The following is a 72089-nucleotide window of genomic DNA, read 5'->3' as shown; positions in this document are numbered from 1 at the left end:
AGAAACACTCAAAGGGTGAAGGCGAGGGGGAGAGTGAGGTAGTTTCTCGAGTGGTTTTTTTTATGTCCAGACCATAAAAAAAAATACAAAAAAATAATGCCCAGAAAGTGTTTGAACTCTAAATAGCAACTGCGTAGTAGCCACCACACTACGTTGTATTCTCTGTATTGAAAGAATCATTGAGAAGCAGAGGGGCCGGAGAGGAGTGGAGCAGGAGGTAGTAGGTTAAAAGGGGAGGTATTTAGTCGTTAGTCGAAGGGGTTCCACGGGGGGGGGTTATGCGATGAAGGAAGGTGCGGGGTTCTGTTTCGGATTCGGGAAAAACGCCAAGTCAATGATTTCTGGTTTAAGGTGACATTTCCTGCACCTCACCACCAACAACAGCAACAACAATCATTTTTTTTTGGCCTTCAAAGCATTTTGCCCATAATATGAAGAAGGGAGAGAAGGTCAGGGGTATGCCATGACCATCAATATAGAGTAATTAGACACATATGTATGTAGATCCTATCCTTCTTTATAATTCGGTGAGAAGCCAAAAATTTAAATTCCCTTATACAGCCTTGTAAGGGTATTTAAAAGTCTATAAATTCTCTTAAATGACTGGTATTTTATTTAATTTTTTTTTAGTTTTTCTTTTGATTTTTTGCTGACATATTTGGTTGGTGCCCAAAATAATAATAATAATAATCGTCCAGAAAGCGAAATTCAATTTCTCACCAACAAAATGTTACGTATATACTTATTATTAATATATATATATATACATATATGTATATAAATATATTTGCCAACTTGGCGGGAAGCAAAAGAATTAAAATTATGTACAGTCTAGTTAAATAAACCAATATACATATATGTATGTATATATTTATATCTCCCTCTCGTTCTAGCTTTGTAATTGAAGACACAACAAAAAAGAAACAAAGCAACCAAAATATTTCTTAAAAACAATGCTTTTCAATCAAATCATAATTATGATTGTTATTGTTTTTATGATTGTTTTGGACAGTTACATAATTTTTGCTAAATCATGGAAAAATTATTTTCCATATACATATATTGATATAATTATTAAAAATTTTTTTTTAATGCCTATAATGAATTTATAAAGCCAAGCCTAAATCTTATTTTATATTTATCCTATATAGACTTTTATAGATCTAGTTAATTACAGAGAAATATATCTGCCAAAAGCTCAGATTTGTCTCTTCGTTTTTTTTTTTATTAGACGTCATCGTTAACTTTGATTTGTATATATTAAAATTTCTTATATTATTTGTTTAATTTATGATTATTGGAATTTCTACCACTAAAAGCTTCTGTTACATGGCTCATGAAGAGCTTCTAACTCATGAAAACGAAATATAAAATAGACTTCTTTCTGGAATTCGAAGAGGAGAAGTAAGTCTTCTTTTTACTTATTCTTACTCCACTCCACATGCTATTGAGCATTGGAGTTTTGTAGCATCTGCAACTGGGCAGATCCAACAGTTCAATTATTTATAGAGAACGATTCATAAACGATTCTTAAACTACATGAACTGGATATCAAATATCAATCCAACTCGTTCAAACCGTTAACTGAAAACGTTTGTTCTACTTTTTTTTGTATTTTTTGATTTAAGAAGGAACCTAAACACATTTAAAGTGTATTTTACTTGTTAATGTAGGCTTCGTTTTGATACACTTGCAAAAAGGTTATATTCATTTTGATCAGATATAAAGTATACATTGTTTTTGATCGTAAAGAGTTCCATGTAAGTTCTTTTGGATCAACGCAAAAACCTCCCAGAGGAGTCCATGTGGACTTTGTATATCTCGGATTCAATTAATTCGTTATTCAATTTGTTATTTTCCAAGCGATTGTTTTAAAAATTAATAGTCGTCAGTTGAATATACTTATTAATGAAAGTGCCAAATTTCATCAAGATCAAATGACTAATTTATCTAATTCCCAAAGAAACTATTGGTCGAAAAATTAATTAGGGTGAATAAAATTTGTTATTTCATAATGCAACTATCATAAAAGTTAAACTATTAACTTAGCCAATTAATAATTTATAAATCTGTCAGTTTCAATAGAAATCGGTTAACTTTATTAAATAGCTGTGATATTAAATCATCCCATAAAATGGCTTGCTATATGCAATGTCCTGCATTGTTTTAGCTTCAGTTTTTAGATAAGAGTTACAAAAAAAAAAAAACTTGCAAGGGTATAAAAACGTCAAAACGTCAAAATTAAGTTTTGTCCTTCTGGTGGTTTCTTCTTTTTATACTTCGAGTTTTTAACACATTAGATAAATTCAAAATACTTGGAGGAATTTAGGAAACTAAAGAGTAATCAAAACAAAAAGTCAAGAAAATCCTGATATATAATTATTGCAATTGTTTCAAGTGGCGCACTACAAATCTTGCCCCTACCTTTTGCCTTTTTGCCATCTCTTTTCTACCATATCTCAATAGGTATGCACTTGAAACACACACAAAAAGAAAAGCAAAACTTTTTCGTTTTGAATTACCGCCCAAACAAAAATCACTTATTATGTATATACATACATATATGAATTGTAAAAAAGAAAAAAAAAAAAAACTAAATAAAAACAAAAGAAAAGCAAAGAAAACGAACAAAGTTCCCGGTTCCCGTTCCCAAGAAGGCAATTCGAGTATTATGGAATGTCTGACTAGATAGATTTGCTCCATTATGAACGGAAAGGCCTTCCATACATATATTTTACATATATGTCTGATTTCATGATTGCACGCGCCAAAATGAAAATGTTGACTAGACGAAAATTAAAAAAATACTTGTATTTACATAAGAACTAAGTTATTGAAACATAACTGTACCAATAATTAGGTTTAGTTAACATTCACCAATCAAATATCAATTGAAAGGCAAGAAAATGCTGTTTATGATTTGATTTTCGAAATCTTATTTCATTCTTAACTAATGAACTAAACTCAGTGTTGGATCTGATTGAAACTTTTCTATAGTCAAGAGTAGTCAATCGAGTTCTTTGAAATTCAATCTTTTGATCTCGCAGTGGAATAATGATTGGGAAAAGCTGATCTTTGATTAAGGAAAATCTCTAAGCTATAAGCTGTGTGTCATGAGCATAAAGATTTCCCACTCATCATCGAGGGTATAGAAACTACGTTGTTTGTCTTATAGTACGCAACCACAACCCTTTTCCCCCAACCCCCCCTATTTCTCGCCTGCCGCCCTTTAAAGTGGGGTCACTAGTTTTATCTTATTCCCTCTTGTTCACTCATTCGCAACAAAATGTTTTTGCTTTTATTTTCCCACGCGCTTTTGCCTTCCCTTGCTTATATGTATATTTTTTTTTTTGCTTTTTGCCTCCCCTTTTTTTATTTTTTTTTTTTGTTTTTATCACATTTAATTTGAACAATTTTTCCTTAACTCGCACCAATATTTAATTTACCATATAAAAAGTTTTACGCACTTTTGCACGCATGACGAATTGTTGGCGAGTAAGAAAGAAATCAAAAGTCGTCTATGATAACCAAATGAATAAGGAAAAGGAATTACCATCTGACTAATCTCAAAATTCTTTCAATTGGCTGGCACCACGCGACAACACCTGGCAAACACTTGTTCTTTACCTTTTGTGAAGGGTCACCTAGTCGACGTTTTTGTATACCCTTCAATGAGACAGTGAAAAATTGGAAAGATCTTTAGAAAGTTATATCCGTTTTCAGTTGACTGACAAGTAACGGATAACAATTAAGTTTATTAAGGTTTTTTTTATAGAGTATCTGAAGGTCTTAGTGTTTCTAATTGTTTTCAACTTGAGCGGACCACCAAACAAGTCAACATTATAACAAAAACAACAATACACAATGCCCGTGCCAATTGATCAATACGGTTGCCGATCTGATCATTTTGTATGTGTAAGAGAAACAATGTGTGAATTTTGAATAATGGGCACAGTGAAACAAAAGCAATTGTTCTGCTGAATAATCTAAATATCCATATGTAAGATACAGACATTGTCAATTAATAGTGATCAATTAGCATTTAATCTAAAAGGCCAAGAACATCGAATCATATTATGCAGCAAAGAATACTAAACGTTCGTTGAGCACGAAAGAGAAGGTACTTTGGTAACAAGTAACTAAACTTTTGTTTAGCCAAAATCGAGGCACGTCCAAGTCCAAGTGCATTTGTAGAAAATTCCAGGCAAGCTGAGCTACAATAACCAACAAATTATTGACAAAAAATTCTTCATTAAGTTACTTGAATGAAAGATCAAAAACACAAAACGTGCTTAACCATCTGCCCAGCACTGTATATTTAAATACTTTGCACAGTTGATAATGTAATCGAGTAAAATATCATCTCATTTGAAGAAGAATAGGTACATATACTTTGTATTCCAAAAGTATATAGATATATTGAAATATGAAATTTTCTAAGCTTTGATTATAAGTAAGACCCAGACAAATAATCTGAATGAGTGGCTCAATCTAGACCTACTCAAAAGTACATATTATACCTTTTGAAAGCAATACTGATAATGTAAAAAAAGATTGTGATTATTATTGATTTTGATGTAGAAACTATTTGAATACTTTTGATACTTCAGAATTTGAATACAAACTGAGAAAAACTGAAACTTAAGCCAAAGCAGTTTGCTGGATAGTCCACTTTGATATTATATAGACACTGTGATGCTGGGTCGAGTTTTCAGATTTCATTATGAACGAAATTTCATAGCAATTGAACCACGGTGCAGTGCAGACATTTGCTTAATTCAAAACCAAGGTTCAGGGTCGAAGATGTAATATTTTAATTTATATGATGTTCTTTTCTTTTTTTTGTTTCCCTCTTCACATGTGTGTGTGAGCGTATGTGTGTGTGAGTGTGTGTGAGTGTGAGTGTGTGTGTGTGTGTGTGTGTATGTGTGTGTGTGTGTGTGTGTGTGTGTGTGTGTGTGTGTGTGGTACAAGCAAACTCGATTGTACAATAATTTTTTTATTTTGTTACCTTAGAGCTTTTTTCCCCTCATTTTATTTTTTTGGTCTTTTATTTTTTGTCTTTAGGTTTTGTTTGGTTTTTTTCTTTGTTTTTGTTGTCTTTAACCATTCTTTGTTATTTGTTTTGCTGGCTTTCTGTTCTGTTTTGCTTCCACAATTCGTAACCTTCCTGAAATTACGACCCAAATAGATGAAAAGACTCCCCAACAACTCTACCAACTGCCAAAATTGTTTCTACTTTAGTAAATTCTCACAATTTTCGGCAAACAAAAATAACCTTAACCCCAATTAAAGGGTATATTCAACATATGAGAAAAGTCTAAAAGGAAAGTATTTTAAGTTATAACTTGTGTTTGCTTAACTAGTTTATGAAAATTTCCGAAAATGTTTTCTTACTTTCAAAAGAATTCTCTAAAGGGCATCAAGTTTTCGCTATTTCATTATTTTGAGATCAAATTTTCCCAATTTCTCATGGTTTTCTGTGCGTTTTAAATACTTTGAGGAAGTTCGACACGTTCATTAATCTTTGGCCCCTGCTTCTGGCCCCCAAGAAGGGCATGGGGCAGGGGGGTGGGGGGGACAATTATGCTATCGTATGTATTAAAATGTTATGCGAACTTATTGGTTGGCATAAAGAAAAATCGTTTATTTTTCCCTTCCTCCCTTCTTCTCTTTCTTTCTCTCCGATGGGGTTTATGGGCTTTCTTTATGCGGCTTTTGGTTGTAGCCGCTAAAAAAAAAAATTTGCTTAATTAACTTCTAAACGTCGCCTTTAGCATTTTGCTTATATGTGTGGAGATATGAAGAGAGATCTACAGAAACATATTTATTTTTACCATGAACTATCTTATTTCATTTTTTTTTGTTCTATGCGAAATTCTTGCCATTAATTAGCAGTTTCGTTTTGGTCTTTTGTTTAGTGTAAAATTTTTTCGCATAGCATTTTTTTTTTATTCTTCTCTCTGTATCTTTTGGATGTACCATATACCAAATATAGACATGAGTACTTGTTTGTATATATGTACATATATATTTATTAGGGTTATGATTAGATCTCTAACTGCACTTAATTATCGAGAATTTAGATCGATAGAAAAAATGGGATATTTCCGATCTATCTCTTTTAAATCTCATTTCTATATTAAAGGGGTCTAGCCAGGACTTCTTATGATAGGATCCTGTCTGTGTTTAACAATAAGACGAGTTCTACTATTTGTTCGCGTAAAGGAATTGGCATTGGAACATTTGGATGTGTATCCAGTTCTACCTATGTATTTCAGATTTTACGCTAGGTATATTTAGATCATTTTGAATGTTGTCGTTCCGTATGTACCACGGAGCCCCCGTGATTGATCTTAAAATCTTCGACTGCGCCCTTTGTATAATGTTGTCAATGATGGTACTTGCATTTTCCCATAGTATGGCTCCGTAAGTCCAAAAGGGTTTCAGTACGGAGTTGTATAGGAGGACTTTATACTCCAGACGTAGAGGGGACCGAGCATTGATGATCCAATGTAAGCTGTGACTTTTTTGCTTCTTTAAATCAGTTTCGGTTCTTTTTAGAGTCATATATGTGTATAAATCAGATTTTGACCATATCAAGGAATCATTTTTCAGCCTTTTTTTTAGACAAGTATGAAAAGAATCATTTGCTAATCAACAAGAGGTCTTAAAATAGACACATTAAGGCAATTTCCAAATATTGGGGGGGGGGGGGGGTTATACTTTCAAAAATCAAATCATTTGTTTGTGCTTTTGAATGTAAGTATTCATTTAATGCTTTAGTTTGGTTAGTTTAGTTATTTGCTGAGTTTAATTTTAAACTTTAAGCTTTAGTATCTTAATCAGGATTTGAAAACTTTGAGTGTGATGCCATCAGATGAAGTTAATAACTTAAAAGTACAAGCCAAAGTTAATTAAGAATAGTTAGTCAAATTTCGAAAATGCTTTAAAGAGCAAAGTAAAACTCTAAGGAAGACTAGAAAAACCACTTGAAGAAGATATCTTTTTGCTTTGATTTCATCAGGTTGGAGTCCCCCTTATCAAAAACTTTAATGACTTATAGTTTTCTCTTATATGTTCATATATAATGACTTCCAGTAAATAGTCAAAAGGTATGTATATATATTCCTGAAAGCTAATTAAATATTGGAAATGCCTTCACACCTTCATAATCTTGGCTATCTTTTCTCAGTAATGAGTTGACAAAATCTCAATCACAACAACAACCAGAATGAATGTATGAATAAGTAGTATCAACATCTTTCACTCGCTCTGCGAAATCTTATCAACTGTCATATACGTTAAGTGCCGTAGTATAACTCAATTTATATACAAACCTAAGCTAAACTAATTTACTATCACTTTTTTTTTACTTCATACCCATTAACTTAAGGCCCAAAGCTAAAGAGTATATTAAGTTTAAACAAAAGATTTTCTTTATGATTCGAGTAAAGAAACCTTTAATCATTTTACATTTTCCAACCAATTTTGTGCATTATTTGGTTTGAGATCATAAGATTATTCAATTATAAGCAGATGCAACTATAGTTTACTATGGTAAAACTAGTTGAGAATTATAACTAAATGCAATAATATTTCAATGGTAAAACTAGTTGAGAATTATAACTAAATGCAATAATATTTCAATGGTAAAACTAGTTGAGAACTATAACTAAATGCAATAATATTTCAATGGTAAAACTAGTTGAGAACTATAACTAAATGCAACAATATTTCAATGGTAAAACTAATTGAGAATTATAAACAAATGAAGCGTAAGTTTATCTAAAGAACCATAGAATACAAAATCACATTCAAATCTTGTTCTTTAACCAATATCCTCAATTCGTACAAATTAAATGGGTGGAATTTTCTTTTCTTTTTTTTTTTTGTTCTTTCATTTCATATAATATATTTTGTAGTTTTTGAAGGTCTTTCTCCTCCTACACATGTACAGATACATATACGGTATACCTATATAACATAGCCACATTCATATATTTATATAGTATGTATAATATATTTAGTTATCAATCAAGGTCTGCATCGCGCGATTCTGCAAATATGCGGGGCCGTTAATCTCATAGTATATGGTTTTTATTTTTTTTTTTTTATACGCATTTTCGCACTATTACTAACTCACACACACACACACACACACATACACACACACATTCGTTTTAATTATATTAATACGTTTGGCGTTGATAATAAAACGCCACAGTAAATATTTTGGCCAAGAAAACGCAAAAAAAAAGAAAAAAATCTAGGGAAAGGGAGGCCAACTAAAGACGACGTTCTGATACCTCTTTTTTTTGTTACACTAACATCCTTTAGCTTTCAGTTACAGGACCTTAGCGAAGGACCTGCAACAGTGGATCAATAGCTTAGGAACACAGTAAAATCTCGAAAACTTAAAGCACTTTTCCTAAAAAGTTGAAATTTGTGAACTTTTATTTAGTCAAACAAAAAATCAAAGAAAAATTTAGTTAGACATATGTTAACGATTAAGTATTATCCTTTGAAAAGGATTTCCCAAGGAGATTGGGAAAAATTTAACTTTGCCTTTTTGTGATTTTTAAATCTCGATCTGACAATCAAAAGTTTTGATATATTTTACAATTTAAAACTGTTTAATAAATTAATAAAATGGATAACACATTTGTGACAAAAATAAGTAAATTTTTTTCTTCAGATTTAAGGAATCAAATTTATAGTTAAAATATTGGAAAAATTTGAAGTTTAGAACCTTCTACTAAATTGAAGAAACTTTATGATGTATATAGATTCAAACAGATCTTATGTTGTTGAAATTTCGCAAACAAATTTTACAATATTTTGAACCCTAAAAGATGAATTTTTCAAGTAAAACAAATTTCTATAGCTGAAATCAAAATGAACAATTCGAATTCTTTACCCAAAATGAGTTAAATAATAAGTTAAATAAATGCAAAGTCCTCCCCTTCCCCCACCACCAAAAGCAACTTGAGTATGAACTGATTTAGCTAAAAAGAAAAAAAAAAAAAACTATCTTACGATACATAGTTCAATTCCATATCAATTCCCCTTATCAGTAATTTCTTGCCGCACTTGATCCCTTCGAGGGGGGACGGCTTCCAAATTCACTCTCCCTCTCACTTATCAGTGACTAATTTCAAGCCTCATCTATCACTCGGGAACATTTTAGATTGTGGGGGGTTGGGGGAATATGGTAAGGAGACGACCATCAGCTGCTGCTACTGCTGCTGCTTGTTGCCTAATTCTTGGCGATTGTTGCACTTGTAGCTGTTAAAACTGTTGAGAGAGTCAAGGGAAAACTCAAAACACACACACACACACACACACACACATGGAGAGAGATGAAACAATGGGAAAAGTGCTTGAAAAGTGGCGCACAAGGACCCACTCGACAAAAAAAAAAATGCCCTCTAAGAGGTAAAAAACAGCATAAGAAGACGAAGAAGTAAAGAATAATCAGCCGACAGCCGACAGCCGCCAATCCCAGGGTGGGCCCCTATGGTGCACTTGCTCTCTCCCTCCCTTCCTCCTGCCCCTTCCATCACCTTATTTACCTTGTGGCATAGCTCGCTGGTGGCACTTCAACTTGCACTTGAGGTTATCTAGGGACACACACACACACACACAAGCATCGATGTGAGTTTTCCCTTAAAACTAATATTCATACATATATAAACATCTACATATTAAACTAAATATATATATCTATGCGTCTCATAGATACCCTACCCATCCTTTATGTCTTAAATATATTCGTTAGCAGCAAATTTTGATTCATTTTTACCAATTTTATAATTGTCAGATTAAAACTATATAAACATTATTGGATAAATGTGTCTTCTACTTCACTTGACTTCCTATAGAGTATAGAATAGTCTGTGCCTCAAATGTAAACCGACTGACTGACTACCTACCTACTCCGAGGTCCACGATAATTTTCTTCATGTTTATTTTTGGATAATACATTTATATATTTTCTATTTTTTTTCGCTTTCAGTTTTTATTCTATTCTATTTGCTTCTACTCTATTCTATCAATCTATCTATCTATCGTTCTGTTTCTCTTTCAATTTGCGTAGATTGCATTTTCCAAGACTTTTGGATCTTTATCTCTCAAGAGCTTGAGGAAAAACTAACAAAAACAAAAAACGTATCAAAAACAAACTCCCAAAACTCAAAGAGATCAACAAGAAGTGAGAGAGAACATAAGATATAAAGAGATGGTGCAATATATATATATTTACATATGTATATGTATGGTGTATATATATATATATATATAGAGAGTTTCACAAATAGAATTAGGGGAATAGATATTTTTGTCTCCAAAAAAAAAAAAAAAAAAAATAAATAAAATTTGTATGCACTTTGTTGGCACTGACAACGAGTTTTGTTAAATTTAGTACACCTGGGAATAGGAATCGAAAAACTATATATAAATTGTCCATACATACCCCACCCAGTTGGGTGGGGGGGTTGGTGAGGTCATGAATAAGTATGCTTCAATTTCAAGGCATTTTTTTTAAATTAAAAATTTATATCTTTTCAAAAAATTTGTATTGTTCTTATCATGTAATTTTCTCAATGTAATTAAGTATGTAAATAAATATATAAAAATATTTTTCAAAATTGCCAAGCAACTTGAAGAAGTGAAACATTTTTTGATCTGGAGACGGGACAAGTTCATATAAATCTTTCTGATTGTGACGATTTAGCTGGATCGGATCACTTACCTATATCTTATTATATCTTATCAAAATCGTTTGAAAATTACATCTTACTGTGTTGTACTCCAAATGATGGTTAAAATATCTTATATTTGAAAGTTTAATACACTTATTAATGACCATAAAGTATTTCATTAAGATCGGGTCACTATATCATATAGCTCTTATAGGCAGGAAGGGTCTGAATAATAATAATTTTGATCAAGAAAACTTTTCAATTTCTCATGAAAGACTAAAGAAAACTAAAACTAAACTAAGCCATCCCCTAAATCTTTAGCGAATCTGATAACTTTATTAAGTTTTCAGAATATATCGTAAGTCTTAACTACTTAGTTGTTAATGATGTGACTAAATTGTGTTGATAGTATATAACATTGATATACTATACATATACGTATGTACATATATATCAATTGATCTTGAATTCTTCAAGTCTTTTATGTTCCCACTTATAAATATTCTCAATCAAAGTTATAATTCGAATATTTTGTTAATTATATGAATGAATCGAAGTATATATTTAGAATATGTATCTCTAAACTTTTACTAATCCAGTATTTGATTTATTTTTGAATCTTATAACTATTTCCATAAACTTTTGATCTTAAAAAGTGGAGAGTTGGAAATTGAGATAGTGTCTATATTGTGGCATGTTTTGATTATTTCCTTTTAGGTTAATGCAGACAGACACATTAACCCCAAATTGACCTTGAGACGGCAGACATCATTACACGCATACATATATACAGACATAAAGGAAAACGTAGTATGTATATAGACACATAAAATAAATATATACATACATATAAATGTATATCCTTGTGTATATGGGAAAATTGTTAGATCTGCGCAATAACAGAACCGACAGAAAATTCAGAAAGAGAGGAGGCAAATCCCCGCATCGTTGATGTCGGGAGCCAAGGCCAAATTTTAGGGATGTTTTGACCTTCACCATGTATTTGATAGTAAGCAAAAGCTCATCCTTGGCACACACATACACGTACATACATACATGTCTGGTGTTAAGTTGAATGTCCTTTTGCCACTTTTTTTTCAATGTCTGTCGAGGTTGTTTTGCGCCTTGTTTCATTATCAAATTGAAGGTCGCAGACGCCACTCCCCCTCGCCCTATTACTCATTTCCAAACGCACTTCCTCAGGCTCCTCGGGGAAATTTTGTGCCAAAATACGCAGACAGCCGCATACAATCAACAACAACAACAAAAAGGATTTCCTTTCCTTTCCTTTCCTCTCTCCCTCACTTTAAGGCCAATCGCAAACCAATCTAAAAGGTCATTTTATTGCGTCTTTTCTTTTTCTTGGCAATTTCGGCAATAAGCTGCCAAACTTTCAACTTTAGGATTACTTGGCTTAAAAGGATATCAAGGTGAAACAAGTTATTTTTAAATATATTAAATATATTAAACAAAAAAATATATATATAATAATATATATAAAAATATATATTTTCAGAGAAATTGAAAATAATTTTAGTCCTTCTCCTGTAAGACAAATTATAATGATCAAGCTACATTTTCTGCCTGTTGCTTTTATAAACATCAACATGTTGCAGCAACATTGTTGCCTCAAATGCTCAATACAAAAACCAAACTCATGCTCGCTCGCTCTTGCTCTCTCACTCTCTGTTTACTCTCCCACTATGAGTGAGTTTTTCACTCTCGTTCTGGCTTGTTGTACCTGGTCGCTGTCGCTGCCGCTGCCGTCGACGCCGCCGGCAAACGCCACCCAAGATCTATCATATTAGATCCACAATATGTACATGTATGTACATATACCTCCTCCTGCATGCCCCCCATGCCATTTCATCAACAATTCAGAGATAATATGCCCCACATGCCCCTGCCGTAACCCTTTTGGGGTTTTCGGTATTTATTATTAGAGTGATTCAACATTTTGGATCTATAATTAGCTAATTGCATTATACTGTTTCAAATGTTGATGAAATTGGGTACTGCAAAACTTTTTGCTTTGCGTTTTTGTTGTGAAATACCGGCGCGCAAATAAGCAAGAACAAGACAGACAACAACACACACACACACACACGCAAGCAGAAATAACAATAAAACGCCGGCAATGGGCAATCTCAGGTGTGTGTCAGAAAAAGACGGAAGAGGAGAAAAGCTTTTTACATTTTAGTGAGAAGCTTTATACTTAAGCTTGCTCTCTGACGACGCTGACGCCGACTGCTTCTGCTTCTGTCTCTGTCTCTGCTTCTGCCTCTGCAAAAACCGGCAAAGTTCGCTTTTCGTTTTTGTTTTGAGTGCTACTTTTCTTCCTTCGTCTACGTTTCGGTAAAGGCAAAGGCAAAGGCAAAAGCAAAGCAAGCAAACCAAAAACAAATGCCAAGCGTCTCCGTTTGGGTGTATGTATGTATGTGTATCCATGAGTATATGTATGTATGTATGTATATGTGCTTTAGTGTCCGTGTTTTTTTGTGCAGGTCCATTCCGTTATAAAGCGCCACTCGTTGCATTTTTGCTTTTGTCTCCTCTTTCTTGCCGGTCTCACTTACACACACACACACACACACACTTCACTGTCTGTCTCCTTTGCACTCTCTCTCTTTCTGCCTCGCTATCCATCTGTGTGTGTTTATGTCGCGACTGTACCCAGCGTCGTCTTCGTTTTTTTGTTGTCTTCTTTTTGCGTATTATGTATGCTTTTGTTGTTGTTGTTGCTGTTGTTGTTTTTGCAGCTGCTGTTTATTGTTCTCTCCACCCTCCTCCTCCTTCTCCACCTCCTCATCGTTAGGCCTTCCCCACCTCGGCAACCCTCCTCTGACCCTTGTGCTTTGCTTCCCCTTTTATGCAATTTTCGATTGCACTTCTGCGTAATCCTTTTTTTTTGGTTGGTGCGATTGTCATCTGACAATCTGATCCACCTTGAATATTGCTTAATTACCGTTATGAATCAGTTATCGATATGACCAAATACTACATGCCAGTTCTATGCGTGTGTGTGTGTGTGTAAAGCCCCCTTCAAATAATAATAACTATTTACTATTGGATGACACGCTTTACGCAACAAAATTTCATCGATATGGGGACGCCACCTGACGATAGGGACAAAAATTAGAAAAACAAACAATAAAGAAGTCGCAAAAAACTGATTGGCGGCACATTTTAAAGTTTTTATACCATGCACTTCGAATGGGTAAACTGGTATATTATGGCCAACCAAATCAATTCAACAGGCAAACCTCAAAAGATTCAAAATGAACCTCTCAGTTTAATGATTTGAATTCAAAACTTTTGTTTTGTTGCAAACATGGTATAACAAAGTCGTTGCAATTTCTACAAATTTTACAATCTACCAAAATGCGTCTTGGCTTTTTGTTATTTTCTTCCTTTTTTAATTAAAACTAACAATATTCCTTTAACGACATTTTTCAATTGAGGTTTATTAGCCAGACTTGAATTTTTTATGTTGATTTAATACCTTGAAGTACACTCGAAATGAATTTGCAATTAATGGTAAAACTTTCAATATTTCCACCTTTATTTAGGGTATTCAAGTCGTTATGAGATGTTCATTTGTCATGGCAGGAAAAGAAACAAAAACGACGACAAAGACATGGCGCCGATAAGAAATGCAACAAAGTTGCCAACAAGTGTTTTGCCAAGGCGCTAATGTAACTTATCAGAGAAAATGTCCATGGTTGGGTCCATCAATATGGGCAGAGGGGGCGGGTTGTAAGACTAAATTAATAGATTGATTTTAAGATACAATGTGAAATATAATACATGGAATCCAAAATCTGTGCTCAAAACAGTTCGATCTATTCTAAAAGTTCACTATAGTCTCAATTTGAAATATGTATTTGCCCACAAAGAAATAAAAGTTGGGGGAAAACAGTATTTTATCTTAAAAGTCAATAAATCAAACTAAGTAACTGCATACTTCCCTTTGATTTAAGTATAATCACATAAAATACAGAATTTTCGAAAATATACAAAACTTACTTACTTACCACTTTGAGTTAAAATTTTGAAAAAGTATCGATTTTGGCGACATTTAAGACATTCATGAAACATAATTAATTGATAATACAATGAATCACTAAACTAATTCTAATAAGTAGTGTCCCATTATATTCAATTCATTGGAGTTTTAAGTCTCATTACAAAGTAGTCGAATACTTTTATTGATTACTATATGATTTGTCAAAGTAAGGTATAAGACCAAGGGGTTTTTAGTTTTATACGATTTAAAACACTCTTTTTTCAAACAAGTTAGGGTATTTTTTTTGTATATCCTTATGTGCAGCAGTCATTTTCCAAGTTTTTTAAGAGGGAAATTGTTATAAAAAACAAAGATTTTAGATCAAAATGTTAGATATTACCATTTTTGCAAAATATCAAATGACTGTTTCATTCAAAAATTTCCTAAAAATCAGCGAAAATCACTTACTGATTCAATAAGTTTTACAAAAATTATACTTTCGAAAAGATTTTGTTAAAGTTTCGAAGTTTCAAAAGGAATTCAAAAGGATTTTTAGGCATTTTGTTAAAGATTTTTTCGATAATGGATTATTATAAATTAATATGACAGGAGAGAGAAATGCATATGTATTCATAGAGATCTCAAATGAATATAAAATATGAATACTCATAGACAATTATAATCACAGTAAGCAAAAAGATGCTCAAGTGTTGGTATTCTTGACCCCAAAATGAAATCCTGGCTACGCCCTTTACTATTTAAGTGACGTTGGCGGACTGTCGTTAAGTCAGCAGCATTTGAAATGCAATTTACAACAGCAGCAGCAACAGCAGCAGCAGAGGCAATGGACAGAGGCAGAGGCATCAGCAACACCTGTCAGACGATGACGATCAGAATGAGAATGTGGGGTACCGTAGCGTAGTTCGTCTTGGTCTTGGTCTTGGTCTTGGCCTGTTGTTATCAGGGAGCCTCTGTCTGGTGTGTGTGTGTGTGTGTGTGTGACTGCAACTGTAAACCGGTAATGACAGCTACCCAATCCAAACCCCCCGCTATGCCAATCTCCTAGCAACATTGTTGGCGCACGTGTAAACCGTTAAATGTGTAAAATGTTATGGTTACATTTCAGTGTGTGTGTGTGGGGGAGGGCATTTTCCATGGCGTGTGAAAGCTCAGCGTATAATTCTTAAAACGTTGCGTCGCAGTCGCAGTCGCAGTCGCAGTCGTATATTCATTTGGGCGACGCAACACTTGTTGCTATTTATTTACGCAGTTGTTTTTCCTACCAACAACAACAACAACAACAGCAACAACATCAACAACAATAACAACAACAACGAGTGACAACACGCGCAAAAATTAATTGCGCAAAATAGTAAGAAACGAATTGCAAAACTTATTGAAATGAAAGGAAAGCACAAAATGCGCGCCAAGTTCAACGCAACAACAAAAACAACTAAATGCAACAAAAAAAAAGAGCTTTGTTTGTTGCGAAATCAAAACAAAATCGCAAAACGCTGATACAGTGGCTAAGGGTTGGGGTTAGGATGAGGTGAGAGGGGCTTTTTGTGGGGTGTTAAATTGCATGCGCCAAAATGTGCAAGGGAAATGCAACTCAAAATTTGCATTGGAGTAAAATGCTGAGCGGAAATTTCCCTAAAACACACACACACACACACGCACACACACACATACATAGTTACATGTACAATACACATATAAATGAATCCTTAAGGAACATTCCTTATGCCCTAAGGATATTTATGAGAGACTTAAATGATCCTCGGTTCATGATTGTGATTTTCCCTAACATTTACACGACTTAAAGTTATCGTTTATCGGTGATCCTTCTAAAAACTGATGCCCTATGCCATGTATGTGTTTGCATGCTGTGTCATTTTGGCACATACACAGATGACCTCCATAGGCCAGTCACAGTGGGTGACAAACCAATTGGCATATCAAATTAGCAACTTATTATACAATTAAATAGACCTACACCCCTTCGCCTATCCCCTACCCAACCCCCTGCTCAGTTTGTTGTCAAAGCTTAATTATGTTGTAGCAGGCTTTGCCCCTTTGGTGACCCCGACACTCTGCACTACTACTAGTTATTCCTCTCTAGTGGGCACAAGGGGGAAACGAGAGAGAGAAAGAGGGAGACAGAAAGAGGCAAATTGCGAATGTAATTTAATATGCCCGCAAAATGAAAATCCTGTCATCATCGTCGTCATCGTCAAAGCTCCTGTTGCTTTTCAAAATGAAGATGATGAGACTTTGGATGCCTTTCTGCCCGCATTCCCTACATACATACATACGTATTCACTTCTTACCTATCTCTGTGTCTCAAACTCTTCTCCCTCACAATGTTTGTTAATTTTTGTATACCCTCTAAGTGTTTGGGGTATATGCAATTGAATAAAAAGAAAGTAATTTCTTTCATCGTGTGTAGAAATTTCATTGCTCTTCCACTACTTTTTGTCTATGAATGTATGTACATATTTATTTTGGTTTTGTGTGGTGTATTTTTTGTATTATTGCAGGGTATATGGTTTGTCGATGACCCCCGACCTAATATGATATTTTTTCCATTTGGGTCGCATAATTTAATTAGACTTGAGGTAGGTTTCATATAAAAGTTGTTTTCTTTTCACTTTCTGCTGGTGTGTATGTAGCTCTTTGTTTTTTGCGCGTGTGTTGTGTGTGTATTTTTTTTTTGTTTTTATTTGCGGCTTTTCTTTTTGTCGTTGCCAAAGTTCATGTTGGGGTTCAATCAACTTGACAAAACTGAAATTGGAGTTGGCAACTTGACATGAAAGCAGGCAAGGGGTCGGGGGTGTGTATAGAGGTTTAATTAAATATAAACGAGAACTATCTATACATATACATACATACATATGTATATGTACATATATATGTACATATCGAAAAGGGGGCAGATAATGTGTATGTGTATGTATGAATAATTGTTTTAAAATTGTTTTAAATTTGAATTATTTTTTACTGACTTTTAAAACACAATTCAAGAGACGCAATTTTCATTAAGATCAAAAGCAAAATCTTTTCGAATCATTTTCAATATTTTAAAGTCTGAAATTTGAAAATATAGAAATTCATAACTGTTTTCCTCTATTTCTTTCTTCTCTCTTTGTTTCTAAACATCATTGTAAACGCTTATTGCTAGGCTATACGGTACAAGCAAAGCCGAAGAGAATGAAAGGGAAATAGTAAAACTATAACGGCGTCGTCGGCAGCGGCGTATGTACATATGTATGTACATGCATACATACATATATTGTTGCGAGAGCACGAAATCAAGCCCGAACACATGTACCGGCATTTGCTGGCAAAGCGCAAGAGAGAGAGAGAGAGACAATGAGAGTGAGTGAGACTAAGATTGTGAGTGAGTGCGCGCCGAGATAGAGAGAAAAGTGAGATCAACACAGAATAAATTGAGCACTTTCACTTGATAGGAAATTTGTTGAAATTAAAGAAACCTTGCAAAATCTGGTGAAATGTTCTAAAAGTTCAGAATATATCTACCCAGTGTCTCACTTCATACACACACACATACACATGCACTACCTACGCCGTGTAATTATTCCAAACAACAAAACCAAAGAACAAAACAAAGCTGGAGAAAAGCAAAAACAAAAAGTAAATAAACAGAGAGCTTTTTGTGTGGGACTTTTTTTTTTGTTTTTTTCTTTTTTCGTTTGATACCTTGGTAAAGTAAAAGTACGGTAGAATTACCTTTGAGCTAGAACTTCTGGAAGAGTTGAGTCTCTAGCATTTCAACGTTTTGAGCAAAATTCCACTGAAACAAGAATTTTGTATGAATGGCATGCAGAATTCGTATATTTATTTCTCTAAATCGAATATATTAGATAGATTTGTATATGATTTAGCCAAGATTTTGTTTGGGTAATTAGAAAATTCATCACCATAATGGGAGAGTTTGCTTGGCGCCTTTTGGTTTTTGTAATTGTTCAATTTGTTGCCGCAACAATTTAGTTTTCCCACTCAAAATCACAAAAAGACTCAAAACACAATTAGAAACAAATGAAAAATCCACCAGAGAGTACTGCGTGTAACTCTCTCAAATGCTCTCGCACTCTTTTGCTCGCATTGGCTGTGTGAGAATTTTTGCTCTCAAGCTGTCTGGCTGAAGCCGGTTTACTCAAGCCGATGCCGCTGCCGCTGCCGCTGTCATTGCCATCATGAGTTGTTGGCGTCCTGTGTTGTGTGTGGAAGTTACTAAGAGATGTTTTGCGCCTCTCTTTTCAATGCGCCTCTAGCCTCCGCCGCGTACGAACGTGTTACGCGTGAAAAAAGAAAGAAAAAGGAGAAGATAGAAATCTTTGGCTCTTCGTCTTTGTAGTTTTTTGGCTGTTTCCCGCCCAACAACACAAAAAAATATTAAATTAAATACATATAAAAAAAATTAAAATTTTTGATTTTCAAATATTTTTTTAAAAAGAAAATCTTTTGGCAAGAGTTTTCCTCGAAAGTTATACGCGGAAAATTTTCACACAACTACCAATATATATTTATATATAATATACCACAATATACACACCCAACCAACCAACCAACCAATAAATAATACAACACACACACACGTCGCCGTACAATGCAGCAACAATACTAATGCCAAACGCAATACAATTACAGTTACAATTATATGAATAGTGCATTGAGAAGAAATTTACAGCAACAACTCAAATATTCGGGCATAACGGCAGATTGAAAATTCAACTAAAACGACGAAACAAGAAAAAGCAACAACACATCATAACATAAAGAAAAAGTAAAACGCAAAAATTCAAAGTAACGTAAAGTAAAAAGTAAAACAAGAAAACCCAAAACCCCAAAAAAAAAAAAAAAAACGAAATCTAATTTCGTTTTCAATTGCGCCAAAAGCAGCAGCTAAACAAAAAAAAAAAAAAAGTACTGTTCGTTTTTAACGGTGAAAATAAAAGGAATAAGAGAGCAGCAGCCATCGCACTTCTACTCCCAATTTTACTACTAAACTAAAATTCTGGCAAAAGGCAACAATAATTTTGCCAGTACAAAAAGTTCAATAAATTTTTATTTTTTTTGGGTGTCTCTTTAATTTTGGTGCCTATGTGAAGAAGCTGAAGCAGCAAAGTTATTAATAATTTAAAAAACGCAGCAGCAGCAGCAAATAACATTAAAACTAATTTGGATTACTCCGACCGCAACATAGTTCAGGAATATATAATATATATATATAGATGAACTCTATAGTCATCGTATAGATCGCGTCACATTGAGGATGTCGATTTAAGAAGTCGAAGATATTTCGCAAGGTGAGTTTTGAAAAAAAAAAAGAGGAAAAAAATAGAGGAGTAGTGTTAGTTCTTTAGACGCTGTTTCTTTCAATCAATATGGTAAAAGAGAGAAAAGAAAATAAATGATTAAATTTGAAGTTTGTCAAAAAAATAAAACAAAATTTAAAAAAAAATGTAACGTATTTAAAATAAAAAAATATATTCATCAATTTTTATCAAGTGAAATAAGATTATATAAATACATATTAAAAATAAAGGATTATGAACATCAAAAAAAAAGTAAATACATTTTTATAAAGAGAACAACAAAAAATTTTAATTTATTGTAATAATTTAACATTTCTTTCTTGAACATACTTGCAAAAGAAATTAACTCAAAGTTTCATACAAAAGAGAACAAACAAGTGTAAGTTAATAGCGGGATAAAAGGAAATGGAAAAAAAAAAAGAATTCCCGAATTCCAGTCAAATTCCTTTGAAAAAAAAAAATACATAGAAACAAAAGTGAGGGAATGCTTAAGAGTTTCGAAGAAAGAGATAGACACAGATCAGACGGAAAAGAAGTCGAAAGAAAAAGAGTGCCAAACCCAATATTTATAACGGTGCATGCCGAAATCTATGCAAACAAGAGAGCCGCAACACACAAACACACACACACACAGACAGTTAGATAGACAGTCTCATGCATATGTATAGGTGTATAGGTCGCACGCACAAGCCGTAATTGTTAAAGAGGAGGAGAGAAAGGAACGAAAGGAGATTTTTTTTTTTTGGCTTTGCGCCATACACACCGACTGCCGCATACCGGCATATGCATATGTATGTATGTACATACATATATGTGTTATATGTATATGTTTTGTTTCTTTCTTTTATGTATGTTTGTTTTCTTCTTTAAATGCTAAGCGGTTTCTCTATGCTCTTTGCCTTAAAAAAAAAAGGATTAAGATAATTGTATAGAGTAGTTGCAAAGTACATAGTTGTGTTAGTTGTTTTTTAATCGATAAAAGTTTCAGTTTTATTTTTCTTTTTTTTCCTGGTGCATTTGTTTGTATTATACCGTTAACAGAGGAAATTAAATAATAAACAGATTCAATTACGACCTACGACGACAATAACGAAAATTATCCTCTCCCTTCTGTCTGTTTTTATTTTCTTCTCTTTTTTGTTTAATTGTGTTATCAATAGAGTGTAAACTGTTAATGCGAATATTGCGGACTCGAATTGAAGGTCACACACACACACACACACAGATACACTTAATCGTTAATTGTTTACAGTTGAAGGCGTAAAATATAGAAAATCCTTAGAATCCTTAGCCATAGATCTCTAAATAAGAAGAATTAAAATTTACTTACTTTTGTGTTTTTTCTGGAAGGAAAAGATTTTTTTTTTTTTTGTATACTAAATCAATGTTCAAAAAAAATAATACCCAAATTAATACCAATTTTTAATAATTTTTTTGTATTATATTTTCTTTTTGACAGGCGAAACAAAAAAGGAAAACAACAAAGAAACCCAACTTAACTCAGGAAATACATATATATTTAAAAGAAACAAAAAAACAAAACAAAACTGACAAAATGATTAAACAAAATACCTATATGATGGATATCTATGGCAGTTCACCGCCAAATATGTACGATTATCAACCGATATTCGATTTTGATGATAATCTAATGGATAATACAGATCAATTGCCCAGCATACAGAGCGATGTTGAGAAAGTGAAAACAGATGATTTCTATGATGATTGCCTCGGTGATGTATTTGGCAATTGTATGGAGGACGATGATGTTATATGTTTTAAGAAGGATTTACAATTCGTTGACTGCATGTGGTCGGCAACGGCAAGTTGTAGCAAAAATGGCGGTGTAAATAATAATAATTCCAATAATTGTAATGGCAATGGCGGCAATGGCAGCAACAACAATTCTACACAAATTGCAAGTGCCGCATCAAGTTATAGCGAAAGTGGAGCCCTGCCACCGGCTATTGTGACGGGGACGACATTGATAACTGATACAGAAGCGGCATTAGCGGCAGCATTGAGACTAGTGTCATCGAACAGCAGTAATTCCTCATCATCCACCTCATCTTGCTCCTCCTCATCATCGTCATCCTCCTCAAGTACAACAACACCGCCCATTGTGATCAAACAGGAACCATTGGATCCTTTTGACATAAGCAGCAGTAACAATAACCAACAACAACAACAACAGCAACAACGACGTAAATATAACAATAGCTATGACAAGGAAAATAAACGCAATGGAAGTGGTCATATTAATGGCGGAAGTAATGTTAAATTCACTGATATACCACCCGGTGGTAGTCTATTGCGTAAAAGTTGCCAAAAATCACCAACAACTGGTCGCAACAACAACAACAACAACAACAATTCAAATGCCACAAAATGTACACGTCCCGATACTCCATTCAGTCCACATGATGAGATCTCAACCTGTATTAAGGGTAGCAATAATATATCCTTATCGGCAGCATTATCAGCCAGTGATTTCATTGATCATTTGAGTCGTGAGCTACAGAATACGACGAAGAAGCGTATTTCTTTGCCATTTCAATTGACACAGGGTGGAGGAGATATTAATGAAGTGCTTGATGTACTCGATGAATTGAGCTCTCAGCAACAAGATACAATTATGACAACGCCGACAACAATAACAACAACAACAAATGGATCATCATCAGGGATCGGGTGTTCATTATCATTGGCAATCGATGATAGCGGTTGCAGTAGCAGCAATTCAGTTAATATGACAAGTCCCCCCGCCACATCATCTGATTGCGATTCAGATGGCGGTGATTGTTCCATGGGTGAAAATTCCAGCTGTTCACGTGAATTCTCGACAAGTTCATCAATGCGTTATAAAAATTTACGTCATCACATAAGCGACCATAGTTATACACGTTGCAACGAAATGGCCGATGAGCATCCCCCATTGGAGACACCTTCTGATTCTGGTAAGTGACAAAACACACACACAAATTCACTTATTTTCGCCCCCTTTTACATTATTAGTTTAGAGTGCATTAGATATTCGTTATTTCATTGACGTTGAGGAGGAAGCATTCAACTAGTGTTCCGTCAACTTCCTTTTATATGTGGGCATTAGATGGGATTTTGTGGGAGGGAAAAAACGGATGATGATGACGCCGTCGCCGCCTAAAAAATCGATCGCCTACGTCAACAGCAAACGTAGTAAGCCCCAGCCCCATTGCCGACAACGACGACTACGACCACGCCACCCACACACACTGTTAGTCAACGCGTCTGGGTCTTTTTTTTATATTGATTTTCCTTCCCCGTTTGCCTTTTTTTTTGTTCTGTTGTTTTTCTTCTGCTCTTCACTGGCGCCTTTTGGCCAGAGTCAGGAGCAAAAAAACCCTCCAACCTACCAGCCAGAGCCCCCCTCATCACCACCCCACAAAAAAACTAAATGGCGCCGCGTGGCCTTTCATGGCTCATTATGTGGCGTCATCTTCTTCTCTTTCTCTGTGTTGGTCTTCCTCTTCCTCTTTGTCGTCCCCATCATCATCATTCAAACATCATCCCCAAGCCAAAGTCTTGCGCATTGCTCTTCTTTGCTACACGCCCAAAAAAGCATAAAACTTTCTCTCACACACACACACACAGAGCAGAGAGATGAATTTTCTTGGCCTCTCTCTTGGGCAGGGCCAACACCCCGTTTTTTTTTTTTTTTTTTTGTGGGCATTTGTGTGTGTTCAAGGATGTCTACTCTCATGCCACGTGGCGGCAACGATAAATTCCTCCCACCCTCTTAAATTCCTTCATCTTCCTGCTTGTCCAACCTTTTCCGCTCCTCTTCTGTGGGGTTGAATGTACTTTCTTCTCTTTACACCTACATTTTTTGGCGCGCAAATATTCATTGAGCTACCCTCGCATTTTACGATGTGTGTAGTACTACGGCAAAAACTGCAATTTGGCGCGCAAAAAGCTCTCACACTTGTTGTTGCAGTGCAGTGCACAATGCAGTGGCCCTTCGTGTGTTCGCTGCTGCATCAATTGGCGTTGGCGTTGGCGTTCGCGTTGACGCTGACGCTGACGTTGGAAGTCGTCGTCGTCGCCGTTGTCAAATATGAGTAGCGTAACGTAGTATAGTGTCGTCATTCATCTGACAGCTTTGCTCTTGTTACTAGGCGGCTTTTCGAAACTATGAGCGAAAAAAACGAAGAAAAAAAATACATTGAGAAACGCCCACACAATGAAACACATTTATTTATATTAATTATCCGATTCGGACATTTATATGGGCAAATATGATTCAGACCATCACTTATGTATATGTATATTATACCCTTCTCTATATAAACACGATCTCTTGTAAACATTTCGATCAATTTTCTGCGAGATGTGAAATTAGTTAATATGCAGGGTATTTGAAAATCGGTTTGACTAATTCTTTTATTCTCTACTAGGGAACCGAAATGGTTTCGATCCAAAGATCAAATTTTTACGCAAAAATTTATACATATTATTCTTATCCATATTCCTTTTTGTATCTCAGAGAGAGAGAGAGGGAGAGATATTTAAATATTATTTAATATGCTATATTTAACCCGCTCGCTGACGCCGCTTTTTTTTTTTTTTTTTTTTTTTGAATTGGGTGGGGTGGTTGGTGGGGGGTGGTAGTCGAGAAAGCAAAAAGACATGGCAACAGTGAAAATAAATATACGCACAAAAATCAGGTGCGTGCCGCTGATTAGCAGCATATGTACATACATATATACATATATATACGCACACACACACACTCATCACACCACCTAGCTACATACCTGCCTGTCTGCCGCCTACCACCTCTTCCTCCTCCCCCTAGCCTTTTGAACGCGCGTGACGCTTCATTAGCAATTTCTGTTTTTTTTTGGTGGGGGGGAGGTGGAATCATAAGTGGAATGTTACACAGAATCGAAAGTACAAACTCTCCGGACTATTATCTAAAGTTATATACTTACGAGAAGAAGATAAGGTGAGGGAGGAGTGGAGAGGGGAATTTCCATATATGTATTAATGTAGTTCCAAGTAAATTTGAAGATTTCTTCTAGACACGACTCATCCCACGATCATCCCACCACATATAGCAATCGACTGTCCATCTATCCCTTCCTCCCTCCTTCTGGTTCGACCCCTCCTCCACTTTTTACTCTATGTTTATAACATAAAGTCCATTTCGTAATTTAAGTAAAAGCTTTATCAGTTTTTTTTTTCCACTTGCTTTTTTTATTTTCTTTTTTTTTTTTGGTAGAGGCGTGTCACGTGAACTATTTTGAGGCGAAACCAGAAAACAGTTGGTAACAAACGAGAACTATTCTTCAATAGTATAGCCAGCCCCCTGCCGCACACTACCCGCGACCCTCTTCTAAGTGAGGGTGTTGGTGTGTGTGTGCGTGTGTGTGGGGTGGAAAGATAAAGACAACTGGGGAGCCATATAGAGTATTGTGGGTGGGCAAACTAGCAGAAGCATATCGAAGCAGCAGCAGATCGAAGTCCGGGAGGGGGTCAGGGAGGGGGGCGGGCTATAGATGGTGGTTAGGTGCGTGCTGCCTGTTTTATTGGCATTTCGCACCTTTTTTTTCCTCCTCTATGTATTGTAGTGCGTGTGCGGTTAGAAACGAAAACGTAAAAAAAAAAAAAATTAAATAAAAATGTTAATGAACTCAACCAAGGTCGCGCAACCACGAAAAAAAAGTGCGTAGAAAACGAGAATGGGAAAACTTTGAGGGCTCTTAACGCAAATATATGTATTATGAATATACACATATACATGCATACATACATACGCAAATACATACATAGTAATAGTTGTGCTTCTTGTTTCTTGACTTATTTTGGTTATTGTTGCTGCTGTTGTTGTTGGGTTGGTTTTTACTTTCATTTAATATGGACGGGCGTCGGCTTTGGCCAGACATGGAGGCTCACCACCACCACCACAAACACAACAACTGTGTGTGTGTGTGTGTGTGTGTCTTAGCTTCATCACAGACTTGGCAATACTCGGCAGCAACCCAGATATGTATAGAAGGGATACATGTTATTGGCCACAAGAAAATTCCCAAAAGCCTAAACAAAAAAAAGTTTACTTTTAATTTATGTGCGCAAAGAAAAAAAAAACCAAAGCCAAAAAAGCTTCAAAGACGCCCTCTTTAGGGTAGTCCTAATATACCCTCTTCTATCTATGTTAACATTCTGCTGTTGCTAGGCGCGTTTTTTTTGCGTTTTGTTTGCTCTTCTATGCTCGCTCGACGCGCGCGCTCTCTCTTCTCCATTCATTGAATTTGTTTTTTTTTTTTGTATTATTCGCACACGTGTAGCAATAAAATGCTCAAGGTCGCAAAAGCGAACCACGACGCCGCCGACGATGATGATGATGACGACGACGACGACGACGACGACGATGATGGCAAGCAACGGCAGATCCGTCGGACTGCCGGTCGGTCGGCCGGTCGGCTGAGCGATAAAATCTTAAAAGCGCCCAAAGCTTACCACCACCAACACTCACTATCTCTTTTATTCGCTCTTTCTTAGTCTATTTGTTGTCTCTCACGCACTTGATACGCACTTTATGCTGTGCGCGAGCTCTCGCTCTCTCTCTCTCTTTCTCTTTGGATTTTAATAGAGAAACGAGCCTCCCTTTTGTTGTTATGCGCGTCGCCTTGTGTCTTCTCCGTTTACTGCTTATGAGAGATTTCCTGCCGAGCCACACACACACACACACACAAACGCCCAAAAAAAAAATATGTTGCAAATGTTGTATGGAATTGTTGCTGCAAAAATGTTGCCAGACGCATTTTCATAATTTATGTTGGGGATACCATAGAGAGAAAAACAAAAAAAAAATAGGAAGAAATTAAAGGATTGTCGCAATGCGGCTTCAACAGAGTGAGATAGCTGCTATTGAAGGAGGGGGGGATGAAATCTACACACATATGTACATACATATATGTATTTTCTGATGACTCATATCCTTGATGATGAAATAGTTTTGACGACGTCATCAACAAGTTGCCATGAAATGACATTTTTATCCTGTCAACATAAAGATTTTCAAAGATTTAGCCAAAATATATAAGTCTTTATATCATTTGGTATATATCGATAAAGATACAGAAGGCGGGAAAGGTTAAAGTTTGCTGCAACACACACACACACACATAGGCATTGCAAATTGACTGCACTTTGCTTCTTGTATTCAAGCGTAACGATGGTTTAACACACACACACGCTCACACAAATGAGTGTCAGTTGACGCCGACATCGACGTTGACGTTGTTGTGTTCGCGTGGGAAAAACTACTGCTGCTGGGCATCATCATGATCATCATCATCAACAGCGCAGCGGAAGCAATGCCGACAAACTTTTTTTTCTTCTTTTTTTTATTTTCTTGTTTTCATTGTTGTTTATTTTTTTGCCCCCATACACTTGCAAAATATGGGGTATACATACATACACACATACATAAATATATGTATATACATTTGGAATCAAAGAGTGCAACGAAAACTTAATGTTGTGGTAGGTCAAGATACAAATACACGAGAAATGATCGTTTGAAAAAAGAGTAAAAATTGTTAGTGTAGTGTAATGTGTGGTGTTCGAGGGGAGGGGGGGGGTACAGCCAAAGTTAGTTGCAATGGCAAACCGCAAACACTTTCTGCTGTGTTGGCTGCTGCTTCCATCTTCATCTGTGCAACACATGTTGTTGGTGTTCATTGCAAACACAACAAAGCAGCAGCAGATGAAATAGGAGGAGGAGGTTCAAGTTTGGAATGGAAAAAGGGGGAAAGGGAAGTGGGGATCGTCGTCGTCGTCAACCTTTGCATTTTAAAAATGTCAACGTCGATGTCGTCGCTGTCGTCGTCGTCGTCAGAGATAGAAATTGCAAAAGTGTGGGAACACATACATACATATTGTTCATATACATTCATTAACTATCTGATTGATCTAGAGTCCGGCAAAAAACAATGTAGAAGAAGGAATACAGAAATAGATAGAAGAAAAAAACTGAGAAAAAGCTAATCAAAACAAAAGAAAAATAATACCATTTTTGTTATTAATGAATATGTGTGTCTGTGTGTGTGTATCTGTGAGTGTGTGGATGTATATGTGTGTGTGTTGGTGTTAGTGTGGGGGCGTCATGCCATAGCAAATGTTATTATTATTATTGTTGCTTTGTGCGGTATGAGCGCATTTGTTTAATTTTATAATTTTACGAGTCGTCGTCGTTAAAGTCGTTTATTTTCTCTATCTCGCTTACTCTCTGTTGACTTTCGAGCCTCTGTCTTGTTCTTCCCCTCAATATTTGTTGCTGCTGCACAGTGTTAACAAGTTATGCAAGATGCGCATTAATCCTTAATCCTTTAATTTTTTTTTTACTTAAATATGGGAATAAAATTGAAATTTTCTTACTTTTTGTTTTGAATTTCAAAAGAAATTTTAATTTGTAAAAAGCTTTGTACTTGATACAGAGGCTTCACTGTGTGATTCCTCTTCTCACTGTTTGTCTGGTCTCGTTGTGTTGTTTGGGTTTTTTTTTTTTTTTTTTTTTTTGTTTTTGTTCGTTTTTATAGGCCTCTGAAATTCTTGTATGTATTACATCATATGCTATATTTTCAGTACAAATTCGTTTCTTGTTTTTACTTTTTTTTTTTTTTTTTGTTTTTTTGTAAATTAATGCACACACTAACATATACAAATGTATGTACCGACCCGCTTCCTTTCTTCCTTCCTTCCTATGTACATATCTTGCTTCATATGCCACACCTCCTTCCCGCGTCTTCATTTGGGAACTTGCGCAACATTTACTGCGCGCCTCTCAATGATGAGGAGGGGGGGTCGGACGCTTGTGTGTGTGTTGTTGTTGTTGTATTTGCAATTGTAATTGTAAGTTGGCGGCAACAACACCACCAACTTCCTCCTCTATTGAAGCTTGATCTTGGCTTTTGGATTGAAAAAGCAGCGGGCGCCGACGTCGTCGTCGTCGTTGTCTCACTGCTGCTGCTGCTTAGCAACAAAAGTTTTTGCTTTTATCTTTTCAAACTCGTTTGTCTGGTTTCACCGTTAGCAGCAGCGGCAGCGGCAGCGGTAACTACAGCGAGAAGAGGAGGGATAACGAGTGGGATTAATAAATAAGAGAGAAGCTTTATTGTTTTTGCATTTAACCCTGTCTGTCTGTCTGTCTGTCTGTATGTCTGTCTGTCTGTCTGTCTGTCTTACTCTGAATGCATATTGCACTTTTATCCTCCATCCCCCTTTCAATGAACCTAAACAACTAACCAACCCACCCAACCACCCACTGACTGGTTCACTCACTCACTCACTCACTCATTCAATTCATTACAATTTTATTGTTGTGCATTGTGGAAATCCCCGCCGCCAATATGTGTGTGTGTCTCTTTTTTCTTGAAACAGGTTCTTGCTCTTCTTCTACTTGCATCTCCTTCTAATTCCTCCCCCTCCCCCCACTACAAACCCTTCTTCCTTACCCTGCTGTTAATGAAAAATGGCCGCCAAGCATAAATTCCACATTCCATTCCTTTTTCATGTTTTTAGTTAACAAAAAGGCGGGGGGGCAGAGAAGGAGAAGGAAGCATCAAAGGGTGATGGGTCTATGGATTGTCTAGTTGCAGTTGCTGATTCTCGCAAACGTATGAATGCATGTGCAAACATGTTTGTGTCTGTCTTTCACAGAAGGATCGGATCGATGCTGATGATGACGCGAACAACTAGTTACTCTTCTTGTGACTCATGGCTTTGAGCTTTCTTCTTGCCTCTGAGATTGTTAAAAAGATGTACACATGCATACATACGTACATACATACATATCTATTTACATTATTCTATCCTTCTCCTACACACACACACACACTCACACACACTCACACAGGTCTCAATTTGCACACTTGTGTCCACCCACTGCCCATCGCCGCAACCCTCTTCCTCCGGCCATTACTTTCTCTTTCTCAGTGTTTCCTCTGGTGCTATTAAATATTTAAACAGTTGGTTGAATTTCTTGTTTAAACAAGTGAATTTGATAATAAATTTATACACATACGTACATACATACATATGTACATACATACATATGTATATCCACATGCAAATATGTATCCATATGTACGTACATATATTTCAATTTAATTGAAATCGTAACGGAAGCAGTAGGTTTGCAACGGAAGTTTATGTTATCATTTCTTCCGAAAAGAAGCAGGAGATGGGAGAAACCAAAAGGAGGAAGGGCTACAGCGAGAGAAAGGGAGAGCGAAGGTGTATTGCCAAAATGAATGTAATTGGCGCCCAACGTGGGGCCCTGTCGACGCAACGAAGAGAGAAAACCCATCGATAAAAAGTGCAAAAGAAAGAGAAATGAAAAAGAAACATTGTTAGTCAGGAGGGGAATGACATTGTACAGGGAATACAATATAGAGAAGAGAAGCGCGATGACGTTGAAATCCGTGCAAATCTATTTTGCTTCCTGAATTCTGATACTAATCCGCTTTAGGTTCAAGTCAAAAGCACATACACACACAGAGAGAAAACTTAGGTGAACAAACATTTTTAAGGCTTTACTATTACTACACACACACACACACAACATACACAACATACATACAAAGCAAATAAACTAAACGAACTTTTTGTTTGTTTCTTTTCTTTCAGATGAAGAAATCGATGTGGTCACTTTGACTGATAAGAAGTTACCCACAAATCCATCAGATCGCGATCTGGGTGCCCTACAATATCAAGTTGCTCACAAAATGATTTGGAATGGCTCAAAGAAATTTTCACATCCATGCTATGAATTCTCAACACCAGCCAGCATTAGTCCAGTCAAATCGGTGGCAAATCTATCCTCAGCATCATCATCATCATCTTCCTCCTCTTCCACATCATCGTATTCGCCCAAGAATGCATACAATTTTTCAAACGATGATTATGACTTTGGGCAATCATCATTAACATCTGCATTAAAGATGCCAACAGCGGCGTCTGTGACATCAACAACAATGGGCAAGGGACGTAAACGTTATTTTGTGAATCTAACTGAAGCCAATTCGGACGAAGTTCGTCCAAAATTGAAACCAACCTCATCATCATCATCGTCGGCATCGTCAACAACATCGACGCCAATGATTAATAAACGTTGTCGAAGCAAAAAGTTTGCTGCTTCCAACGCCACCAATAGAAATAACAATGTTAGCCCAAGTAATATGGATATGGTCTTTCCAACATTGGGTGGTGCGGCTAGCGGTGCTGGTGGTGTCAGTAGCAGTAGTAGCAATAGCGGCTCTACAACACCCACACCTGCCATGCTGAAGCGCCAATATAGTTTGGATGAGGCCGATACCATCGAGAAGCGTAATCAGCATAATGATATGGAGCGTCAACGTCGCATCGGACTTAAGAATCTGTTCGAAGCACTCAAAAAGCAAATACCAACCATTCGTGATAAGGAGCGAGCGCCGAAGGTGAATATATTGCGTGAGGCGGCCAAATTGTGTCAGCAATTGACCGAAGATGAGCATACATTGGAGAAACAGCTGCAAAAGTTGAGGGAAAAGCAAAGGGCGCATCAAGAATTGCTCCATCGATTGCGTTCAATGAAGACGGAATGATGATAGCGAGTAACGTGTAACGAGTACCGAGTACCGAGTAGTGTGTAGCGAGTAGTGAGTAAAAAGAATATAAGGTAAACACACACAAAACACAAACAAACAAACAAAAACAAATGAGTTAGAAAAAAGGCGGCGCCTAAATCGCAAATTTTTGATAGTTTTATATATGTGTATATATAGAAAAGTTATATATATATATATATAATTACATTATTGACATAACCTTAACCCTTACCCCATTAACTTCAATATCAGTTAGTAAGAGCAAAAAGAATAGAAAAACATAAGCATGCGGGAATACATATTATTAATTTTATAAAATTAATTTTTTTTTTTTTTATTATTTGATTTCTTTCATGTGATATATATATATTTTTTTTTTTTTGGTGATGATTGAAAAAATTATTTAAGTTTAAAAAGTTTAAATTTTGAAGTTGAAAGTTTTTCTATAGCGCTGAGAAAAACAAACAAAAAAAAAATGAATAATCCCAAAAAAAAAAAAAAAACCGAGAAACGAATAACTTGGAAACGGAAAACAGACAAAAATGCAACGAAAGAGCCACAAAAAAAAAAAAAAAAACGAAGGAAATGTAACAAACATTTAATTTTTTTTTATCTAGATAGAACGTAGTGTGTGCTAAATATCACACACAAAGAGTTTATATATCTAAGGTAATCTAGGTACTTTCTATGTATATATACAAACATATATATATATACATATGTATGTGTAGATTTTTGACAAGTTGACTAAATATCTGGGTGCAGGTAAACCTAAAGATCAATATCAACCTTTAAGCAAAGTGATGCAAGGTGATGGATGGATGGCTAGAGGAGGAGTTAAATTTTTGGAGTTTATACTAGGATATACAGAGAAAGAAATGCTATAGAGTTTAAAGACGAAAAACAAAACGAAAAGAAGCAAAAAGCAGCTCAACTGAATTGAGAAAATAAGAGAGCTCTATATTTTATATAAAAGAGTTTATATTTTTTGTGTTTATTATTATTATTAGTCTTTTTTTTTCAATTCTTTACATTTTTTATTAGTCATCTGAAGCTATTTCTACAGACTATTGCTAAACTATTATATATATCAACTATCCTAACTATATACAAACAAAAATATATATAACACAAATAATGTATACTATATATATTTACCTACCATATGCTATGAAAGCATACAACGCTTTTTTTTGTTAGGTTTTTTTCTTCCTTCCTTTCTTCCTTTTTTTGATATACATATATATATATATATATATATATATATATTACTACTATGATTTCTTGATATATGTATATTTACTTTAATACTGATTGAAAGCTTATTATATACATATAGAAGACGAATGCAAAACAAAGAAGTAGAAAAACAACGCTTTAAAAAAGAAAATACAAAAACAATTTACCTACTGCCTACATACAAAAATACAAAATAAAACAAAACAAAACAAAAAAAAATTAAAATCTATATACATATATACTTACCTAAATATATATTACATACATTTCAATTTAGCTAAGCATATGAAATGCCAGATGAAAAAAAAAATGGGAAAAACTATTGAATAGTTTTTTTTTTGACAGAAGAAGGAAAACAAAAAAAAAAAGGATGTTTGGTACGAAGGAGGAAGAAGTTATAGAAATTGGCTGCCCAAAGTAGACTTTGTATAGCGCAGCTGTTAAACTGTCGATTTTTTGCTAATAAGTAAGAGTACGAAAGAAACGGATATACTATACTATATACAGATAATACAGATCTACATGCGATATATGTAGCTCTTGCAGATATGAAAGAAAGTAAGAGAGAGTAACTAATGGAACGATACACTGTTATTTAGGTTTAACTCTTATATAGAAAACAATATGAAAAAGGATGACAAACCAGTTTAAAAGTATATATATAAATCTATATATTCTATATAGTGTATATATATATATATTACCGACAAGATACAATTTATGCTAATGATGACGAATGAGATGAAATTAAAAAGAAGAGAAGGGACAACTAAAAGATATATATATATATAGGAAAGCGATTCTAATAGGCGCCGCCTTAGAAATTTCTAATGAATTATATAGAAATTTCACAAAAAGGATTAAAAAACAAAAAAAAACTATATATATACATATATAATGGAAAAAGAAAAGAAAAACAAAAAAAACAAAACAAAAGAAGAAAAAAACAAAAAGAATATACTTAAAAAAACTCTAACCTTTTTTTTTTTAATATTATTATTACCATTCTGAATTGTTATGTGACATTTATCTAAATATATATATATATTTATATATATATATATATATTAAACGATTTTTCATAATTTTTTTTTTTTTATCGCCAGAAATTATATATACATATATATATATGTATATATATATTTTTTTTTAATCCTTGTGTATACATTGTAAATAGCAATCTCGTTAAATCATAAATTAAAATTTAAAAAAAAACAAACGAAATGAAAATGAAAAGCAAACCACAACTATAGCAACAAAAACACAGTTAAAACCAAGCAATAGACTTAAGCCAACACACACACACATATATATATATATATATGCCACTCACGACACACACACACAAATACACACATACACACACATAAGCGAATGCACCTAATTTTCCTAAACAAAAAAAAAAAAACTAAAACAAAAATACAAATAGTTTAAACAAATTTTCACAACGTACAAATTTATCAACAACAATAAAAAAAACAAAATAAAAAAAATGCAAAACACCAATACAAAAACAACAAAAAAAACAAAAACAAAAAATACATATAAAAAGGAAAGCAAACAAAAAAAAAAATAAGGAGAATGAAAAACTAGAAAAGAATACAAAACAACAGCAACAAGAAAAAATACTACATAAAAAAAAAGTGAAAGCCAATTTGATTCATAAAATAATTGTGTTTGCTACAACAACAAATGTTACAGAGACTAAAAACAATAATTTTCAAGGTTGTTGTTGTTTGTAGTCTTTATTTTTCTTTTTTTTTTCTTTGTTTCCTTTTCCCACAAAAACCAAAACCTCTTAAATCCTCGCAAAACAAAACAAAACAAAAATTAAATACCAATACAAAAAAACAAAAACACAAAACAACAACAACTAAAAAGAACGAAACGAAAAGGAAAACATTTAATTTTACACATTTTTTTACTATTAATTTTTTTTATATACATAAATACATACAACTATAAATATATATATTTATATATATATATGTATCTATATATCTATATACATATATGAGAGAAACTACTATTATTACTTAACTTTATCTAGTTGTTTAAGAAGAAAACAAAGAAAATTAGAAAACTGAAAACAAAAAATTAAAAAAAAAAAAACAACAAAATAAAAACTAAGGAAAGGGAATGGAAAAGATTGAGAAGAAAAATAGAAAAGAAAAAAAAAAAAAACAACAATTTATAAAACGCATGAAAAATATTGAAATATTTTGTAAAACCTTTTTTGTGTTTTTTCTTTTTTGTTTACTTTTTTTTACTTGCATTTTTTGCTCGGTTATTTTTTTTGTTAAACTCTCTTCTATATTACCAATTTATATATATATATATATAATCATCCTATAAAAAACAAACCTAATTATGCTATATATACATTAAAAACAAAAACCCTTCTATATCTTTATATATATATATATATATATCTAATAATTTTAACTCGTTATGTAGTTACCTATTAATGATGAATGATGAAACGGGAAATCAACAAAAGGTACAGATACCTTATATGTATATATATATATATATATATATATGTATATATATATATATGTATATATATATATATGATGTACCTCTTGCATATACATAAATATATATGTAGATCTATATATACATACGATCTACGATCTATTACGCAGATAGAGATAAAACTAAAGTTTCTAATATATATATATATATATACATGTATATATCTAATTTTTTTTTTCAAAATTTATGTTTATGGAAAATTATACAATAAATATTTCAACATACCAACAGAAAAATTATTTAACAATTTGTGTTTTTATTTATTTGATTATTTTGTTTCCTTATTATGTTTCAGAATTTCGTTTATCTTTTCCTTGGTTTAGTTTGGTTCTCATGAATTTTCACTTTCTTCTTTTCTCTTAGGAATTGTTTGTTTTAAAAACCAAAATTATATGTCACTTTTTAAAGGGAGTTTAGTCTCAAAAAAGTTCGTTGCTCTTTGCATTGTTATGTTAGCGGTGATTCATTCCATCCCATCCGCTTATAAGGCTCTAGGGGATGTAATTGGATGATATGTCGCCGTTTCTAATCAATTGTATTTGCCACGCCCAATGCCAGACAGGCAGTTGCCCTCCTTCTACAGACACACACACACACACACACACACACACACACACACACACACACACACACACACACACCCCCATCTTATGACCGCACAGAAATTACCTTAATTCAATCAAAATTTTGTTGTGCTCAACACTCAGACACAAAACAAAACACACAAAAACAAAAACAGAGAAAATTGTTTTACCGGCAAAATTGAATAAAAAGTCGGTGCCAATTCCCCATTTACCCCTCACCTCACCTCCACCCCCGCCACATTTAGCCCATTAGTAGACACAGAGACAAAGTAAAGCAAAGCAAAGGGAACAAAAAATTACTGCAACAGAAAACAACAACAAACAAAATATATTAAAGCATCATCATTGAGTTATTTGTTATTAAGTTGAATTATGTGTGTTTACCTATTCATCTCTCATATAGGTGATGGGGTATATTAGCTTGGATCAGCGATTTGATTGTGCTTGGAAAGCACTAAGAAGCTCTATATCTCCCCCCTCTCTATGATAATTCCGATTTTATGCATAACTTTAACAAGGGCTTTATCTATGGCTTTATGTCTTTCGGTTTCAAATAAAATACTCCTTTTATATATATATAACTCTATCAAATGTTTGAAAGAAAGTCATAAAACGCCCCCCCCCCCCCATTATCAGACGATTCCAAGTAATAGGGGATTTCTGGGACTTGATAGATAATTCAATAAACAATGAGTCATTATTATTAATTAAAATGTTAAGCCACATAACAAGTTCCTATCAATAAATGAATTTTACAAAACAGACATCAAATCTAGAGAAATCAAATATCAAGGAGGATCTATAAAATATATCGAAAAACCACTCTGAAATTGATATACTTTTACTTTTTATTTGAAACTATATCTTTGAATATACATATATGGAAGAAATTCAATTTGAAAGTTAAATAATAATGTTATAACGTTTATTTAATATTTTTTTTTGCAAATTTAAGGGATTTTATGTTTATATAAATGCAAAATAATAAAGAACTTGGATACCATAAAAAAACCCATTGCAAGGGTATAAAATTTATACTATAAAGCATGCATGCAATCACAGAATGAGAGAGAGCGAGAGAGAGAGAAAAGGAGAGAGCCAACAAGGGAAAGAGAGAGATAGAAACATTGTGACGGCCGGCGTAATTGTTTAACTGCGAAATTTGTACGCTCTGACCGCGTTGGTCGGTCGCTTTATTGGGTGAAGGTCACGCCAACTGCGCTGCGACTGCGTTTCGCGTTTTTTTTTTTGTTTGTTTTGTTATCTTTGTGTTTATCTTTTGCTTTTGTTTTCTTTTTCTTATTCCGCTGCTGCTGCTGTTGTTGTGTGGGAGGATGGTGGGGCGTGGTATGGGGGAGGAGTGTTTGTTTTCAAAACGCTTTTACCTGTAGATCCTACACACACACAGAGAGACAAGGGCGCCCACACCTCTAAAGTATGCAATAAAATTGTGCATTTCATTCATTGGACCTTTTTGTGATTATCTGTATCAAAAACCCATAAAGCCCATTAACTAGCTTTTTTGTTTAAGACTAAGTTATCCAAAAGCAGTAGAGCTTCTTGCAGTCAAGTCATATGTTTGGGAATTCTCAGTTTGCAGTTTGATGTTTGCAGTTTCTCAGTCGGTGTGTTTTCTATGAATCGGTTAACCATAAAGTATCATTATAAGTTCGTCTAACAATTGTCGAAAATATAGTCTGTAAAAAGGCATTTTAAAAAATGCATGTTCAAAAATTCTTTACAAAAAACACATTATCTTTGAAAACTAATCCCATAATTTGCATTATGAACCAGAAAGCTAATAATTTTTGGTTTTCGGATTGCTGCAGACCTCACGCACATACAGTAGAATACGGTTAAACGTCCGTCCGGTTATAGCGACTAAAGTTGGATGAATGATTGGTTGGTCCCAATACAAACTTGTATGAAAGGGCCTCCGGTACTTCTTCCGGATATAACGACGAAAATCGTCGGTCTCTTGAGTGTCGTTATGACCGGATTCTACTGTATCTCATGATTGCTCTTGAGAGGAGTCCCACTTTCCCCTTCTATGTAGAATTTTCCACGAATTGCATAAGATATAGGAATCTTCCGCTATATCTAACTAGACAAATCTTATTCGATCTATAATTTTTTTTTGAATAATTTTTTTTCTTTTTTCTGTCCAATTTATTCAATATTCTTATTGGTTTTCTTTTTATTCACATTTTGTTCTCTATATAAATCGCATTTGATTTTGAATCTCTTGTTGCTTGTATGTACATATATCTTTCTCTTCTTTTTTTCTGTGTATTTTCTGGATTGTACATGTATAAATGTATTTTTCATTAATTTATTGCTTAAATTTGATTTGAGTTAGCGGGAATAAAAAACAACAAAAAAAAAACTGGTCATTCGTCGTCGTTCTTGGCAGACGGCACTAGACACTTCGACCTTGATTTTGATTTTTGGTTTTACCGACGCGTCATCTTCATCTACAATCAACATCATCAATTTTCTTAGAATCTAAATCTAAATTTTGAATTTCTTACAAATATTACAAATCATAGAGTACAAAATAGATCTATGTATATACCAAACTTTTGGAGTCATCAAATCTAAATCAAATTGTTTAAAGGAATTTCATCTCAAAAATTTTCGATTCTTTTTATTAAGTAAGGCATATTTCAGACAGGTGGTGTATCTATATCCTTATGTGGATAGGAATCCACCAGGAAATAATCCTGCGCTAATTGTCCACCACTTTTTCACTACATGGTTTCTAGTCTCTCACCTATATGTAGGTTTGTATTGTAAAACATCCTCCAATATTTGGACGCATGCCATTGCTCCGATCCGTTCATAAGATTCGCCAGGCGCCATGGGGTTCAGAGTTCAGAGTCAAGAAAATCTCCCTTTCTACCATTTGCTTACAAAGGACATACTTCTGCCTTGTCTTTTGAACTGAAAGTTTGTTCCCTCACATTATTTAATTCCTTTCAATCACCGAAAGCCTTAAGGCCGCCCAGATATGTGGCCCAGACGAGCCTCCAAGTCGAACAGAATAGGTTTCTGTTTCTCATAGGGAAATGGAAAACATCATTATTAACTCTACCGATTCAATTCTAACATTATTTCCGGCAGATAATTCAATTAAATCAATCAAGTTGGCATTTGAAGATGACGAATTTAGCAATTGCATTGTATATATAATTGTTTTACATGTGTTTATGTTAATTATTTATGTTCTTTCATTTTAGTAAGCAAATAAAATTGATTTTTTATTTACATTTTATTGGGATTTGCTTAATCATTCTCAATGAAATGAAATTGTACAATATACTAAGTAATTGTTTAACAACTGATTCTGTATTACATCATTCTTGCACACACACACACTCACACACACACACGCTCTCACACGCTCACATAGACACACACTGTATAAAATATTGCAAAATAACTTGTTAAAATATATTTTTACAGCTTTAAAAAACAAAAAAAAAAAAACAAATGAAAACGAAAATACATTTATTACACAGGCTTCAAATAGTAAAACTAAACCAAAACAGATAAAATATATATATACAAAAATATATATGTATATATATATATAAAGGCAGTTTGTATATTTGTGCATATTTTTCTACATTATTAATTATATGAATATATAAGTTTTATATATATATAAATATATATACATATATACAAAAATACTCACAAATGTTATATATATATGTACAATATATACATAAATATGACAAAAACAAAAAAAATTGAAATATACAATGAAAATATAGAAATGAAATTTGATTACCATGCATATATACAATATATATATATATATATATATATATATATACATTTATAAACCATATTAAAAAACTCATATATATATATAACAATTTATACCAAACTAAAAATGAAAACAAAAAAACGAAAAGAAATCCAATTCAAAATGTAATAGAAACTTAAACAAATTTGTAACATATATGTATAAAAACCAAACTAGGAACTGTTGCTGATCCAATGACAGGAATTAAAACAAAAAATACTATGTACGTAACGTAAAGGAAAGTTGACTTAGTTGAGCTTAAAGAAATTTGTAAAACAATCCAAAAACCAAAAAAAAAAAAAACCTACAAAAATCAAAGACAAAACAATGACAAGTTAATAATAATAAAAGTCCAAGAAGTGCGCAGAAGCAACCACAGAACCCAAAAACAAAATCCGTGTAGTTTTACTCACAATCAGTCTCAGATAATCAAGTTGCCAGCTGTACCTACTTTTTTTTTTTTCTATACATTGTCTAAAATCGGGTATACATATTTTATTTCTCTTTAACATTTTAGTGTGTTGGAACTTCTCTTCAATTCTGAAAGAAAACTCTTCGAGGAAAGTTCTTGGTTAACATTCTGGTGACAATTCTAACCATCAAACTAACTTTAATAACTTTTATTAAGTGGAATCAATCAAAGTGGAATCAATATTATAACAATGTTTCTTTCACTAATCTGCTAAAGCCTTTAGGACTAACAATAAGTAAAACTAACTTAAAAGTGCTGTAAGCTACGCGTTTCCTTTTCTACTTTATACAGTTGTGATTCCCAACTGGTTCTAGTATTGAAGTACAATTCTAGAGCGGTTTTTTGTTTGTTTTGCTAAATTACCTCGAAACCAGATTTGATTTAAAAGATTGGAATAAAATAGGCCACACAATCAAATTGAAAAACTAGTTAATAGAGGATTCTTTGGTAACTAATAGATCTATTCTTCCAACTAGTGAAAAGGGTATTTGAAATGCGTTTAAACTTGTTTATTTCGTTTTTCGTTTCTTTCTTTTAGTAGTATCTAAGGCGATTGTCACATAACTGGACCAACGACTTTTCTGTTTCATTCGCTCATCATTATTTCTCGCTCTTACTCTTTCTTTTTGGTAAAACAACTGGGAGATACTTTATACCTTAACTATATTTATACTCTGGACGTGCCTGTTGTGGTTGATTTTGGGTTTTTTTTGTTTTTTATTATTTTAATTACATATAGATTTGGGCTGATTTTTGCAGCTTGCCAATTTTGTTGCCCATGTTGACAGGTGCAAAATGTTGCTTCAAAAAAAATTTAAAAAAAGGAGCTCCTACCTAAATTGTGGTACGAACTTCAAAATACCCTAGACTTTTTTATGGAGACTTTAGCAAACGAGTTTTGCACTTATTTTACTAACAATTTGGAAAATATTTAAAGCTTAAACTTGTTGGGAATTATAGCCTAAAGAGGGAAGTGTGTAAAGTGTAAGGTGTATCTAATTTGATAAATATTCTCCATACTTAAGTTCTGAAATAATGTATTCCTATAAATTCCATAAAAATATTTGAAATATTCGAAATATTATTAATAGGATCATAGATGACTACACAGTAGAAGATTTAACCTTTAGTTGCATAGCCCAAACTAACTCAACAAAAGTCTTAATACCCTAAGTGCAAGGTGTTGCTAGGCGCACGGGTTTTTTTTTTTTTTTTTTCTTTGTGGAAGATCTCAGGTTCACCCTTAAGGACTTGAAAATGGTAAGTACTGATTAGGGGTTCGCACCAGCCTGCCAGGCAGGCAGCAGGCACGAGGATGATGTGAATGTGGATGAGGGTCAGGTTTCCCCTTCATCACCACCACCAACACTAGCAAAAGCACCACCAGCATGTGCGTGTGCCTCTTTAATTGAGCTTAATGCAGGTCTCAGACCTCAGATAGTTAGTCACTTCGCTTCGATACAATTAGGCGATGCTCCACCTTTTTAATGATGACATTCGATAGTTAATGATTAAAAGAAGACAACGAAAAAACAAGAAAGAACTAAAGAACGGAAAAAAAATTACAAGAGAGGAATTGAATAAAAAGATGGAGAAGGAGAAAAACGAAAAATTTTGATCAAAAGACATGCAGGGAATCGGAAACATCATTGCGTATGGCTTCTTCAAAGACGTTAGTCACGCACCTGACCATCATGTGGGTAAGTATTGGCATTATTAACGACACAATCATATTCAATTCCAGTGTTAATCGGCCCAATATAGTTTTTGCTAACCATGTGGTCATCTCAAAGCCAATCATTATGGCATGTAACATTAGCCAGGGTCGCATATAGATCGGTGATACCTGCAGTGCTCAAATTGTTAAAATCACGAAAATTTTGTGTACTGACTTTGATTTTTACCATGATAATGCCATAGACAAGCAATAGCCAGGCACTTAGCATTACATAGGAGCCAACGAAGCGAGCTCGTCTCAAAGAGCTATATCCAAATATATAGTAACTGCGATCCCGCCACATGCTTATTTGATAAGCTGAACAAAAACAGATGCGTAAAAATTCCAATAAACTGGTGATGATACCAAGTCCAGCCAATAGAAGTACAAGCCAAAAGATAAACGGAAACCATTCGGGACGACAGAGCCGACAGGTGTGTATCATTTGATTTAGTTTCGCCCAACGGGATAATGGACAGATATCCCAAATGGAATATATATCACAGGTTTCACTATCGAGTACATGATTTTTGCGCATAAAACGACAAAAATGCGTATTGAACATTGTCAATGGAAACATTATGCCACTAATAACGATACAGAGGATGCTTCTAAGAAAGTTTCTTATTTTGCAAATAATACTTATACATAAAATTTTTAAAAATTCTTAAAAAGAAAAATCGAAAAAGTTCTCCAAAATGTATGTTTTTGTTTAACGTAGCAAAATGAAAGAAACTACAAATTGACAATAATATCAAGAAAAGCCAACTTCTTCAATTTAGTTTCTCATTAAATAGTTCACAATGAGATGAAAAGATTCGTAACAGAGTGCAGAATACAGTGGTTTCCACTTGAAAAAGGGAACTCTCCCAGGGTATATGCATTTTCTATCCTGAATTGTTCCTAAGGTTTTGCAGTTCCGAAATATTACCATTGATTCTATTATTCACTAGGAATATGGTTATGGTTATCTTTACTTTTTATTGATTTTTTTTGAATTGAAATACCTAAAATATGATGGTCACTGCAAGGAACTGGTCAAAACTAGGAAAACGAAACGTTAAAATCCACTTTAGTAAGAAACGAGTGGAAATGAAATGTAATCACTGCAGGAATTGGTCAAAACTAAAACGTTGAAATCCATTTTAGTAAGAAACAAATGGAATTGAAACGTAATCAGTTGTTGTCAGAAGAGCAATAGACATCTGGAATATAGAAAATTTTGAAATTTCTTGTATCATATCCATCATATCGCGTTCCCAAAAGATGTTTCGAATGGAGGTATCCCACTGGGGGATAACTTCTGGTATTTATATATAGAATGTTTTAGATCAAGAACAAAAAAATTCGTAAAATGTGTGTTTAGTTAGATTATTAGTGTCAAAAAGTGAAGTTCTATAAACTTCTCTTCTCACTAACTGCAATCAAAATTGGCTCTTATATATGAAAGACCTTAATGATACTGCCGAATCTAAATCCGAAATATATATATTTTTTTAATATTAGAATCATATTTCAGTTTTTTTGTTCTCTAAAGCAAAGATACCCGTCTAGAAAAGTGACATCCCAATTCACTAATTCAAAACAAAAAAAAGAAATGCATCGACATGCATGCAACAAGTGTCAATTTCCTGTTACCATTGCATTTTACCACTTTAAATTATAGTTTAAGATTCCTTTCTTTACCTGATCGTAGTGATATATTCTTTAGTTTTTCTTTAGAACCCATAACACCCGCCGCTGTTTTAATGCACCATGAAGTGAAAGTGCAGTCATAAAATTCAACAAATACAAACTAGAGGCAAACTGTTTGAGTGAGGAACTGTTGATACCCCTTAGTTGTTGCAATAGAAGGTTAATTAGGGAAAGAATAAAACTTAATGGTAAAATGTCCATCCGTTGATCGATATACCCCTTCACGTACAGGGTATTTGGAAAAGAAGTGCTACCATGAGGCATAAAATGACTTTTTCCTGTCCCAGTGACATTGACAACCGAATGGGATAAGGCGCATGGATCATAAAAATTGTTTTTATGATTACACAAACTATTACAACTCTATCCTAGATGGCGCCTACCTGTTGTCGTTCACAATTGCAGGTGTTTTTTTCTCTCCTCTCTCTCTCTCTCTCTCTCTCTCCTCGTTTTCCTCTCTTGTAATTTTTACATTTTTTTCCGTTTTCTTATTAAACCATTTTAATGGGTGAATCAGCAGCAGAAGCAGTAGCAAAACTACGTAAAGTTAATTACGCGACTCGAGGGAAATTACCAGGGTTCCGACTAATTGAAGGCTCTCCACCCCCCCAGAACTCCTCTCCACTCTATACTCTGTATACTGTCGACTCACCCCTATTTATTTGTATTTATAAAAAATTTCTATTTGCATGTTTACTTACATTTTTAATGACTATCCCATTATATGATGAAGATATGTCTGTATGTTAAGTCGATTTATGCGGGAAAAAATAAATAGAAACATTGGTATAAGTATTTTCAATTTCGAATTTTAATTTCATTGATAAAAATACAAAAAGAGATAGGGAAATTTTATTACTCATTTGAAGATTGCATGATTGTTTTTATTTGAGTAAAAGTTCTCTATACATTTACATGTAATTATAGTCAAGCCTTGAAGAAGTTAGATTCTTGACTAGGTTTCTGCCCCTCTTTGCCGTTTTTTCCTGTAATCCTTCATATACTTTGGGCAACATACTTACATATCTTAGCAATTCTTTATATAAGTCATATCTACGAGAATTATGAACAAAGTCAAAGGAGCACAATTTGAAAGATTGATTGATTGATCTATTTAAAGTCCTCTTGTTGATTAAAATGAATTATTATTTTAATACTTGATTAAAATAATACATCAAAATGACTTTTACATTTACTTTAAGTAAGGCTATCGCATTGTAAGATTGAAAATATGACTCTAAAAAGAGTCAAAACTGATTAAAACAAGAAATCATTTCCAAATTATCATTAAAAGCTGTAACTAGGATCATTTGAAATCAGCAAAACGACTCTTGTTTGATCAGAAACTTTATCAAAATGCTGTGTGAGTATTATCAGTGATTTATGTAAATATTTCGCATAACATTTTGAAATCAAATCTTACTTTACATTTCAAATCAACCTCGTATAGATGCTCATTGGTTCGGATGTTTCTCTTTTCCAAATATTAATGGCCAATTGTCTATCTTAGGGAATAGTAATTGACCTTTAAATCAATGCTTGGCTTTGGCAGATGTTTGGCTTAAACAAAACACTTACTCTCTATTGTTACACATAAAGTAAATATGTAATTCGTCATCAGTAGAAAAAGTGGCATAGTTTAAATTACCCCATGGCCTTCGTTTCAGTTTTTCCAGTTAAATCCAATGATGTTTAACCAATTTCTTAGACCGATTTGTCACAGGACTTGGCTTCCTTGTGTTCATGCTCCCATTCGTCCTGATGACAGGACAACTACACATACTTACAAATATACCTGCACACATTTCCTACATAGGTCTGTCAATTTGTATTTCAATTCAGGTCAAACAATTTGTTTTCCAAATGCCGTCAGACAGGGGACAGACAGCCATGACAAGTGGAATTTTTGTTGAAAGCGTTTCCTGTCCACAAAATAAAAAAAGCAGCAGCAAAAATATATATAGAAACCAAATAAAAAATACAAATACAAATAGAAAATGCAAGTTCAGTTTTCTGTGTTTCTTCTTTTTTTTCATTTGCAATTGTTTGTTTCGAAGGCAAAAGGCATTAATAAAAGTCCTATGTGAATAGGTGAATAGGTGGTCCCATTCACCCATAATGAGTAGATATTTATCACAGAGAATTTCTATATAAAATGTGTAAATATAGTATGTTGAAAAATGTGTGAATGAATGTCACAATCATAGATACATACATACATATATATTCTGGACAATCGAAACTAGAAAACTGCAGAATTTGCCATGTGCAAGTGATCTTCGTCTATCAGAACAATCAGATGAAAATTAAACAAAATGTTACTAGCTACTGCTTTTGAATCATTCGTATGAATCATTCGTTTTAAAGATAAAAACAATGTAATTTCTTCGACATTTTCCCACACTTTTTCGACCATCTAGCAATAATGTCGTCACGTATCTTCTAACTTGTCAAATTTCACATAAAGAAATCCCAAAAGAGGCAAAAGAAATCTCTTATAGAAGCAAGTGTCAAATCTATTTAGAGTAGCTAACAAATTGCGTTTAAACTTTGTTTAAAAATGTTCGAAAAGTTTGTTTTTAATTTTACAATTTTGATGAAATTTCGTATGCAAATACATAGTAACAATAAAAATTAGTGTACAATAGTTTTTACTTTACATCAAACATCTCAGGAGGAAATCACTTTTTAACTAGTCTATGTACATATTAGACTTGGTTACTTTATAATCTTCAAGATTTATATATTTATTGGTGTCTATATCGATAACGGATCATGTTAAACATGTTCTTTATGGAAAAATAAAGGCGAGATTGGACAGAAAAGCGATGATGTAGGGAATACGTAATAGTTACTTCTTCTATGGGTAAGTTTAGTACATTTTTATCCACAAATATGGCGATAAAAAGGCTTTTCTCGGGGAGGTTCTTTTTTTTTATTATAATATATGGGAAATTGCCATCGAAAATCATCGAACTTTGGTGACAGTTTGTGGTCAATATGTCATACATGTATGTAGTTGTATTAGTGGCTTCATCTTTAAAGACGATGAGTGTTGAAAACCTTTCCTGGCTATAGATTGCTTCCACATACGAAAAGAACTCACAGAATCCCAGGCAACTCAGGCAACCATTTTAAAAGGAGACAAGTCAAGAATATGCGAAAGAAAGAAAACCTGTACTCATGCTGTAAAATTTAAGGTAAGAACTATTCCAGAACTATTTCTCGCAGAGACTTTTTAGCTCATCATTAGTTTAGTCACTAGGAAAAATTAATTGCAGGGTGTTCAAAATTAAATTGCTTTATTCTTGTATGCCAATTGGCAAAAACGGCCAAAAGTGCCAAATGAAAAGATGAAAATTTTAACAATTTTCATTTTTTTGTTGGTCCCTGGGAAATATATTTTAAATTCATTAAAGAAATACATATATACATACGTTTATAATTATTCGTTTTTAGTATAATTTTTGTCATGTTTCAACTGGCGCCGCCGTCGCCGCCTCAAAGTGATAAATGTCTTTTCTTTATTTTCCTTTTTGGTTTTGTTTTTGGGGCGTTTGATTGATTGATTGATATATAGAGTTTGCATTCGTTATCCCTCACTAACTTGCCCTGTTTCATCTCCCTCATCAGTCCAACTGTCGCAAAAATTTGTTGTCATAAAATATATATAAGTATAAGCCGGTTTTTATATTGTTGCAACAGATTGTTGCACAGGCCACAAATTACAAAACAATGGGAATGAGTTTCTGTTTGTGTACCCTGCAAGTGGGCAAAATGCATATGGCATATAAATATCTGTTTTCACATGCATGTGCTCAAAATTTTTGTAAATCTATTTTCCTAATTAATCTAATGTAAAATTGATTTATTTTGGCTCTGAATTATCGAAATTTATAGTCTATTGCTTGAATGATTGAGAAAAGCTGAAATTTTTAGTACTTGAATTAATATTTTCTACTTAAAAATTTATAAAATGAAATAATATTATTCGTCTGGCAATACGTCTACACCATGAAAACTAAGAAATTGTACTTATATAGTGTATTGAATTGTAGATTCAAAAATACAAAATTTATTTGAATTTTCCAGTTTTGTTCTAATGGAAAAATAAAACAAATATGATTAGTATTTCTCTTTTATTTTATACTCTTTACTATTGCCTAGATCAACTTAAGTCAATGCAATAAGAGTCCAAGCAAAGATACTAGGTAACCACCAAGTCGATATTCATTAGGGAAAACGCATTATTTGTTTCCTTTTTTGCGTGTGGGCTAACGAGAGGTAATATATGTATGTATGTACATGTATGTGTGTGTGTGTATCAGGGAAGGGAGGAATGGGAATGGGAATTTGGTAAGTATAACCAACAATAACAACAAGGACAGTTCAAAGGCAATTTGCCATTTCGTGACACAGAAAGCAGTAGCAAAAGTATAGGAGGCTATTATTATTACAAGGGATATGCAAGGATAAGGAGAAGTTTTAGGGCATTGGGAATTATGCACACATATGGTCAGACTGCACACATACATATGTATATATAGTGAGTGTCTGTAATGCTAATGGCTCTATATAATCTATATATATGGTATCTATATATATGTATGTATCTATCTCATTGTATTTAGTTGCTCTAGCGTTTGCCTTTTGTGTATCTTAAAGATGCACGCACCGTTTGAGTTTTTTTTTTTTTTTTTTTTTTTTTTTTGGTTTTTTGGTTTTTTGGTTTTTTGCTAAAAATATCAATTCTTGTGCTATTTCTATGATCGTCTCTATATGTTTAGACAAGACTTTTAGGCTTCTATTTATTTTATTGTACATACATATAGCAATACGCATATATGTATGCAAATAAAAAGATAAATGTGTATAAAGTTTACGTATGTATGTATGTATCTATATATCTATCCATCTGCGTTTCTATATCTATTTAATTTCGCATTTTAGCAATAAAAAAAAAATATAAAACACCACCCAGCTATTTTTGTATATATCTTCACATACTAAATAGAAACACACGCATTCGGCAGAGGCGCACACGAATTAGTATTTGAAAATTAAACAAAGCATTGTATTAGAATTTAGTTAGATATTTTAAAAATGAATCGACCATAAATTACCGTATAACAAGGAAAATTTCCATACGTTTGATTGTCATTTAAAACTAGAAGAAGCACTAAAGAGAGACAGACATATTCAAATTCATAAAAAAGTTGGTAAACCTTACGTTTGGGTTCTGGTTTTTGGGCTCTGCTTCTTAGCTTCTTCACTCTTGTTTCAGTGTAACCATCTGCTTGTAGCATGCACTTTTAGAGTTGCCACCAAAATTATTGAAAGTTAAAATCAAAGCAAACCTCTAAAGGGAAACTTAAATACAGATTTTCGATTTCGATTAATGATTTACAATGTGTATAGTACCTTAATCCATATAGTGGACAGAAAAGTAAGCTTAAAGTTATAGTCAATCAGCAAAACGTTAACTCCGGACTATTAAGCTTTGCCATTCATTTTTATGCCTATTAAGTTGTAATTCTCAACTAGTTTAAACAAAATTGCCATCGCCAAAGTCTTCTACTGCTTAAAGAATTTGATGAATCTTCAAAGAATTCGGATACGATTTCAATCCAGCTAATTCTGAAAGTTTAAAATAGGATTCAAATAAAGTCAAAATCTAGTCAAATGTCTAAGGACATTCGCCTCTAATTACAATTCAAAAATATCTCCTTTTTGTTTTCCTGTTGGTGGCAAAATTTATATGCCTTAAATATGTATGAAGAATCAAAATATCGTTTCATTTGAATTTATACTTTATGCCCCTATCAAAATCGGTGTGCAAAAAAAAATAAAAAATAAACTAAATTAATAAAAAGAGAAAGAGTGTACGAAAAGAAGGCAAAGCAGGAAAAAAAAGAAGAAGAAACGCCATAAAAAACTAAAACAAAAAGGAACGTGCGTAGGTTTTTTTTGTCTTCTTTTTTCTCTCTTTTGCAAAAAATAGGTCAAATCTATTTCTAGCAGTCTGAAATAAAAAACGATAAAAATAATGAAAAGCAGCCAAACGGTTTCTGTTTTTCCCTCTTTCTTTCTCTCTTCCTCTCTCCTTTCCACTTTTATTATTCCGTTTTTGTTTTACTTTTTTTTTTTTCGTCTTTGGCTCCTGAGCCAACACCTTTGCATTATTTTGGCGTATTTTTTTTTTGGGTTGGTTTTTTTTTTTCATTTTATATTTTGTTGGTGGAAAATTTTCGCGCGCTCTGATCTCATGAGAGGCACACACACACAAGAAAGACACCGTTTTGTTGCTAGGCAGGGAGAATAATAATAATAATAATAAAAATAATAATGCTAATACTATGCTCGGGCTAGATGATGCTGAATGATGAGGTTGAGACTTGGCCATAATTAAGGACCCAGCTGAGAGTTAAAGGCCACAAACTCGAAACAATGAACAAAGTTTTGCTTTAACATCTGTTTCATACACAGAGATAGCTGGGGTATCAATTGATGATTAATGATTGTCAGTCAGTTCGATACTAGCCGAAAGGCCAATTCGTTCTTTTTGATTTGCAAAAAAAGAAACATACACACACACACACACACACACACACACATACACACATAGATATGTGAACCCATATGGATGTATCTAATAGAGAAATTGGCTTAAGTTTAACAAATTAAAGGGGAACGTAAACGTTTTTCTATGTACATACCTTTTTAATGAATTCCCTTAATTGTTGCATGCAAATGGAAACATTAGGTCATTAGTAATGTAATATTGTCGATTTCAGTCCGATATCATATGGTTAATGATGGATAGATAGAAGTTTAGACAATTAGAGCTGTTCATTGTGTTGAAATCCTCCCTTGTTAAATCCACCCAAGATTAAGGAATTTCAGTAAACCGCCAACCCATAGGAAGCGAATTGGATTGGACATAGAGCCTGGGGAATGGTCTCAAAAAGCAGTATCCTCCATCTTACAGATCCTGCTGAAAGTGTTAGAAGAGTAGTTCTATCCGTTTGGCCAGTGTCCTGACTGACAGTTTTGATATATCCATTCTATGTTAGATTTGCTAAGAAGATCAAAGGTTTTGTCTGGGTTAGATCCAAACCTGGCCAATTTATCCGACTTTATAGATACTGTATTTACTGCTCCGAACGCTTTTAATTATTCTCTGCCCTCGGACATCAATCTTGAATTGACAAAGGCTGTTCGAATGGATTGTCATGTTCCTATTTCTGAACTCTCTGTCTACGATATCTGGAAAATCTGAACAAGTCCCAGTCCCCGAGCTCATTTTATGTTCGTAAATTTCTTTTCTGTTCCAGAATGTGTCCTCTTTTAGGTATAATTATAGAAAAATTGCTTCTGAGATTGCGATTGCCAAAGAGTTCATGCAATGTTAAAAAAAAACTTTCTTTTGCCAGCTCAGAGACCAAAATTATGCTCATTTCTTTTGCGTAACTATTGTTCCCACCATTCATTTTGGGTTTGGCTTGTAAATCAAAATCTTTGCCATTTTTCCATGAAATGAAATTTAAATCGACCAATTTTCAAAAAAAAAAAAAAACCCTATCAATATCTTGGCTAGTTATCCAAAGACTTCCGTTTGGAGTGATGTCTAATAGGGTCAGTGAACATAATAAGGTAGTGCTTAAGCGTAACGTATCCTATTACAGATGCTCATACTGGCAGTATCTCTAACACTCTGCTTGCCTGAACACCATTGTTAGTGAGTGTTTGTGTGTGTTCGTGTGCGTGTGTGCGTTTGTGTGTGTTAGGGTGAATGCTAATCTCTTTTTAGATACAATACAAAACTGATCTGACACTATACGGCTTGGCTGGCAACAAGAAATCAGACAACATCAGGGTTAGAACGATGCGAAATTAAATACGCTCGTCGGGGTCACCATTTCAGAAATTCAATTTTAAATCAATTCTACAATTTGTTCTACTTTACAAACACACAAAAAGACTGACCAACTTTTAAATGCAAGTCGCAAATTTGCATATGTATACAAAGAGAAAAAGCAAAAAACCAAAAAAAAAAAAAAAAGAAGTCTCCTCCCAAACAATAAAATAAAATCATGCTGATTTCGCCAATTCGACGAAGTTTCTATACTCTATTAAGTTTAACTAACTGCAAATTGTATTTAAGATATGCAAATTAAATTTAAGCAAGTTAAATTAAGCACACAAAAAGATTAAGAGTTTAGCGCAAATGTAAGAGATTATTGTGGGTTCCTAATGAACCTTTTTATACCATACACCCATAAGGTGAAATGGTATATTAAAGTCGCCAAAATGTATGTAACAGGCAGAAGGAAGCATCTCCGACCCCACAAAGTATATATATTCTTGATCAGGATCAACAACCGAGTCGATCCAGCCATGTCCGTCTGTCCGTCCGTCCGTCCGTCCGTCCGTCCGTCCGTCTGTCCGTATGAACACCTAGATCTCGGAGACTGTAAGAGCTAGAGCCACCAAATTTGGTATGTAGACTCGTGTAGTAAGTAGAGTGATCAAGATTATCTCAAATTTTTGCCACGCCCCTTTCCGCCCCCGCAATTTAAAAAAAGCGTTTATCTCAAAAACTATTCCAGCTAGAGACACCATATTTGGTATGTATATTCGCTTAGTAAATGCACACATTTTGAATTTGTAAAAATTTTGCCACGCCCTTTTCCGCCCCCGTAATTTAAAAAACTTGATTATCTCCCGTATTTTTCACCTTATGCAATCAAATTTGGCACACTTAAATTTAATACTAATATCTAGCAAAATACCAAATTTGATCAAAATCGGACTAAAAACAGTCGAGTTATGCATATAAACGTTTTTCCATAAGGCCGGAGTTGGTCGTTGGCTGGTGGGGGCGCTAGGGTGCTCGTATGATTGAGTGAGCGAGATACTAAGATATGCTTGTTAGAAGCATGTGAAAATGCATTTGCTTAATAAAGTTGAAATATTTGCTTTACTGGTGTATGGTATACCTAAGTCGGCCAGACGACTTACTTACTTCATTTTTTTTTATTTTATGGTATAGAGTATTGATATCGGGTATATGTACATAGGCATATACATTGTACATATGGATACGACCCATACATACGCTAGTGTGTTGCGGTAAAGCTTCCGCATTTGATAAGCAACAAAACGCGTTGTCGTCGTCGTCGTCGTCGTCGTCGTCGTCGTCGTCGTCTTAGTGAGTCTATGGCTTGACAACCAGCGCAACCGTCGCCGATCCAACACCCATATACTAATGCAAAAAGGAAGGAAAAAAAAAAAACACCTCCACACATCTATTTCCCTACCAAATATATGTATGTATGTACACTTGGGCGATCTGACTGATAGACTGACTCGACTGACTCTCGGCTGACAGCTGATGACGACTGTCGACCGTCGACACTGTCGACTAGATCCCAAGTAACCTTTCCCTTGTCCGTCCGCTTTGCCAGTTTTTGTATAATTTGGAAATTTAGTATTTGCTTTTCTAATTTGATTTTGGTTAGCTCTGCGCGTCTCTGCGCATAAAACTTTCGGCAAGGTCAGTGATAGCGTTTCATTTTTACAGTGAACCCCAGCTAAATGGTCATAATCATTTAGTTTTTCGGTTTAAAAACAAATATTATATGCATGGAATGAAACCACAAACAATATAACATTTCGTTTTCGGCTTCAAAGCGACTTTTTGTCGAGTCTTTGGAATTGCCAAAACTAGTTGCGAATCACAAGACGAAATGAAAAGCGAAAGAGTACCAATAACAAAAACTAAATTGATATATTAGAGTATATTTGAATGGAACTAAACTTATTGGTTATTTTGATTTGCCAACTGATCGTTGCTTTTAGCCACTTCTTACTGTATCCTACAGTATTTAATAGCTTTTGACTGGGCGTAAATTTCACAAAAATCCGAAGAAAAAAATGATAGCTCAGTGACGCCAAAAAAAAAAAAAAGTAGCCGTTACTAGCTACGCTGCTTGTCTTCTGCTTGCTGGTTTTATAAATTTAATTTAATTGATTTCATTAGATACCCTATAGAGTGACGCAGTATATTGCCACAATTGATCAATCTGTGCATTTTACATACATTGATCAAAATGGATCAAATTTCAACTGATATTCAACTGATATTGAGCTAAGTTGAATGGAATGACTCTATGTGTTAATAGGGTATTTAAAGGTCGTTGTCAGTGTTTTAATTTTTATTTAGGGGATTTCTTTTATTATACAAACACAAACACACACACACACACAAAATTTGCTGTCGGCTGCTCGTGTTTTCTTTCTTTTTTTTTTTTGTTGTCTTATATAGTTTTGTTTAAAACGGTTTTTATATATGTTTAATTTCTATTTCATGGCCAGATCTAGCGCAATATGCTCACGCCCAATGATAATCTCTTGGCGTCAGAGATAAGACTAATATGACAGGGAAAGTACATACATACATACAAGACATATCTCTTAAATAATAAACATACACACATTTAAAAAATAAATAAATATGTGTATATAAAGAAGCTATCTAAATATTTCTTGACTCACAGAGGTCAACTGTATAAGAAGGGAATGAGAGATCCAAACAATTAGCTGGCATGACATGGTTTAAATTACAATTCCAAATAAATGTTGTCCAAAATTTTTGTGTAAAAACAATCAAAAAGCCTAAACAACAAAGCAAATCAAATGAAATCATGTCATAATATCCAATTAGAAGTGGAAACGATGCTAATGATTTAATAAATGATCACTCATCGTTGACACAGACAATTAATATTGGTATTACATATAGTTCGATTTTCTATGTAACACACAAACACCAAACAACAAAAAACAAAAAAAATAAAGAGTAAAAAAATTTCAAAAATAAAATAATAGAAACACAGAGACAGCTGGGTGAACGCGAGTATATAATTAAATTTGGTTAATCTAGTTTTTGATCACTAATTTGGTGAACAGTAATCAAATTCATGACATGTGAAAGTTGTTACCAAACAAACATATATACATACATATAACAGTTTATATACTTTATACATACATATATCTATATAAATGCTATTAATTTTTTCACTTGTTTTTATTTTTGGCTTTTAAAATGCATGTATTAATCTAATTTTTTTTTTTTTTCTATAATGTCGGCCACAAATTGAGCCCAAATTGTGGGAGCTAGTAGACAAATTTATCTGAAAACCAGAGTTTGTATTCCCATGCAACTTTTTTGTTAACTCTTTTCTTACAGATGGCCCTCAAAGTGGAAAAACGTTTTAGCTAAAAAGGCTAATGTTTGAGAAAGAACGGCCTACATAGGAAATAACGAAGATATTGATCAAAGTCACTGTTTTCCACCGATCGTTCCTATAGGAGCTATATGATATAGTCACCTGATCCTGATCAAATTTGGCACAGTCGTTTATATGTGTAATTAACTCACCAATATTTGATTTCACGACAATTGCTCATTTTCTGCTCATTTTCTGAGCAATTGTCGTGAAATCAAATATTGGTGAGTTAATTACACATATAAACCAAAGTTATTGAGAAAAGTCACTATTCGTGACTTTACCATTTGTATGGGAGCTATATGATATAGTGGTCCGATCCGGCTGAATCCGAGATATACAACCCCTGCAGTATATACAAGCCTACTTGTAAAATTGCAGCTCTTTAGCCCGAACGGTTTAGGAGGAGTTTGCGTTGATCCAGACAGACAGACAGACGGACGGACGGACATGGCTATATGAACTCTTCTCGTCGTGCTGATCAAAAATATATATACTTTATATGGTCGGAGATGCTTCCTTCTATGCGTTGCACACTTCTGACCAAAATTAATATACCCTTTTTGCAAGGGTATAAAAATTATAAAAACCAAGTATTTTTTAAAATTTTAATTTATTTTAATTATTTGTTGAAAGTTAACTGAATAAGTGATTTAATGAACAACTGAACAGCAAAATTAAAAATCACTTAAATGCGAATGTGGATGTCATGAGATCTATGCCCCTTAAAGTATGCAAGTAGCAAGTCAATTCGCTATGCTATCTATGCCCCTTAAAGTATGCAAGTAACAAGTCAATTCGCTATGCTATCTATGCCCCTTAAAGTATGCAAGTAACAAGTCAATTCGCTTGGGCATATATGTTGGGCATTTATAAGTTCTCATTAGTTTTTTTTTCAAGGGACTTGACATAAAATTCGTTATAGTTCGTTTCCTTGTAATACTTTTCCAGCCTATTACATACTTTTAGGGGCAACGTTTCTCTATTTCATAGCTCTTCATTGCTCTGAATTCTATTCTTCTTCTATTTAAATAAAGTAACATTTTAATAATATATTGTTAGTTTTTGTTTTTCTTTAAATAATAAATTTATTTACAATAAAATTTACAGAAATTGATTAAACAAAATTAAAATTTCATTATTGAAAAAAAAGGCAAATGAAATATTTTCATTTTTATTTTAAACTATCGTTTATTGTTTGATATTTATACTTTGTATTTCTTTTTTATACAATTTGGTTTCGCTTCAAACACAATAAATATGATTCATGATAATAGATTTTAGGACTAATATTTCTCTCTCACTCTGCCAACATCTGGATGCATGAAGGGTCATCATGATCATTAACTCATTCGCTTCATTTGGAGCCCGAAAAGCACCTGTGTAACCAGTTGGTTATTGGCAATTAGTCGCAGTGTCATGTGCATTGGGTTAACTTGGCAATTAAACAGTCAAAACAGCCGGACGAGCAAGCCAACCAAACCAAAGTATACCACCAACTGCCCTTCCCTCCCTTTAATCATTTCCATTGCCAAAGTTAGAGGCGGAAGTTGTTGTTCAATATGCGTGGCCCGTGCCCCATGGTCCGGTCCGGTCAACGGCGCGTGTCCATGTCACAGAGGTATTAACGCATGAAATTGACCACCACCAAAAACCAACGCAGAACAAAAAGAGAGACAGAAAGATTAAAAACTCTTTAACTGAATACACTGACGGAGCGGGAGGGGGGAAAGGGGGGACAAGGTGCCGCCAGTTTGTGCCCTTTTTGACTGAAATGCCCACTGAAATTTGAAATAATTGATTAAAGCATTTAAGTAAAAGTTATTCGCTTTAGTTTAGTTAAGCGAACAAAAATTATACAAATCTAGAACGCAAAACCAGAACATTAAAAACAATAATAAATGCAAAAAAAAAAAAAACACAAAAAACTATATCATTCAATCTGCAATTTGCGTTGTTAACTAATTTTTTGCATTAGGTGTTTTCTAACACATATATATACTCTAGGACCAAAAACGGGTATAAGCGAATAATGCACAAGTTTGTCATCATTCCTTACTTTATATTTAAAAATTGTGGAAATTACTTAGCTATATTTAAGGCGACTTAGCTATTATTATTGTTTAAATGGAATCGAATCTTTAATAGAAAATTACATGTAAAATACAATTTATTTGTTTAATTCTAAAAATGATGTTATTATATTTTGGTTGATCATTTAATGTAATTAATATTTATATAGTTCAATCATTGACAAAGTGACTATAGAATGTTACTGACTATGTTAGACCATCCAAAAGTTTGATCTAGAATTCACCTGTTTTGTTGTTTGTTAAACAAAATACAAAAAAAATGCGACGCACTTTCGGGGCGGGTTTCATCAATAAAAATAAATAAATAAATACTACTAATAACTATAGCCAAATAGCCTTGAGTTTTAGGTGGCGATAAGTTGAGAGAGGGCCGAGGCATTTGCCATGTTTGATACGCAATCAAATGGCGCAGTTTCAACAATATATGAGTAGAGGTATATATACTATATACTTATATATATATGTTTATACACATACCTACCTAATATACATATATATATATATATATATATATATACATTTTTAGCAAACAAAAACTAGCAAAATTTTTATTTTCTATTGTTTTATTTTAATGTTCGAAAGTGGCCCAAACAAGTGGAGCAAAAATTTAAGATTGAAATAAGAGTTAACATTTTTGATTAACATTAAAAGCGACATTTGATTAGACATTGATTTCAAACTAGTTAATGGTTTTTAGACCACCCAAAATCGATTTGGAAATAGTTCATTTTATTTACATTGGTAGACTTGAACCAACTATTAATGTGGCCATAAGAGAAGCAACCTCAAAACACATGAAATCAATCCATTTTGTAGTGGGAACGGCTTATGTCCTTAGCTGAATTTTATAGGCAACAACCTTTTTGACCTTCCCATCGAATGCATCAAAAGGACTGAAGTCGTAATTATTAGACTTTCAATTGATATCATTCAATATCTTAACTAATCTTATTGCAAATAAAAACCTTTGGAAAACTTCAAGCTCAGGAGAGGAAATGGGACAATGACTTCAGCAAGTTAACAATAGCCAGAATCCAGCGTAACACTGAAATAGTTTGTTACTTCCGAAAGTAGCTTCTTTGTCAAAATCTGGGTAATCAGCGATCTAGACCAAGTTACAGCCCCTTAACAAAATAATCTAGGTGTTTATACGAACGGACGGACTGTTGTTTACGATGATAAAGAATATATATACTTTATGGGGTCGGAAAAGCTTCCTTCTGCCTGTTAAATATATACCATTTTACCCAATGGGGTGAAAAGTGGTGGAAAAAGATGCAACTTTTATTTCGATGCCATTTATTGAAAAAAACGAGGGGGAAGAAATTCTCAATGTTTTGCAAAATGCCCTTAATTGATAGGCAAAATAATATATCTAATTTTTATCAGATTTTAATGAAAAATATTTCATTCGAAGGGAAATTCAATTCTGTTTCTTTCGTAATTCATGAAAAAAAGTACTTTAGTACAAACTAATGTCGCCCAAATAGTCTAGCCCAAAGGACCAAAAATTTCCATACAAAATTCAGATTTTCAATTGCCTTCAAGTCGAAAGTTTGGGCTAAATGAAACATTGATAGATCTACATTTTCTTCAAAGAGTTCATACTTCTATTTGTAATATTTAAGATTTTGGAAAAAGCGTCTTAAATATGTATGTATATGCCCCCCAAAAAACGGACTTTTCTTTGTTCAAATGCACCTGTGAAAAAAACGGATGAAACTATGAAGATCATTTTTACAGTTCATCATCCGAATACAATAACCAACAAATTACAAAAAAAAAATTATCTTAGTAAGTTTTTTAGAAGCCGAGAAAATCAGAACTAAAGTCAAAAAAAAAATATCAAAGAAGCTAACTTCGGCTATGCCGAAGTTTATATACCCTTGCAGTAAACTTGGCAATAATATTTTTCCTTTTTGAAATTTCTTTCCCTGCAACTCAATTCATCAATACACAAACAAAATATTATTTCTCTTTTTACCACAAGTTTTTCTTCTTCCATCATTTTCTAAGCAAAGCACGGCACGCATACACATACAGTTCATGTAGCGTTGCGTCTGTGTGTGTATGCGTGTGCTCTGTTGATTTGATGATGGCAGTAGTAGGCAGCAAGCAGCGCTGCCGGCAGCGTTTGAACCGATTTATATTGACTGTAACTTGTGTTCTATTTATCGGATCAGATTCAAATTTTGGGATCTGAGATTTTATATCTATTACTATCATATTGGTAAATTTCATGGGGATACTCCAATTTTTGCAAAAATGTTTCTTCTAGAGCTATATGATATAGTGGTCCGATCCCAAAGATTTTCATACTTTATCTCACCCGGGTAAAAAAAAGCTCCCAAAAAAAATTTCATCCCGATAGCTCTTAAGATGGCTGAGTAAAACGCGTACGCACCGACGGACAGACGGACAGACGGACATGGCTATATCGACTTAGCTTCTCATGCTGATCAAGAATATATATACTTTATGGGGTCGGAAACGTCTCCTTCTGTGCGTTACAAACATCTGACCAATTTTATAATACCCTCTGCAAGGGTATAAAAAAAAACGTTTTAAATTCGTGTCCGCCACTGTACCTACATGCAGGACTTTGGTTGTACAAAAGGGATTTCCGTTACCTAGTTGTTCAACTTTGAATGCAATTCCAAATTAATAAAAATACCAATTTAACAAATAATATTTCGGGCTATAAGGGTTTAACGAGGCAGGCTGTTGCCCTTTCTCTTACTCTCTGACATTCTCTTCTGACATTATGACTGTCTCATTCACATCATGGGACACACAATGAGCATCATATTTGAAAGGAAAGTTCCAACAACAACGAGGAGGTCGAGATAGCCCTTTCAGGCATTCCAGGATAGTTCATCTGTCCGTGTCCCAGACGTCTCTTCTTTGGTTTAATAGGTCCACATAGACTTCAGAAAGGCCTTGTAGAGTAGCAATTTGCTGTAAGAGTTAAGTTCCTGCCGCATAGCCACTGCAACTAGAACAATTTTAGGCTTAGCTTTGAGCTTTCCATTTCAAACGCCTGCCAAGGGTGAGGTCCAGCCTTGGCCATGCCTTGAAGATGAGTCCCATTAAGTCTAACTGAGAGACTTATTTGTGTTTACTGATTTATTTTATCTGCAAAGCCATGGTTCAGACAGAAGTTTGAGTTGATCCTGGAAGTCCGTGCAGTTAAATGCAGTGCCATCTGACAAGTCTGTGGTGTGCAAGATATGAATATATCTATATATAGAATATATATATATGAATATATATATAAATATCACGATCTAATATTGAATATGCTTAGAAATGCAGAAACACAAAATTAAAAATAAAGTTAAGGTTTTCCCTTTTTTTTTTAAATATATACATATACCTCATGGACGGATCTAGAAAACATTTTCGGTGAGGATCCTATTAAGAAATCCCGATTTTCGTCTTACTTTTCTATTAAGGCAAAATGCCAGTATGAGAATTTATTAAGAAGACTCACTAGTTGGGGTTAAAAAGAGCAAAGAAGAGTAAGAAATTATTCGTATTACTGAAAGCCTCACTCTCTGGATCCAACCGTGTCTCAATTGCATCAGTTTAATGGGATCATTGTCTGAAAATATATTCATTTTGAAATATATATATTTTTTGTGTTTGCTAAATTTGCATTTGTAAATGATTCGTTTTTGGTTATTAGATCATAGTTTGTCTAACATTTTGCGCTTGAACACAAAAACAAATTAAGTAATTCTCGGTATTGTTATTATGTACATATGTATCTGTACATACATATATCTGATCGATATGTCAAGATGCATCATCATCATCTACATCCATACGTTCAGACCTTTGCCTGGGCAATGCAAATCGCCAATTCCCAAATGCGTCACATCTGCCCCAGAGAGCTTAAATAATCCCACTTGAATTCATAAGAAAAAGCAATAATGAAACAAAAAAACGAATATTTGTATATATTGTTGTTGCCAGGCAACTGGTTATATTTAGATACCCATTGGAACGCCCCTCTCCCAATCGATGGGTATATTAAGATTGACTAAAGATCTAGAGTCGAAATTCCTGCTTGATTTTGATCTGCCTTCTTACAGGGCATACTCAAAGTCTGGGCTTAAATGGCTTAGAGATAAATCGTTGTTTCTCTCTCTCGCGGTACGTTTTGTTTTCTCATTCTGCATGTAAACAACAAATAATAAATATTTAGCGCCAGTTGCAATTTCTATTGATTGTGGGCCCATTCATAGAACTGTGTGGTCTTTCGTAGAAGCCAGAAGCCAGTCTCTCTAGACTTGGACTTTGAAAATACATACAAATATGGCATGGTATTTCCGATCAATCAACAGGTACAACAGCAACAACAATGACAATAACAACAACTTATGCAATCTTGTGGAATTTCATATATACCCTCTCAAGTCAAGTTTTTAGCTTGCTTGTTTTATAGTTTACTAGAAATTCTGCGGTTAAAAAAAAAGAGAGAGAAAAAAAAATATTAAATAAAAACCCGCCTACAAGTTCTGAGCGTAAGCGAAACGTGTTAAAAATAAAAATCAACAACTTTTTTCTTATTTAAGAAGTTAAAAGAGAAAAAGACAGAGAGCGCGAGAGAGAGAGAGAGAGAGAGAGATGGGTGTGTGTGTGTGTGTGTACGTCAGCCGTCAATTGAATTATGCAAATCGCTTCCATATGGTAAGGTAGTACTCCCAGGTACTTTACTACCAACATGGCCAGTAGGCGTTGGCTTAGTTGCTTTCAGTCAATGGGAAACTTTTTTGTCGATTGATTGAGCTCGATTTGTAGAATACCCTGTTTAAAGCAAAAGCAAAGACAAAGACGAATTAGAGCTGGAGCTGAAGCTCCACTAGTGGGCTCAGTAGGCCCAGGTGCTGGCTGGCTGGCTGGCTGGCTGGCTGGCTGGTTGGCTGGTGGGTGCTGTCATCCACATAGGCATATTTTTGTTTGGGCAACATTTGTGGGGGCAAGCAATTTGGCACCGACACCACAGACAATAAACGTGAAACGGAAAGGCCAAAAAGCCAAAAAACCAAATGTGGCCTCAAGTTGTTGGCCATTTGAGGTAGGCACATATTGATCTATACAAACACACACACACACACACACACACAGCCAAAAGCCAATCCTCAATCAAAGACTCGCGGGGGCCAATGTACGCAAAAAAAAAAATAGCAACAACATCTACAATAATAATAATAATAATACTAATAGAATTAATAATAAGAGAAATAATAAAGTAAGTACGTCGTCTTGCCGACTTATTTATACCATGCAAATTCCGTTCACATGTGTTTTACCAGCATCACTTAAGCATATGAGCACCCTGGCGCCCCCAGCCAGCCGACGGCCAATTACGTTTATCTGCATAGCTGGGCAATTTTTTGACCGATTTTCTTCAAATTCGATATGTTGCTGAATATTAATATCAAATTTAGGTATGCCAAATTTGATTGCATGACGTAAAAAATTACTAGAAATATTCGAGGTTTTTTCAAATTACGAGGGGGTTTTTTCAAGGCAGAAGGGGGCGTGGCAAAAATTTGAAATAAACTTGATCACTTTACATGCTACACGAGACTACATTACAAATTTGGTGACTCTAGCTCCTATAGTCTCCGAGATCTAGGTTTTAATACAGACGGACAAGGCTAAATCGATCGATCGAATATATATACTTTATGGGGTCGAAAGGAAGCTTTCCTTCTGCTTGTTACATATATTTTGGCGACTTTAATATACCATTTCACGCTATGGGTGCATGGTATAAAAACGTAGTCCGGACTACGTCACGTGCAAGGCATTTCAATATTGAATTGTTATTAAATAAACGCAGTCTCACAGCAAAGTCGCACTTTGATTTATGAATGAAGAGGTTTTTCTTCTTCTCTTCTCTTCTGTGTTTCTTTTTTCTCGTAGAGTGCGAATAAAAAGCAAATAAAACAAAAATAATAAAAGAAAGACAAAGCTAACACGCATACAAACAAATAAATACAAATACTTGCTTGATTTAAAAATACAAAAAATAAAATAAAAACTTTATTGAAAGAAGAATAGCGTTAAATCAAATTAAATTGACAAATTGGTGAGCTAACCAAACAAAAAAAAAAAAAAATGAATCACAACACATAAATGGGGCATAATAAATAGATTAGCCCTAAGTCATCAAGTGGAAACTTGAATGCCCTGAAAATGTGAATAAACTGAAACTTAAAGTGGACAGTAGTGAAGTAATAAATTGGAAAAAAAAAACAAATAATGAATAAGTGTATCAAAGTTTTGGATGTTTTGTTCGTAAAACTGCTTTATAAGGTTGTAAAAAGTATTCAGTTACAATGTAGTTTTACTTAGTCCATATCCATATATATGTACATATGTATAAGTTATATAGAGTCTCTGTGTCGGGGCGTTGGATGGGAGGACTCTTCTTTTAACCATTAGTTTACCACAATACTAGTTACATAGAATTTTCGAATTAACATTATAATTCGCTTATTATAATCACTTGGTTGTACTTCTGGTTCTAAGTCCAGACTAAGACTGTCCTGCCTCCTGATATCGGAGCCTTTATATACATATATATATATATATATATATATATATATATTGATCGCACTGTGGCCGCTCTTGAGAGTAGGTCGCCTCATTCACCCGCTTCTGATATAGCGTTCCATGTGCATGCAGGACATGGTTCTATTTGCGGAGAGATGACTAGCACAGTAAGCATACTTATGTAGGTATATACAGTAGAATGCAGTTATAACGACCAACGATTTTTGTCGTTATATCCGGAAGACGTACTAACCGGAGGGCCTTTCATAGAAGTTTCTATTGGGACCAACCAACGGACGGACGTTATAAGCGGAGTCATTATAATCGGATGCACATGTATGCACATCAAAAAGTTGGAATCTGCATTTGCAAGCTTCGCCCTTCTTTATTTTTTTTTCATGTAGTTTGAATTCCCAACAACTTTTAGCGTTGAAAATGTGGTATGGTCACTACAACTGTGGATTCTTTGGCGAAGTCTGCTGATGATAGAACTGGGTGGTTCTTGAAATAGCTATACAGACAACCTGCTCACCTTTTGTGTTGCCTATGATTTTAAATCTTATAAATTAGTAAGACTTATTGACCTGAAACTGGGTTTTAGAGTTTTTATAAATAAAAGTTTTTTGTAAAATTTATATTATATATTTATATTTATATTTATTAAAATTTTACTTTTTAAAATGAAATTTTCTCAAAATTTTATTTTGTAACTTTTTCAACTTGTATATTTTTGACATTTTTTTTTTTTAGCGACCTATTTGTTTCAATCGTTTGAGTCAGCAGGTTCGAGATCATTTTCAGGAAAGCAATATTAAATGTTTTTATATAATTTTAAGTGTAATTTTTTTTAATTATAACGTTTTCTTATTAGTTTTTCTTAATGATAAACTTTTTTATTTAAAACTATATTCAATTTATTTCTTTTTAATTTTATAATTTTATAAGGTATACTTATTTTTATTATATTATTTCATTTATTTATTAATAATTTATTAAAATTAAATATTTTTAAAGATAATATTTCATAAATTCATATATTATTTTGATATTTGATATTTATTTTTTTATTATGACTACATATTTTAAAATGAAATATCTTTTAAAGTAATAATTGGTATAAATTATAAAAAATTGTTTATATTTTTTTTTATAGAAAGATAAACTGATGATCATCCAATCATCCAAGTAATCTGATTACATTTTTCATTCACTATTCGTTTTGTTTGTTGCTCCCTGGGGCCGATGTTGTTGTGGGATTTAAATAACTTATAAGGTCACTTCCCGATGGGAGAGTTTTGTCAGTATCGCGTAGGTGTCACAGTTGGTATTCAATTTGGTCTATCTTTTCCTTTTTTATTTGGGAGTTTGTGTGTGTATACATGGGCAGATATATGTACATATATATATATATATTTTTTTTAATTAAACGAGAAATCACCCACAATCAGAGAGCGGCAACTAGTTGAAGTCGTGCATGTGGCACGAAACTTGTTGGAGCGTGGTTGAGTAGCATGGGGTTGAGGATGGGGATGAGGATGAGGATGAAGAGGAGGTGGAGCCACTACCGAAAACATATGAATGAATTCACTTTTAAATGAATGAATGAATGAATGAAACATGTTGATACATATATATAACTGTGTGTGTGTGTGTGTGTGTGTGTATGCAATCCGAAACGAGAGTCGCGCTCCACAGCGGCCAGAGTCAAGCGCCGTTTAATTGTGAGTCTGTGAGTCGAGAGCTCCACATAGTGTTTCCTTCTTTTTTCTTGCTTCACATTATTCTATTGTATAATTATGCCCATTTTTATTGTCCCATTGACCTAACACCCAAGTAAAAAAACAAAATACAAACAAAAAACCGAGAGAAGACCACAAAATCAGAACATCAAAATCAAAATAAACAAGTAAGGAAAGCAAGAAAACAAAACGTGTGTGTGTGTGTGTGTGTGCGGAAAAGCGTCTCAAAACAAACCAGGCAAAAGAGTTTCAAACCGAGGCCGATATAAAAATATCATAATCAAAATAAAGACGGTACTAAAATTGGCTCAAAACGGAAGAAATATTATATTTAAGGAATCGACTACAATCTTACCCTTTAAATAGGAAATTTGAAATCAATATATTCCAGACGAAACCTAAAAAAAAAAGGATAAATGAAATTCTCTACGAAAAGAATAATGAATAAACAACAAGAAAAGAGAAATATAAGAAGAAGATTTAAAGAGATAAATACGAAATTCAAGAAGCAGATTAAAAATGGAAGATGAAGTGGAAAAACAGAAAAAAATGAGAAATGGATGAAAAAATATTGAATATTTTTTTAAAAAAAAAGGATGTGGAAAACTTAGTAGAATGAGAAATGCAAGGAGTTAAACCACATTTGGAGAAATATTAAGAAATAATAAAAATAAACTAGAAAAAAATCCATCAAAGAAAGATTACAAATATACAAAAATTTTGAAAAAGATTTGAGTTAAAACCAAAACAAATTTTATAATTGCATAAAATTTATTGCTAAGCAGACTGAGACCAAGTTTTGATTGACTTTGGAAAAGTCAAAATGCAGATGAAAAGAAGGAAACTATGATGGAAAAGAAAAGATAAAGACAACAAGCAGTAAGTGAGAGAGAGAGAGAGAGAGAGGAAATTAGGATTTACCTACATACATGTAATACATATACATATTAGGGTATAAATTCCATCGCAGAATCAGCAAAAAGAAAAAGAACAATGTCACTTGGGATAAATGTTTATAACCATTTGACTCTAGTTGAATATACCTTTTTCGCCTCAATGACCACTCGAGATAGGGCAAAAAGACTCAGGGCTTACCCAAATTGGTGTGTGTGTGTGTGTGTGTGTGTGTGTGCGTGTGTGGGGGCCTATGTGTGTGAATTTCTTTTGAAAAGAAATCAAAATACAAAAGTCAAAAGAAACGCACAAATCAAAATAAGAAGCATATTAATTATATAAAAAACCAGAGGGCCGGGGCTAGCTTTGACCGCGTCAAAGTTTGTATACCCTTCTCTAATGTTTGCGAAAGAACGGCTTAGGAAATAACGAAGATATTGATCAAAGTCACTGTTCACCACCGATTGTTCCTATGGAAGCTATATGATATAGTCACCCGATCTTAATCAAATTTGGCACAGTCATTAATAGTTATGCTAAACTGAGAAATATAAATTTTTATGACAATTGCTTCAAAAGTAACGAAGTTATTTACAAAAGTCACTGTTTTCAACCGATCGTTCCTATGGGAGCTATATGATATAGTCACCCGATCTTAATCAAACTTGGCACAGTCGTTAAAAAGCGTAATAAACTCTCTAATATTAAATTTATTAAATTTCGTGACTTTGGCATTTGTATGGGAGCTATATGATATAGTGGTCCGATCCGGCTGAATCCGAGATATACAACCCCTGCAGTATATACAAGCCTACATGCAAAATTTCAACTCTGTAGCTCTAATAGTCTAGGAGGAGTTTGCGTGGATCCAGACGGACGGACGGACATGGCTATATGAACTCGTCTCGTCCTCCTGATCAAGAATATATATACTTTATATGGTCGGAAATGCTTCCTTCAATGCGTTGCACACTTCTGACCAAAATTAATATACCCTTTTTGCAAGGGTATAAAAAAAAGAAACGAAATGAAAAAAATTTATAATAATAATGAAAAAGAAGCAAGTTGCCGCCGTTTGCTGTTTTGTGCCATTTGCCTCGTTACCAAGAGCAAACCCAAACCGAAATCCAAACCTAAAGCAAACTGAAATGGAAATCAAAATAAACGAACCAGGAAGGTAACCGCAATGCCATGGATGGTGATGAAGTCGGGTGGTAGGCTGGAAGGTATGTATGGGTATGTAGATAGGCAGTGGCCAAATTCGAGCGATTTATGAGGCCGCACGCCCGGTCGCCGTTGTCTCAGATTCAGAGAGTATATACATAGACACACATACATATGACCGCCTCCACTATCTTCCACACACATACATATGAATTCACTTGATAATGTATCACAAACGACAGATCAATTTACGTAATTTGAATGCTCCGTTTAGGCTTAGGTCGATCGCTTCAAGACCCCGTTAATTCAAGCGTAAATATGTGCGGTAGTCAATCATGATAATGAATGACGATGATGATCACGCTGCTGATGATGATGATGATGATGATACCCAAGATGATCTATGGGATCAAGCCGACATTGTTCCGTGCCATGTTCTTTCATGTGCCTTTATGAATGAACCAATGTTGCGTATACGTAATTTAATGTCCAGATGTCGGTGTCTAATAGAATGTCCAGCCTCATCAAATGGGTCTATATATAAAAATATATTATACTTTGTCATTTTCTTTCTTCATTGAAGAAGAAGAGATAAATATATTTAATTGTCGTCTCATTATATTATTTATATTGTTTTTAGATTTTTCATTAACATAATCAATAAATAAATGGAGTTTTTTTTTGAGATTTCGATAAATCAAAGAACAAATATTTCAATTCCACAAAAAAATTTCTTGATGGACAAGAAAGTTATGATAATTTTCTTATGGATTTAAAATGCGTTTAGCATATAATATGCATATATTTGTAGAGGTCAATCTAGGTTCAAAAATTATATATAAATAGATGAGTAATACAGATTTCTAGATTTTTATAGAAATGGCAGAGACTTTGTCTATTTTCATATCATATGATCTTCTTATATACTTGAGTGGATAGCCCAGATCTTATGTTAGCCTTATAGAAAAATTTGTAGGTGTTTCGTCAGTTAGTGAAAACCTTTACAAGGGCCATACCAAAATAAGGAACATTTCATTATGTGTTGACCACTTTAGAACCAAATTGAAATAGGACCACGAATACTTGTCCTTAAAGTATTCACTTAATTTCTTAATATATAGTCTTTAAATTTTCCTCATCGATGAAAACCAAGTGAAATGATGATTCATTTAATGAAAATCATTTTTTAATTGATCATTTTTGGCAAACATTGTGTGTGTGTGTCTGTGTGACCCATTAAATATGCCAAGAAAGAGACATTTATTTATTTACATATGTATATTATAAGCCATTCGCGATGAGATCATATACTCCAGCCTATACCATATGATTGATCATAAGGTTGTAGCGTATACAAAGAATTCGATAGAAAAGATTTGTAAAAACTTTTCCAATCATTGACTAACTCATTAACATGACGACGACCCAACCCCACACAAGCCGATACCCAAAAACCTATACCCAATATTCAATACTATACTATGTACCGAAAAGAAGGAGAGGAACCAACAAACAAAAAAAAAAAGAGGCAAGAACCGATTGGCGAAACATGATGGCGTAATAGAACAACGGGTGGTTCTTCTGCTTCTTCTTCTTCTATTTTTGACTTCGACTTGACTTGTACCTCTACTGCTTGAACAAAAAAAAAAAAAAAATTTTTTTTCATTTTATTTCTTGGATTTTGATTTTGATTCAGTTTGTTGGGTACTACAAGCTGATCGGTTTTTTTTTTTTTTTGTTTTGGAAGGGAGGTGGGAGGCCCGTGGTGGGACAGGCGGACGGACAAACAGACGGATGGCCGGCCAGTCGGTCGTTTTGGGTTGCGTAAGCGTTTTGCCATAATAAGAGTAATTTATATGTACATTTGTATGTTTGTATTACCATATAATTAGATACTCGAGAGTTTCTTGACACCGCGCAAATATAGCAAATTGAGTGCGTAGTGAATGATGGAAGGTCGTGGTGGAAGGTGGTGGGGGTGGCCCCCAGGGGGGAAGGCCTATATACATACATACATATGTATGTACATACGAAATTGTATCTATCATTTATCAGCTCTATTAACTGATCTTTCAAGTGGCTACAATCCATCGCGATGATTTCTAAAGTTTCTCACCATAAGAGCATAAAGTAAAGCAATGACAACAACTATGAAATACCCAGGGTTCTTGCGTCACTCGGCAAGTGATCTGAGGTCAGTGACGGATATCGACAAAAGGGTTTAAATGGCACAAGTTTTTCCTCAATTCCACATTTTTAATCCCTTTTAACACTTTGGGAAGTTGATGTTCTGCCCGAGGAGCCCAGCACCACTCGATGACTCTGCTAAGGGTTCGTTGAAGTATTAACGTTATGGAATTCGGGGTAATGATTGGATCCTGTAAGTCGTTATGCTGCGGAAGAGTCCTTTATCAATAATATTCATTGGAAAATAAACAAATCTTCTAAAATCACTTCATGTAATATGTATTTGAATGGCCCTGAGGTCCTTTGCCCAACTTTGAATACCTTTTAAAGGATATATGTATGTACATGAATATTTCTTAAATATTTGACATAGAAGCCGTTTAAAGCGAAAAATATAATATTTTAACCTTAATTTCTATTTGTGATTGTTTGTTTTAGTTGATCGAAAACGATTAATATACGTGATCATGCAATTTTTTGAATTAAACTTGTAAAAATTATAACTGCTTAAAAGTTCTATAAAGTTAATAAATTTAAAGAAATAAGAGATTTAACATTTTTTATATATGGATCATTCATTTGGTCCTTTCGTTTGTTGTTTACTTTTCAAGGCTTAAAGAGTCAATTAAATTCTTAAAATGAGAAAAGATTTCTTTAAAATTAGGTAACATCCATTAATTACATGATTATAGAGAGAGATTTTGGTGGTTGACTAAATTTAGTGAAATTTAGAAAACTAATCATATTCAATTGTGCTTTAATGAATGTATTTTAATTTAAAGTGAAAATCAGATAAAATGTTTATAGTTTAATACTTTTCTGTGATTAGTTAAAACTAAGTTCAGATACATAAAAGAGATTATTTTAAAGAAAAACCTCCTTAATTTAAAAATAAACTTTTTTAGCCACAAAGAGAGGAAATGTGTCCAAAAGAGGTCGAAAGTAGTTTCTATTTGATCATTCTAAGGCAATAATTCAAATTTCACAAGTTTTAAAGTTAAGAAAAAAAAATGTCAAAGAAAAATGTTTTCAATTTTTGTTGAAAATGAAAAAGGCTTTCCAGGGATACGGATACTGGATGCTATTTTTATGGTCTCAACAAATTTTTGGTGGTGGCAACGACAAAAAGAAATAAAATAAAAAAAAAAGAAAAAAAAAAGTGCGTAGACTTATTCACACACACGCACACACACACATACAGACACACACTTTTTGCCAGAAAGGGAAAACCTGAAATGTCTACAACACCAACAAAAGTAATACAAAAGCCAAAAGCAAGAAGCAGAAGCTAAACAGAAAGCGCAAAAAAAAGAAAAAAAAATCTCATATTATTTTGGCCTTCAAAATTTTTGGCGGGCAATGAACCAACAACAACAGAGCACACACACACACAGTCAAAGACAGACAGCGTGATAGTGAGTGAATGAGAGAGGGTTGTAGGATGGATTGAATAGAGGAAGAGCCAGGAGAGGGGGAGGACTGTCAGGCAGAGTGGGAGTGGGAAAGGGTGGACAGACCCAGGCATACATACAAATGAAACAGACACACGATCAAGAGCCAGAGACGGAGGTTACGGAGAAGCGGAGACTTCGTTGTTGTCGTTAACGTCGACGTCGATGGCGACGGCGACAGCGACGCTGATGCCGACAGCGGGCTCCATACCATTTCATGACTTGCAAGCCACTCGAAGCAGCGTCTATGTATGTATGTGTGTGTGTGTGTGTGCCTAACCATACCATGCTCATGCCCGTTCATTTGAGTTACCCCCACCAGCTTCCCTTTTCGCCACACAGCATTGCGTGCAGACTTTCAAGTAGACACACACACACACATACATGGATATGTCGCAGCAGCAGCAGCACCCCCCTAAAAACCGCCACCCACCTCCCTCCATGCACAATACCACACACTGTCTCGGTCACAGTTCCAATACAAATCCTTCACCGCCTTCTCCTCCTGCTCCTTCCCTACCGCCGCCCACTTTACCTGCCATTTCTTGCTGAGCAAACAGTGTCGCCAAATAATTGTTGATTTAGCGAATTCTGCATGACAAAGTTTTTGAGTTTTCAATTTTTATTTTGTCGCTTTTCAGTTAACGGTTTTCGTTTTCTTTATTATAAATTTTTGTATTTTACATATTTATTTATTTCTCTTGTTGTGTTTATTCATTTTGTTTTTTTTTGTTGTGTTAATAAATGTTTGATTAAGCTTTCGAATATTTAAACGAATGAATTTATTCAATACAATTGAAGTGAATGAAACGAAAAGGTTTTTGGCTCAACATTATATAATTTATGGTTTATATAACTGGAAAATTTCAAAATTTTGATTAATATGTTTTGCCATCAAAATGTAATAGTAACAATTCAATTTTTCTGTTAAAATATTATCATCCATTGTCGATACGTTAA

General features: G+C 34.0%; 2 protein-coding genes across 2 annotated transcripts; one reads left to right on the top strand and one right to left on the bottom strand.

Moving 5' to 3' along the window:
* The first annotated feature begins 21571 nt into the window (after positions 1-21571).
* LOC6648906 (myc protein) lies at positions 21572-31998 on the top strand. The gene is made up of 2 exons (XM_002071724.4): positions 21572-23005; positions 30720-31998. The coding sequence occupies exons 1-2, from the start codon at positions 21604-21606 to the stop codon at positions 31673-31675; spliced, it is 2358 nt and encodes a 785-aa protein (XP_002071760.1). The 5' UTR covers positions 21572-21603; the 3' UTR covers positions 31676-31998.
* Positions 31999-41779: 9781 nt separating this feature from the next.
* Positions 41780-42732, bottom strand: LOC6648905. Its single transcript, XM_002071723.4, has 2 exons — positions 42230-42732; positions 41780-42171 (listed from the first exon to the last, which is right to left on the bottom strand). The coding sequence occupies exons 1-2, from the start codon at positions 42620-42622 to the stop codon at positions 41944-41946; spliced, it is 621 nt and encodes a 206-aa protein (XP_002071759.2). The 5' UTR covers positions 42623-42732; the 3' UTR covers positions 41780-41943.
* Positions 42733-72089: the final 29357 nt, after the last annotated feature.

The sequence above is a fragment of the Drosophila willistoni genome, assembly GCF_018902025.1.
Source record: "Drosophila willistoni isolate 14030-0811.24 chromosome XL unlocalized genomic scaffold, UCI_dwil_1.1 Seg141, whole genome shotgun sequence".
NCBI lineage: Eukaryota > Metazoa > Arthropoda > Insecta > Diptera > Drosophilidae > Drosophila > Drosophila willistoni.
Note: the sequence above shows the minus strand (reverse complement) of the source record. Positions and strands in the feature narration are given on the sequence as shown.

Coding starts and splice junctions, on each gene's coding strand:
- LOC6648906 (XM_002071724.4), top strand. CDS start 21,604: ATGATTAAACAAAATACCTATATGATGGATATCTATGGCAGTTCACCG. Junction 23,006..30,719: donor GGAGACACCTTCTGATTCTG/GTAAGTGACAAA, acceptor CTTTTCTTTCAG/ATGAAGAAATCGATGTGGTC.
- LOC6648905 (XM_002071723.4), bottom strand. CDS start 42,622: ATGTTTCCATTGACAATGTTCAATACGCATTTTTGTCGTTTTATGCGC. Junction 42,172..42,229: donor TTGTCTATGGCATTATCATG/GTAAAAATCAAA, acceptor TGAGCACTGCAG/GTATCACCGATCTATATGCG.